This window comes from Nelumbo lutea, chromosome 5 (assembly GCF_056320005.1).
Source record: "Nelumbo lutea isolate HS-2025 chromosome 5, American lotus-T2T, whole genome shotgun sequence".
Taxonomy (NCBI): domain Eukaryota; kingdom Viridiplantae; phylum Streptophyta; class Magnoliopsida; order Proteales; family Nelumbonaceae; genus Nelumbo; species Nelumbo lutea.
Genome location: NC_142688.1, coordinates 10,185,667 through 10,257,755, shown reverse-complemented (window position 1 = coordinate 10,257,755; position 72,089 = coordinate 10,185,667). Strand labels below are relative to the sequence as shown.

At 41.5% G+C, this 72,089-nt stretch overlaps 2 protein-coding genes and 1 long non-coding RNA gene across 3 annotated transcripts in view; 1 reads left to right on the top strand and 2 right to left on the bottom strand.

Annotated features, from left to right (window-relative positions):
* The window catches only part of LOC148850268 (truncated basic helix-loop-helix protein A-like), a 2,134-nt gene extending 2,076 nt beyond the window's left edge, over nt 1-58 (bottom strand). The window contains exon 1 of the mRNA XM_088943095.1: nt 1-58. This exon is cut by the window's left edge and continues 307 nt beyond it. The gene's annotated coding sequence lies outside the window, so the exon portion shown is untranslated.
* Nucleotides 59-20,297: 20,239 nt separating this feature from the next.
* On the bottom strand, nt 20,298-57,128 carry LOC148850267 (protein RER1A-like). The gene is made up of 3 exons (XM_088943469.1): nt 56,537-57,128; nt 20,806-20,986; nt 20,298-20,708 (listed from the first exon to the last, which is right to left on the bottom strand). Exons 1-3 carry the CDS (start codon nt 56,914-56,916, stop codon nt 20,652-20,654), a joined length of 618 nt encoding a protein of 205 aa, XP_088799595.1. The 5' UTR covers nt 56,917-57,128; the 3' UTR covers nt 20,298-20,651.
* Nucleotides 57,129-69,805: 12,677 nt separating this feature from the next.
* LOC148850266 (uncharacterized) lies at nt 69,806-70,788 on the top strand. The gene is made up of 4 exons (XR_016098606.1): nt 69,806-69,924; nt 70,077-70,136; nt 70,224-70,274; nt 70,357-70,788. It is a non-coding gene; the product is annotated as an uncharacterized LOC148850266 (long non-coding RNA).
* Nucleotides 70,789-72,089: the final 1,301 nt, after the last annotated feature.

Below are 72,089 nucleotides of genomic sequence, written 5' to 3'. Positions count from 1 at the left end.
CACGGTCATCTGCTTTCGGAGTGCGTAATGCCCCAAAAAGACAACAAAGTACCAAGTATCAAATTGGGCAACTACTCGTTCGGTTATTTGTTGTATTTGGGCTTCATGCTAAGATACGCAGGGTGTGTGGGGGGTAATCTTAGCCATTCATCTGTTCGATGGAGAATAAGATCACTGTCCAATCTAATCTGAACCTTAGTGGGTACAATCCCATGATTCCCATCTCCAATGGGCGGTTGGACCCACTCTTGACATCCTAACCGACTTAGCATTTCGGTATATATAAATTTTCTTCATTTTATGTATCTAGGAAATGTGAAACTGTTTATGCCTTATATGGTGCTTGCATGGCTTCCCTACGAAGTATAAACAATTTGGACCCTCCAGTTACTGGACCTTATCATGTATGTAGGACTTCATCCTTATTGTCATCATAATTACACCACAATTGGACCTAGATTTTTTTTTTTTTTTTTATTATGTTGGACAGTGACAATCATCTAATTGGATAATCATAATCTACCCCAGTTAATTCCTCTTGACAAACATAAACGCAAATTCCATTTTCGAATAAAAAAAGAAATTAGTAGATTAATCTATGTAAATTAAAGAGTAATTTGGTGGAGGAATTAAAGCTATCATATGGAATTAATTTGTTTTAATTACCATTTGTGAAGTGCAAACAAACAAATCCCACTCTACTTGCATGTTCGAATTAGGTGATTCCATGCTAGTGGATTTTAACTACTCAGGCTGTGTTTGGTTACGTGCAATTTTATTTGCAATTTTGTTTTTTTACTTTATTCTGTTTCATGTCTTCATTTATTTCATTATGGCAATCAAATAAGATTAGCTAAAATTTGAAACAAGAGTAAATCAAAATTTGCACTCAAATCATTTGTATTGTTATAGTTTTGCATCACTGCAAATTTATTTACATTACAACCAAACACAGCCTCATGGGCAAAGATAAATACTAAGGGGTGTTGAGGTTGCCAATGTACAGGGATTTAGGTCCTGTTTGGTTCACAGGAATAAGGGTCTGGAATTGGAATTGGCCATTCTGATTCCAACTCTTTGGTTGAGTGGAGTTGGAATCTCATTCCTATTTCTTAGAAATCTCATTCCAACTGAATCTAATTCTCATTCTAATTCCTATCTGAATCAAACAGACATGGGAATAGATGATTTCAATTCTGATTCTAACGTACCCTTAATTTTTTAAAACAAAAAACAAGAGCCAGAACAGCATAATAATTCCTTGTTTCTCAAAACCAAAATCATAAGCCCCTAATGCACTGTAGCAGAGGGATAATTATGAAATCGACAAAAGTATGAAAGCGGAGAGGCACTGGTACTAGTTGACAATGAGAGCTAGGTGTAGTCGACTCCAGCAAACTTATTCTTTTTTTTTGATAGGAAAAATGAGCTCCAAAACATTTGTGGAAAAAGGTTCATCCGTTCATGGCTTATTTCTTGTTTCTTTTTTTTTTTTCTTTTTTTTTTTTATGGTCAAGAAAAGAAGGGAAAAAAGAATGAAATACCACTAAAGAAATTAAGAGAAAAAAATAAAATAAAAGCGAATGATTCTTGATGGAGTGCGATCCGGCCGGTCTTAGCTGTCTGCGGCCTTGCTTCCGAACGGGGTAGCAGGGAACCTGAAACGGAGGAGATGGGGAAGCTCCGGGGGGAACCCAGTGTAGAGGCTCCGAAGCTCAAGTTAGAATCCTTCAAAAGCAAGGTAATATCAGATAGCGCAAAGTTTTTGCATACCTCTGTTGTCGAGGGGCAGGGGGATCTTATAATCACTTCGTGCACTCGTCCCGGGGCCCTTGTCAGGTCAGGTATGATTACCCTTGTGCTTGTCAATTCGGCCGTCGTCCTTTCTGCTGAGACAGAACCGTCACTGCCTAACCGTCTATCTAACTGAAGATGGCGATGTCAGTGGTGGTGGCAGGTGGCCGTTTAGGGTGCTGCCGCCAAACGTCAGATCCCAAGTCAGTCAGGCGCGGCGCCCTCGGGCACGAACTTCCTTAGTGTCAGGCGTGGTACGACTTGTTTGGTTTTGGTGACAAGTGATGCGAAGTGCTGAGCGAGGCGGTCTTGAGCTCGGAGGTATCTATAGGGCAGGTCAGTTCGGCGAAGTGTATCTCGAGCTGTTACAAGGTGGGTCAGTTCGGCGAAGTGTATCCCGAGCTGTTACAAGGTGGGTCAGTTCGACGAAGTGTATCTCGAGCTGTTACAAGGTGGGCCAGTTCGGCGAAGTGTATCCCGAGCTGTTACAAGGTCAGTTCGGCGAAGTGTATCCCGAGCTGTTACAAGGTCAGTTCGCCGAAGTGTATCCCGAGCTGTTACAAGGGGTGAGTTCGGGCCCCCGGTAGGGAGTTCAGTCCGCTCGTGTCCCTTTGTTCCCGCCTAGGCTTGGCCCCTTTTGCTGAGCTGTTGTTTCTGCCACGTGTCACGTAATAGAGAGGTCGGGCCAAATCTTCCTTCATCAATTGCCCCCCACTCCTTGCGCCGGGGGTCTTGCCATGGTGCGGGGAGTTTCACGAGGTAGCAGTTGGATTTGTCCCGTCCTTCGAACCTTCACTGCGCGAGATGCTTTTGCTAGGGTTCTTTCGGTTTCCGAGAAGGCTGGAAACGTGCTTACTCAAGAACGCTGGTGGTTGTGACAGCGCGTTTTAAATTTCAAACCAATTCGCGCCGCTGGGACGTGACAGCGGGTCATTTCAAAAAGGCGCGCCACTGCTGTACGTGCGCGGGCGACTGTTAGGGAGATGTGTGGCGTGTCAGTTTCGAAAAAGCCGCGTGTCGAAGCGACGTCGGTTTCAAAAAGACGTGCGCTGACGTTTTGCTTTTTTCGGAAAGACGTGCGCCAATCACATCTCGACCTTAAGGGTTGTGCGGTCGGTAAGAACGTGGGCCGTCGGATCGTCTTCGGTCTACACGGTCGATTCTTGGTTACTGTAGCTATAAATAGTGGGGGACCCCGGTTAGTTTGTCACTTCTGCGGTTTGTCTACTGAGTTCGCGTCCAAGTCTTTTCCAGCTCGCGTCAAGGCTGGTTATACAGTCTTCACGGTTCTTTGGCTTGTTCTTCAAACTTTTCGGCGAGTACTTTCATGAATCCATCTGTTTCCCAATGTCTAGCTTTGATAGCTCAGACGATTCTTCGAGTAGGGCCAACGTAGGTTCCACCAACCGAGCCATGTCCCCCGACTGCCTCAGTGATCCTGAGGTGGAGCTTGAGGACTATGAACCAGTAGGCCGAGTCGCTTCAGGCGGTTTGGCGTCTACCTCCCGCCAAGGTCGGATGCTAGACAGGTTTGGTCCTTCGACCATGACGCCTGAAGGGCTTCAATCCATACTTTTGTCTTACAATCTTCCTGGAGGGTACACATATTTTATTCCTTCGGGTAGCTTTCCTTGGGAACACGGTCTTGACGAGATCGTGATTTTTCGAGGGCAGCTCGCTGCGGGGTTGCAACTTCCTTTCCATCCCCTACTCGTCAAAGTCATAAACCATTTCGGTGTCACCATTGGTCAGCTTCATCCGAACTCTATTTGGAACCTGGTGGGGACAGTTTCCCTTTTTTGCGAGCAGAACTTCCCCTTGGACTTAGAGATATTCTCGTCTATCTTGATGCTCAAGAGACAGGCGGGTTCTCTTCCTGGGGGGAGACGGGCGTATTACCTTTCTCCTCTCCAGGGTTTTAAGCTTCTGCACGATCTTCCTAATAAGGTCCCGGCGTGGAAGCGGGACTATTTCGGCGTGCGAAGTGCACAAGGATGGCCCTTTCAGACCGGTTGGGGTGAGGCTGCTCCCGATTTAGGCGTAACTCTCGATAAACAGACGGTGAAGGGCCTCTGGCAATGGGCACGGCAAGGCTTAAAGTGCCACCACTACTTAACGGAGGCCAAGCTTATTGCAGCCGACCTGAGTTCGGGTAGGTTTCTAGCTATGCGGTTCTTGCTTGCTCTGTTCTTTTCATTTTTTTTTCTGATGTCGAACTCGTTTCTACAGGTGTCATGGACACGGAGAGAACTCGTGGGGGGCGTTTGTTTCAAGGTATGAAGAGGAGGAAGCGGGTCACCAAGCGAACTCGTACCGAGCTGCCCCTGGATGAGGAGCCCCAAGTTCCAGACCATGCGTCGGAGGATCTGCCCAGGAAGCCCGAAGTGACTCCACCGGTGCATGAAACTACCAGGGCACCTTACGCTGAGACCACTCATACGGGCGCTCCTGCATACTCAAGTGCTCCTGCTCACTCCGGGTCTGCTCATACGCGGGCTGGGCCCTCTCGGGAGCTCAAGGGGAGTTTAAGAGCGTGTTGACACCGAACTACGCTCTTCAGAAGAGTAGGGACGCTACTTTCCCTGAGGAGGTCACGGCGTGGACCGATCTTCCCTTGAATCAGGTCGCTTGCCGCGCCGTAACACATGCCATGGTGGTAAGTTAGATTCCGTCTTCCTTTTTTATTCTGTTGCTTCTGCTGTCATTTGCTCACTTGTTTCTTTTGGTAGGTGAATTCTTCAATTCATGCCTTGGCGGCCCAAGTGGAGAGGAGCTCGCAACAGGCGTGAGCTGCTGAGGCTGTCGCTCATGCTGCTGAAGAAGCCTTCCTTGCTACAGAGGCAAATACCCGGGCTGCTGAGGCGGGTGCTTATGCAGCTGAAGAGGCTGCTCGCGTCGCGATGGCCAGGCAGGCGAGGTCTCAGCGTGACGCCAAGGCCATGGGGGTAGTTGTCAAGCATATGGTGGACTTGAAGTTGGATTTGCAGCATCAAGTCGAATATCTTCAAGAAGACATTAGGGAGAGAACACAAATTTTTTCCCAAGGCATTGAAGACGCCAAGAAGAAGGCAGTTGAAGACTACATTGCCTCTCCACGTTTTGACGATCTGATGGTGGACTCTTACAGGAGGGGGTTCAAGTTGAGCCGGTGGATGATCTGGAATACGTACCCCGATCTCGATGTAAGTGCCATAACCACTTCGCGTATAACTTAGGAGATGGCCAATACTGCCGATAGCGAGCCGAACTCTAAAGGAGAGGCAGGGCCTTCGGGTGTTTTTGAAGTGCCTTCCGATGGCGAAGAAGTGGCTCCAGGCATGTAAATTTTTTTCTTTTATCAATGTATTGTTTCTTGCAATGGAATGTCTTTTTCCCCTTGCTCATCTTCCCCAAATTGTTTCTTTGTCTGCCACTGTCCGGGTTATTAAATTTCCGCGGTCTTTTATGCCGCGAACTGGTTTTTTGCCCAGCTGATAATATGCTCTTCTTTGTTTGTCTACGCCGAAGTTCCTCTTGGCTTGCCTCGTGGCACCTAGGACCTGATTTTGTCCACTTCGGTTGGTGGTTTATAGGTAGTATCGCCTTAAGTTCACAACGTTCCACGCTCGAGGTACTCGTTTGCCTTCCATGGTTTCGAGTTCGTATGCACCCCCGAGCGCTCTTTTTACTTTATAGGACCCTTCCCAATTAGGTCCAAGCCTGCCCATGTCGGGTTCGGGCACCATAATATTACGAAGCACCAGGTCGCCGACACGGAAGCTTCGTTGCTTTACTCTGCTATTGTAGTAGCGAGCTACCTGCTGCTAGTATGCCGCTGTTCGGATATGCACGAGGTCCCTTACCTCGTCCAGTAGGTCAAGGTTGGTACGTAACTCATCTCCGTTCATCCGATCATCGTATGTTTCTAATCGCAATGTTGGTATTTCGATTTCCGTCGGGATCACTACTTCAGTGCCGTAGGTGAGGTTGAAGGGGGTTTCTCCCGTGGCTGCTTTTTCGGTAGTTCGGTGAGCCCATAAGACACTTGGTAGCTCTTCGGCCCACAATCCCTTAGCTCGATCTAGACGTGCTTTCAGTCCGCGCAAGATGGCTCTGTTCATTACTTCCGTCTGACCATTTGCCTACGGGTGCGCGACTGACGTGAAATTTTGCCGAATCCCCATGTTCTGGCACCATTCTTGGAACTTGATATCCTCGAACTGTTTGCTGTTGTTGGAGATTAGTACCCGAGGTAACCCGAACCGACATACTATGTTCTTCCAAAAGAAGTTCTGTATGTTTCGAGCCATAACAGTTGCCAGAGGTTCGGCTTCTATCCACTTCGTAAAGTAATCTACTGCAACAACTAAGAATTTTCATCCGCCTGTTGCTGGTGGGAATGGCCCTAGGAGGTCGATGCCCCATTGTGCAAAGGGCCACGGGCTGGCGAGGTATTTGAGGTCGGAGGCAGGTTGATGGTGGATATTAGCGTGCTTCTGACACTTGTCGCATTTTCTGACGAGATTGACAGCTTCTGCCTTCATCATTGGCCAATAGTATCCTTGTCGAAGTGCCTTTTGGGTGAGTTCTCTGCCCCCCAAGTGTCTGTCGCACAGGCCTTCATGAGTGTCGCGGAGTACGAACTCGGCTTCGGCAGGTCGCAGGCAACGCAAATAGGGGAGCGTGTACGACCGTCGGTACAACCGTTCGTCTAATATGACGTATTTGGCTGCCTGGCGCTGCACCCTCTTGGCCGCATTGCGTTCTGCAGGGAGGGTTCCGTCTATCAAAAAGCTCGCGAGTGGATCGATCCAGCTCAGCTCTGCCTCCAAGACGGGAGCGACCTCCTCTGTCCCCCCAAGAATACTAGGCCGAGGTAAGTCCTCTGTGTACACAATTCTCATATTGTTGTGACTTGTACTGGCTAACCGGGATAGGGCGTCGGCCTTAGTGTTTTCTGACCTTGGGATTTGCTTGATGATGTGTGACTGGAAGTTGAGCAGGGCTTCTTTTACTTTGGCCAAATATGCGATCATGGAGAGATCGCGTGCTTCGTACTCGCCAGTAACTTGGTTCACCACGAGCTGAGAATCGCTGCAGATGACCAAGTGTTTTGCCTTTGCCTTTCGCGCTAGGTCCAGCCCGGCGATCAATGCTTCATACTCTGCCTCATTGTTGGATGCCGCGAACTCAAAGCGTAGTGCGTATTCTAATTTTGTGCCGCTCAGGCCGCACAAGACTATTCCAACTCCGCTGCCTTGCCGGTTCGAGGAACCATCCACGTGAAGGATCCAGGGCTCCTCATACCAGTTCGCGCTTCGCCTGACCAGGAGAGATGCCACACTGGCTGCTACTTCACGGGGTTCGGACTCTATGGGCTCAGGAGCTCCGGGTTCGCCCGAACTGGGGACCTCCGGCTCGACCTGTGGGGCTTCGTGCCTGAAAGTGCACTCGGCGATAAAATCTACCAAAGCTTGGGCCTTGATAGCGATTATCGGTTTGTACTGGAGGTCGTACTCGCTTAGTTCGATGGCCCATTTCGTCAGTCGACCGGAAACCTCGGGTTTGAGTAAAACTTGTCTAAGAGGTTTGTCAGTCAGGACAATGACGGTGTGAGCCTGGAAGTATGGGCGGAGTTTCCTAGCTGCTATTACTAGGGCGTATGCTAGTTTTTCTATCTCCGGGTACTTTGCCTCTGCTCCCTGCAAAATTTTACTAACATAATAGATGGGTCGCTGGACCCGGTCTGTTTCTTTTATTAGTACCGAACTGACCGCCTCGCCGCTTGCCGAGAGGTACAGTTCTAAGACCTCGCCCACTTCGGGTCGGGCTAAGGTTGGCACACTAGCGAGGTAACCTTTTAGTTCGTCGAACGCGAACTGGCAGTCCTGGGTCCACTCGAACCCTTTGCCTTTGATTGCCTTGAAAAAGGGTAGGCAGCACTCTGCTGATTTGGACAAGAAGCAGCTTAGAGCGGCTATGCGGCCGTTTAGCCTCTGAACCTCTTTTACTTTCCGAGGTGGTCTCATATCTAGAATGGCTTTTATTTTGTTCGGGTTGGCCTCAATACCGCGCCGATTGACAATGTAGCCTAGGAACTTGCCCGAGGTGACGCCGAAGACACATTTGTTGGGGTTCAACTTCATGCTAAACTGACGTAGGATTTGGAAAACAGAATCTAAGTCTTGTATTAATTCTTGTGAAAACTGAGTCTTGACGACCATGTCGTCTACATAGCACTCTATCTTCGTACCAATCAGGGGCCGAAATAGCCTATTTACAAGTCTTTGGAAAGTCGCTCCGACATTTTTTAGACCGAAGGGCATGACTTTGTAGCAATACAGGCCGAACTCGGTTATGAAGCTGGTTTTTTCCTCATCGGATGGGTTCATCCTAACTTGGTTGTAGCCCGAGTAGGCGTCCAGGAAGCTTAGCAACTCGTTTCCCGAGGTCGCGTCCACTGGGCGGTCAATTCTGGGGAGGGGGAAGCAATCTTTCGGGCAAGCTCGGTTCAGGTCGGTATAGTCGACGCACATGTGCCACTTGCCGCTTGCCTTTTTTACCAACACCGGGTTGGCCACCCAGCTCCGGTAATGGACTTCCCTTATGAAGTTTGCTGCGAGGAGTTTCTTGACCTCCTCGTCGACCGCTCTCCAGCGTTCTGGGGCTAAGTTGCGTTTCTTTTGTCTAACAGGTCTGACTACAGGGTCAGTATTAAGTTTGTGAGTTATCAGTCCGGGGCTAATGCCGGGCATGTCGGCCGCGGACCAGGCAAAAATATCTAAATTTTGAAGTAAAAAACTCACCAGTTCGGTTCGTAGGGGATCCTCGATGGAAGCTCCGATGCTTAGTGTGTGAGCTGGGTCCGTAGCCGAAGTCGGGATTGCGACAGTTTCCTCCGTGGACGAAGCTCATTCCTCACCTTGCTTCGCAGGCCGCTCCAGTTCGAGGTCATCGGCCGCCTTGGTTTTTCCCTTCAGGGCGGCAACATAACACTTGCGGGACTCGAGCTGGTCGCCCCGCGCTACCCTTACACCGAAGTCCGTAGGGAACTTCATGACCAAATAGTAGGTGGAGACCGCCGCCCGTAGGATATGCGTGATCGGCCGCCCTATTATGGCATTGTATTGGGAGGGGGTCGCGACTACTAGGAAATCATGGTTGAGTCTGACCGCACAAGGCCATGTGCCGACTTCCACAGGGACAGTTACTTTTCCGAGGGGCCTGACTTCCTCTCTGTTGAAACCCACCAGGGGAGTGTTTGCGGGTTTCAGCTCGCTCCTCTGTAACTGCAACTGGTCAAATGATGATTTGAAGAGGATGTCCACTGAGCTACCCGAATCTACGAGTACGCGCCTGACCTCGAAGTCGATGATCCTTAGTTTAATGACAAGCGCGTCATCATGGGGGTAGTGGACTCCTCGCGCGTCATCCTTCGTGAAGAAGATTGGTTCTTCGGTCTTTGGTCTCTTTGGGGGGTTCCGTTCTTCGAGGGCCGTTTCGCAAACTGAAGTCCGGGCTGCTGCCGAGGTACACCCCGCTACCACCGAACCTCCCACTATTACATGGATGGTTCCCCGAACTGACCTCTCTTCCGGAGGCTGCTTCTGCAACGGTTCGGCTGGTTTGTTGCTAGACTCGGGGGCATCCTTTTCGTGCTCCCCTTGCCGACCTGCCTTATTGTTATTATTGTTGTGCTGTACAAAGTTTCTCAAGTATCCGCGACGGATGAGCCCCTCTATCTCGTCCCAGAGGTTATTACACTGTTCGGTGCTATGACCATGGTCTCTATGGAAACTACAATACAAATTCTTATTTCTCTCGTCCGGATTTCCCTTTAGGCGAGGTGGCCACTTAACGTATGAGGCGTCTTTGATCGTCATTAAGATCTCCGTCCACCTCGTGTTTAACGGCGTGTAGTCCGTCCGAACTGCTAGGGGGGCCCGAAACGACTGGTTCGGCTTCGGCTCCCGGGTCGGGTTTTTTCTATTCACCGGGTTGGAGAGCTCGCCTTCTCTCTTTCTTTTCTCGTTCCCGCCTTCGGTTCGTTGATTGATTTCTTCCTCTGTCCTCATGAACTTATCCGCGAGTTTGAGGAATTCGGCCACGGTTGCGGGCTGGTTGGCCACCGTGTGCCATTTGAATTCTCTGTGCGTCACCCCTCTTTTGGCCGCCGCGAGCTGCACTGCGGGGTCCAACCGCGGTATCTGCAGGCATGCTTCGTTGAATCGCTTGATGTAGCCCCGAATGGATTCTCCTTCTCTTTGGACTACTCCGAAGATGCTTTCCTCTGTTCTGGGGCACCGTTGGCTGGTGACGAAGTGTGCGGTGAAGACCTGCACGAACTGGGCCCAGCACTTTATCGACCCGGGGGCCAGGTTCCTATACCAAGTGCGGGCTACCCCCTGAGGGTGGTGGTAAAGGCCACGCACATGCACGATTCGCTGGCCCTGGCGAGGTGCATTTGGGACTGAAAGGCGTCAACGTGGTCGTTGGGGTTGAAGGACCCATCGTACTTGTCTAGAGGTGGGAGTTTGAAGTCTCTAGGTAAGGGGACCGCCAGGAGTTCCGATGCGAGGGGGGAAGGAACCGAGAGAACCGGGGCAGCCCCTACCTCGTCCGAGCTCGTGTCTTTGCCTCTGGATTCCGACAAGGCACGGGTGGCGGTTCGGCGACTTTGTCGGTGCCTTCGCCGTTGAGCGGGCCTTGTACTGGCGCTGTTGGCCTCCGTGTTACCGAGCTCGATGGGCCCAGAATGCTGGTAGTCCACTGCCAGGGCGCTGAATTGGTTTTCGGTGAGCGGGAGCTCGAGCTTGGAGCGCCGGGGTGCCGACCTCGCGGGTGAGGTTCCCGACCCACCTACGGGTTGCGAGGCGGGGATGACACTTTTCTCTCTTCGGCCTGGGGACAAGGCCTGGCTGTTAGGGTGGTTCTGGGGCCGGGAGGCCTTCGCCTGGTGGGGGCGTCCATCCTGCGGGGAGGCCTTGACCGGCCTCGGAGCGGGGTGGCGAGGTGGAAGTAGTGGTTGGTTCGATGGCAGTTGGGGGAACTGCTGTTGATAGTGATACTGGGAGATGTTGTGCAGCACTTGGTGTTGGTGAAGCTGGTGCTGCTGGAACTGTTGCATTTGGGCTTGCATTGCCCGCATGCACTGCATCAAGTCCTCCAACCGGTTTTGGCTGGCTGCCAGGGGGACGACAGTCGGTTCAGTGAAGGTTGTCTCAATGGGGGGAGGAAAGGGGATGCTTGTGGTAGGAGGGTTTACGGGTGCCACTGCTTGTGGCGTGTTCAAGCTGGGGATCCCATCCACCGAAAGGGGGATGGCGAACTGTCCAACGCAGACCACGGGGACTTGAAGTTGTTCCTCGGTGGCGTTGGTCTCCGTGCCACGTCCGGTGTTGCTGGAGGAGGCCATGAGTGTTGGGTTTTTTTTTTTTGAAGAAGAAGAAAATGGGTTGTCGAAGTTTGGAGGGAGGCTTTTTGAAGCGTTTTCCCACAGACGGTGCCAATTGATGGAGCGCTATCCGGCCGGTCTTAGCTGTCCACGGCCTTGCTTCCGAACGGGGTAGCAGGGAACCTGAAACGGAGGAGATGGGGAAGCTCCGGGGGGAACCCGGTGTAGAGGCTCCGAAGCTCAAGTTAGAATCCTTCAAAAGCAAGTTAATACCAGATAGCGCAAAGTTTTTGCATACCTCCGTTGTCGGGGGGCAAGGGGATCTTATAATCACTTCGTGCACTCGTCCCGGGGCCCTTGTCAGGTCAGGTATGATTACCCTTGTGCTTGTCAATTCGGCCGTCGTCCTTTCTGTTGAGACAGAACTATCACTGCCTAACCGTCTATCTAACTAGAGATGGCGGTGTCAGTGGCGGTGGCAGGTGGCCGTTTAGGGTGCTGCCGCCAAACGTCAGATCCCAAGTCAGTCAGGCGCGGCGCCCTCGGGCACGAACGACTTGCTTGGTTTAGGGTGCTGCTGCCAAACGACTTGTTTGGTTTTGGTGCCAAGTGATGCGAAGTGCTGAGCGAGGCGGTCTTGAGCTCGGAGGTATCTATAGGGCAGGTCAGTTCGGCGAAGTGTATCCCGAGCTGTTACAAGGTGGGTCAGTTCGGCAAAGTGTATCCCGAGCTGTTACAAGGTGGGTCAGTTCGGCGAAGTGTATCCCGAGCTGTTACAAGGTCAGTTCGGCGAAGTGTATCCCGAGCTGTTACAAGGTCAGTTCGCCGAAGTGTATCCCAAGCTGTTACAAGGGGTGAGTTCGGGCCCCGGTAGGGAGTTCAGTCCGCTCGTGTCCCCTTGTTCCCGCCTAGACTTGGCCCCTTTTTCCGAACTGTTGTTTCTGCCACGTGTCACGTAATAGAGAGGTCGGGCCAAATCTTCCTTCATCAATCTGAAATGAGATAGGTAGTAATCCACCAAAACCCTCGGGTCGGAAATCAATTAAAACGAAGATTGAGAGAAATATTGCAGACAGAGAGAGGATGGTGATTAAATGGTGTCGGGTGCTGCCACATGATATTGCACCCTCCTCCCTCGACAGTCAATACCATCAGGTTGGTGCCCTCATCAAATTTGGACCAACCATTTAACATTCAGTGCTCAAGTAGTATTAGGTGCACATCTTTAGTAAATTAGTGGGTCTCAGAATATATATGAAGTCACAACTCAGGCGACACCTGGGATTAATTTAAGATTGATCAGCAAGTCGCACTGTCTCCGGTTGATTGTATCAGAGATTCGCCTGCACCAAATTGCTGGGGGGGGATGTATTACCCCTGTTGCATGTGTAGAGTAGAAGAAGAAGAAGATCATCACCAAGTCGGTGTCTATTCAATTCGTTATTAATTGAGTATTAATAATTGAAAGCTTAGTTGAATTGAGTTGCCTCATGTAATAAGATAACGTTTGATGACAATAGCTTAAGTGACTAAATTGAATGAAATATTAAGATTATTGCCTTTTCTTTCGGTCATAATCAAGGGTACAGTAGTAGTAGTAACTACTAACCCATTCAAGTTCAGCTTTAAGGAGCTAGCACATTATATTGCAGTTGCAGCTAGCCTCCTTGGTCCTTGCCAAAATTTATTCACTATAATAAAAAAATAATTATACATATTATTTAATTCAGTGGCTTCAGCTGTTATCAAAGGCCTGCTGTCTAAGTCGTCAAGTATTTAAGGCCGAGTCTTTATTACCCCCCCAGCACGTACTTTATCTAAAACCCCAAGAACTAATACTGGGACCCATATATATAGCCACGTAAAGTTTTGAAAGCCTTGGCGTTGAACTGTTTATCTGGCTCAGGAAACTTATAAAAAGGGACATCTAACTTTCTATTCTGAAGGTTTTGCTTTAATTTAATACAGATATATCATCAGATGGGATTGCCTAAAAAAGAAAATCAACATCATTAAATTATTAAATTAGGTAGTTGTTATTGTCACGGTTGTGCATTTTGATATTCTGATCAGTGGAAGCCAAGACCTTATTGCTGCCTACTATTGAGATGCCTAGAAACCTTCCAATTAATATTAGTACTAATTAATATATGACATTGTTTGGTTGAGCAGTGTAGGAAATCTGATTTGATTTATATATATACAACCAATTCATGCCCACCGTAGTCGGTGGTCCAATTGGATTCTGGTCTGCCGCAAGCTTCCGAATGGATTAGGGCGTCTAATTCTACTATAGCAGCAGCAGCAGCAGCCAAGTCCAAGTACACATCCACCAGACTTCCGTGTAAAACAAAAACAGTGACTGCTTGTGTACAAGTTCAGCTACAACCGTGCCGAATATTGCATCATCATCATCAGACTATTATTATATATGTGTATTAAGGCTATTAGCATTTGAAGCGAAAAGCGAAAGAACAACAACTGTACAGATTATATAATAGTGGTAGTGGCCCTCAATCTCATGGATAGACACGCCCATCCTGCTGCAGAAAGTATGGGCTTGCTCTGTATGGGTTTGACAAAGGCGAATAGCTCCATTCAATCCATAGACCCATGCAAAATGTACATGAACTGTATATTCTCCACGTGCTCGTCTCAGTTATGCGGCATTGGACGGACAGAGCTGTTGCCCATTCCACCAGTTTCCCTACATCATACTTCCAGCGGGAAAAATGGAAACATTCTGTGCTGCGTACCTCGTCGTCTCACTTTGATTAATTAATAACTATCCACAGACCAATGTGCGCCAATTTGCTGCCTGGGACCGGTCGGCTCAAAATTAATCAGACTAACCTACTTGCGGTAATTAATTAATTACTCACTCATGCACTGTTGTCCTTATCGCAGATGGGAATAGGATCGAAGAAGATGCCCAATATTCTAGCTTCATTCATATTTGATATTTCTATTTTCTAGTGTATCAACTTTATTCATGGATATATGCTGCCAACAAACTTATCTTCACTGTAAACATACAAAGCTGACACGAGTCGATGGAGCTCCCATGTGCAACAGCCCAAGCCAGGTTAATGTCTTGGCTTTGACTAGTATTTGTACCTTCTGTACTTTCGTTATATTAGCGGGTATTTATCTCCTTTTGGGTGAAGGTTGTAGCTTTACCACCACCAGGTAGTCTTAGGCAATGTTTGATGATTAAGCATTTGTTAAAAGAATTATTTGTTTCACAACATAAATATTTTTTAGAATTATTTATTTTAACAATTATTTAAAGTTGTTTGGTAATTCACTTTTCAATTTACTTATTATATTTTTAAGCACTTAGTGGGATAAGAATGTTTGGTAAGTTATTTTTCCTATAAGTGATTTTATTGGCACAAATGACAATTTTAGCCCTCATTTCAGTCATATATATATATACAATTCTTTTCACATGTTATATTATACATTTCAACTGAGAGTCCACGTGGACCCCCACGTGAGCAGCCATATGGATTTAATTAATTAATTAATTAATAATAATAATAATAATAATAATAATAATAATAATAATAATAATAATAATAATAATAATAATGATAATGATGATGATGATGATGATAATGATGATGATGATAATCATAAAAATAATAATTATAATTATTATAATTATAATTAAAAGGAAACAAAGAGCTTTCTCCCTTCCTCTCTCTCTTCTTCTTCACCATCTGTTTATCTCTACAACAGCAATTCTCTTGGGCATCTAGTCGAACAATACATCCTAACAGATTTCTTATGAAGGTTCTTCGGGTTTGTCATTGGAAAAAGCAATCCATTGATACGGATTTTGGTTTGGTTGTGAGTTGTGCAGTAGTGTCGTGTACGATCGCTGCTATATTGATTGGTAGATGAGTGAAGAGTCAACGGAAGTGGAACCGAGTGGTCGATGTATTGAGGGAATTAGAGGAGGGATGCTCGATGTCGATAAGAAAATTGAGGCACGTCGTTAATGCTATGGCTGTTGAGATGCACACTGGGATGGAATTCGAAGGCGGGAGCAAGCTTAAGATGCTCCTTACTTTCGTCAACAATCTTCCCAACAGGTAGTAAAACTTTCTCTACTACTCCCCTATTCGCCGCTGGAAGAATAGATCAGAGGGGGGAGGTTGTCGCCGCTGCAACTCCCCTATTCTCGTAAAGAAGATGATGAATAGGGGTGAAAATCTCCTTTTATCTCGTTAGGGATGAGAGAGGGATGATCAGGATAGTAAGAGAGAATGAGAGAGGAAGAATGAAAGTAAACGTTGTGTTGATGTTGAGGGGAAGAAGATGATGAACAATGCTTTTTGGGCACAGGGGTATTTTAGGCATTATAAAAATTTATCAGGGACTGGTTCATCCTTTTTTTTTAAAAAAAGTACTTCTTCAAGAAGTACTTAAAAAAAAACCAATTTGAAGTCACTTTTTCAAAAACAAAAAATAAATAAATAAGTACTTCTTCCCCACTTTTTTACCAAATACCCATAAGTACTTAAAAATCACTTAATGTGTGGTCCCATGTCTTAAAAGAAGTACTTCTTTTAAGTGTTCTCAAACAAGGGGCTAAGTCTCACGGGCCTAGTCGATTAAGTCCTGTGCGACAATTGATTGGGTCGAATAAACCTATGAAAGCAAGTAACAATACACAAAAAGTAGTAAAGAAAGCATACAAATGGCTTTTTGTATAGTATAAAATGATGGAAAGCAAATACACAATTTAGTGTTAGGGAACTTCGTATTTAACCTCTTCACTCAATTATCTACCTCTTATGATAAAAGGAAATATCAAAATGGTGAAAAATCATACTAAATAATTACAATTACAAGTGTAAATCGGGTCGTACCACTTGCGGCCTGACACAGCCTGGCGCAATGGCACACAGGCCATGCTAGGCCCAATACGATCGTGTGGGGCATACAGGGTTTGGGGTTTTAGGTCCGTGGGCCAGACCGGCACGACACGACCGAGCGGGTCGTGCCACCCACAGCCCAACCCATATATATATATAACGTGGCATAGCCCGTCTCAGGCCATAATCCTCGGTCTGTAGTGCCATATTGGCCCAGCACAGCCCACATTACACCCATGTTGTAGCCTCGCCTATTCCCCATCTCCCAGAGCCCAAATCTTGCCCTTTAAGCCATGTCTATCACACTATTCTGGCAAATGTTTGGATGGTATAAGCAACTAGTTTAGGATATATAATAGGAAAAAAGAATAGGAATAGAAAGAGCAATGCTTTGAACTTGGAAGGTAATCGTATCTCTGCGTGTTGTTCGGAGTAAGGATAACTAGTAGCAAAAAGCAAACCGAAGTGGAGCCTCTTCCAATGTTTGCTATAAAGCAGATGGAGCTCCGTGATAAACATTTGGGTTCTAAACTTTGGTTGGGCAGAAAAAAGAAATGGAAGCACAAGGAGTTCAAGACATACTTTAAGTTGGTAAAAACTGTGTAGGCCTAAGAAAGATGGAGAACTTGGCCTACGGGGACCAGAGATGAATAGAGAAATGTTTCGGAAACAAATTTAAACGTTTCTAACTAAATTGAACTCTCTATGGATGAGATTAATCAGAGCCAAATAACCTAAACAATAGGGTTGTTCACCAAATCGATAAAACCAATCAAACCCACTAATTCGGATCAAGTTGGTCAGCTTTCTAGTAATTTTTATTGGATTCGGTTCAGCAATTTTGCAACCCGACCAAATTGGGTTAGTTGATGCTAAAACTCACCATGAGTTTTCAGCATTCCTCTTAAACTCACCACAAGTTTTCAAAATGTCTAAAACTCACCATATCACTAATTTGACGTTAAAGAGACTAACGGCTGTTAATATATTACCATTTTAACCTTCATAGAAAAATATAAAATATATACCTATATTTTAATATTTAGAATATAAAGTTCAAAAAAAAAATTCAAATATAAAATACATAAAAACACAGAAATTACAAAAATTATAGAAATTGCACACAAAAATAAGAAATTGTTTTCAAATTATAGAAACTATAGAAATTGACAAAAAAATCAAAAAATAAAAATTGTAGAAAAAACCACAAAAAATTATAGAAAAACACAGAAATTGCAAATAAATAACAAAAAATACAGGAAATTTTATAGATGGTAGAAAATAGAAAAATGTAAAAAACGAAAATTATAAAAAAACACTAAAAATGTAAATAAAATAAAAATTGAAAAATGAAAAAAGACCCTTTTCTTCTAACTCGCCATTCAAGGGTGGTTTGGTCATAAAAATTATTATTTATGCTGATGTGGACACCTCTGTTAAGAAACATTAACGGTGCACTAACAGAATGTGAGTTTTGGAAAATAAAAATTTACTGACATGGTGAGTTTTAGACAAATTCCCTTTAAAATATAATTTTTAATACAAAAAAGTGAAAAAATCTCATATTTCCTAGTTTAAAATATTTTATATTGAAATTAAAATTTTTAATTTATTTTAAACCAATTGACCAAACCGAAAACCGATACAACTGAATTTATCTAGTTTTCACTAATGGTCAATCGGTTTCGGGTGACTTGGCCACATGGTGGACCCTCATCCAGACTACCCTAGGAAAGAATTCCTTAGACTCAGTTTGGAAGGAATACAAATGAAAATTTGTAGAGTGCAAAACCTTGTATTTTATATTATTTTGTATGTAGTTTTTTTATAAAAATTGTATACGTAATTATACTATACATATTAATAATGGATTCACCAAATTCCAAGTTCCAAGTTCCAATTTCCAACTGCCTTGCTTTTCTTTGAGATAGCAACTCAATTCAAACTTAATCCCAATCATTTGGAGGACGCTGCAATTGGTTATTACTTATTACATTTGCTTCCGCTCTTTATGAAGGCATAAAATTTTAGACCCAATATTATGGAATTCCCTGAATCTCCTACCCACCATAACTCTGCACACATCTACCCACAACATACTACAGTCATGTATTAGGAACATCTCGCGATGCATGATAATATACAAGTACATGGATTCCAAATGCACATTATCGTGTAGAAGCCCAATAAGTAAATAAAAATGTTCAAAATTTGTGTTTTTGGTTGAAGTAGGGTTAGTTTCAGCAGAAAAGGTGGTCCACTGGTTCTACACATCTTGTTAGTATGTGGAAGCCGCATGGTGAAGAGTGAAGACAAACACCATTCATCTTCACATGCATGTGTGATGTGTGTTTTCTAAATCTCAAGTGGCTTCTTGGTCATTGTTTTGCAGAAGTCGTGTACGCCTCTCCCATTGTTTTCTCTAATTTTGAAAAAAACACCACCACCTTTCAATTTGAGAAGATTCACAGCAAGACAGATATTATAACTCACCATTTTTTTCAACGTTATGCACGAGTTTCTTCTGGCCTTTAATAAGTACATATACGCACGTATTTACAATATAGGTACTTTGTCATTTGAAAATTTGGAGAAATGTTCCATTAAATTTTAGGAACCGTACATATTTTTTGCTAAATTATATATTGCTACCCTGTAGTTTGGAGGTTATGACACCTAACCCCCTGATCTTTGTTTGTTTGTGATAAAGACCTGTCATAAATTTTTAGCACTTTGCCCCTAACATGATTTTGCAAGGTAACTTTACAAACATGTGACCCATGTATATGATCGTACATTTCTAAAACCCTAAACTGATTTTATATCGCTTTTACAGACCATTTTCTACAATAAATTGTTAGATTGTAGAAAATACAAAAAAACAACAAAATGAAAAAAAGAAAAAAATAAAAAATAGCGAAAAAAGAGATTTTGCAGAAATTATAACAAGAAAATTAAAAGAGAAAAATACAAAGGTCAGAAAAAAAAAAAAAACATATAGAACTTTGAATAGGCATTTTCATAATTTTATTCAAGCCAATTAACGAGGTAGGACTGCAATCTGAAAATTCAAGTGGGTCTTTATCAAAAAAAATAAAAATATAAGGGGCTAAGTGTCACTACTCAAAATACAGGTGGCAATCTATAACTTACCTTTTTTTTCATAAGTTAGCCTTCATTTGGATCCGGTGTAAAACGTCATCAGTGTATTTTTACATTGAAAACGTTTTGCACTGAACCACATAATAGGTGATCATTATGTTTAAAAACCGTGATAAAAAAGTGTAAAGTTTTACATCGATAAAATCGATGTAGTAGTTACATCGATTATCGATGCAAAACTTTATGCTTGATGGAGTTTTACATCGATTCCACTTCATCCAAACGCCAACAAATCTAAACCGAAGTAGAATTTCACATCAATTATAATTACACGCTCCTTCCAAATGCCTACAAAACCGGAACTCTTGATTTACATCGCTTCCAAATGCAGGCTTACAAATTAAATCAAATTTGGTCGAACAGAAAAGTTTCAATCTCCCCCCCCCCCCCACCCCCCAAAAAAATAAAAAAATGAAAAAAAAAAAACTCTATGACGCCTACCCGACCGGCTTGTCATGTCAAAGCCCAGTTCCTTCGCGGACCACCTTACTAAGAGGGACCACAACACAAGCGGGGAATATGACCATATTGTTGTAAAGATTGACTTAAAAATAGTAATTAAGAAATTTCCTCAGAAAGATCATTACTTGCTGATTAACAACAAGCTGAAAAAAGAACATAGATCATATCATACCTAATTATGTAAGGCACTAAGGTTGCGTTTGGTTTAGAAAATATGAAACAGAAATTTGCTAGAAAGGTTGTTAAGGAATTTTGTGAAGTTCCTTGCAAACTTTCCTCAACTTTATGTTTCTTACTTTTTTTCAATCAAACCAAACATAACATAAGGTAATGTGGATTGAAAACTACATAGTGGGGACGAAGGAACAACCCCACGCCCAGTAGACAATAAAGATATTTGATACCCTATACCTACAGATTTCAGGGAAAGACCACTGCTCTGAATATTAATTCCTCCTAACAAGTGCAAGAGATGTGTCGCCTTATCTAAGATTCCACAATTGTCCAATTTGTGCAACTCCAGAGAAAAAGGAAAAAGGAAAAAAGAATTGTAAAGAGAGCAAGCGAGAGAGAGAGAGAGAAAGAGAGAGAGAGAGAGAGAGAGAGAGAGAGAGCAAACATTTGAACAAATTTCACGTTTCAAATTTCACTTGGAATTGGACATAATTCCTCGTTGTATATGCTTCCTTGTTCATTGTATAAATTCATTTACTGGCACTGCAGTATGCTGGATGCGACTAGGGGAAAGAACAGCAAAAAGAAAATAATGACAAAAATAAGCAACCTCAGCTCCAATCCAGGTTGCATCTTTCACAATATAATTGAGGAGGTTTGCCATGTGAAAATTCAATAACTTTCTTACCAGATCACCATGAACTTCTGCTCCCATAGGTCCCCCCCTCTGGAATAAGCACATAAATAATATCTAGTGCAGCTGTCCTATATCCACTTAATGATCCAACTCACCTTAAGTTTCAATCTCTAGTAATTTCAGAGTCATCAGTTGAAGCTGCTTTCTTCCCAATGTAGCGCTGAAAAGAGAAACGGCTCGACTCTTAGAGGACAAATAGCAATATTGACCAAGTAAAAGACAATACATCAAATGGAACATTTAAGGGCAGGGCATACCTGCTTGCCTAGGGACAATGGAACATATTTATATTTGATCATGTGTAGTATCTGTCTCTTCATTGTGAGGAAGAACAGCACCAGCCAGTAGAAAAGGAGCACTGGCCAGAAAACGGGCACATCAAATGCACTAAAGAATGTCATCACAAAAGCAATGCAGAAGGCTTTTGTGATAGCATACCTGCCAGGGAGGAAGTCAATCCATCTAATTAATTCCTAGGGTAAATGCACTAGTCCAAAGTGAAATACTTCAGACAACTTGATCAAATAAGAGAGAAATAAATAAGTGAAAACCTGTAGCAATATTATGACAAAAAGTAGCTGATGACAACAAACAAAAATAATGATAAATCCAGTGAAGGCACGGCACAGAGATTAGTCAACAGAATCTGCTGCAGTTGTGTTATTACACCAAAGACACTTTATGCTAGATTGACCCATCATTACAGCATGCTTAAGCTAAACTATCTTGAGGCGGCTTGCTTACGCATTTAAGTGGCTTAGAGTGCCTTGAACTTTGAAAAATACAAGTATAAAAGAAAAAATATTGCCAACACATTATGCATACCATTAGAGTAAACAGGGAAAAAAACTCTTAGAATGAACATTATTACAGCATGCTTAAGCTAAACTATCTTGAGGCTGCTTGCTTACACATTTAAGTGGCTTAGGGTGCCTTGGACTTAGAAAAACACAAGTATAAAAGAAAAATATTGGCCAACAGATCAATCATACCATAACAGTAAACAAAAAAGAAAGAAAAAAAAAAAAAACTCTTAGAACGAACATTTTATATTTATTTATACACAATGGGTTAAAAGATTGCAAGGGACAGACCAAAAAGGATGTTGGTTGAAGTAGTTAGAAATGCGTTAAGGGCCCATAATTTAACAATGGATATAACACTGAACTGAATGGAAAGGTTGAACAGTTTACGCACAACCTGAGAAACAGAATGGAGGGGGAGAGGGGATTCAGAACTGTAGGAAAATGGAGGACTGAGGTGGTGATCGAAGCTAAGACCTTCAAGTTTGAAGAGGAACGGATCAAAGGTAAGGAAGCACTGAAGATTAGAGAGAACAGATGGGCGACAATACTGGTACCAAAGGAGGTCACGGTATGGATGAAAGGCTTTATAGACGGGACTATTAACTCTGGTAAGGTGAATGGCTGGAAGAACTCAATGTCAGTTCCAGGCAAGAAATATGTAATTGAACTGAAAAGAAATTGGAAGGGGTGATTCATCATGGTGGAGGAGTTCTTTGGAAGAGCTGGGAAAGAGCTGGGAAACAATTTCTCTGTGTGCCGGAAGGAAGAATGCAGAAAGGGTGGAGGATTCTTGTGAAGGTGTTGCAGTCCTTCCTTGAAGCAATGGAAAAAAGGAAGATAGAGGGAGTGGAGGTTACTGGTCAAAACTCCAAAGACCAGGGTCGGAAGGATCAGGAGTCAGTTTCGAGTGGAACTACCGGGAGTACAGAAGCTCAAAATACTTCGACCGCTGGTGTGGTGGTGGCTTGTTCTTCTGTGCATCGAAGAATTCTGGTGGGAGCAGGGACGGATGTTTGGAAGAAAAGAATGGTTCTGGTGGGAGCAGGGACGGAAGTGTTGAATGCAGTAGCCGGAGAGATTGGAATTGGAAACGAAGCATTGTTGGTTCCATTTACAGACTCAAAAGCCGTTCTGGATGTTGGCAACCAGGAACTAAGCTTCAAAGCTGTAGAGGTGGACGGAGGACTGATACAGGTCCAGAATTGGAGTCCCATCTGTAATGAAGTTGCAGTACAAGATGGTTGTGTTCGGCTGAAGTTTGTAGGTCTCCCCTTCCACCTTTGGCGCGACTCTGTTCTTTAACATATAATACAGAGTTTAGGAGTCTTGGTGGAAGCTAATAAACGCAGCTTGGTCACCGTCGAGGTAAAGGTGGCTGGGATTAAGCACGAAGATATGCCTAGGTGCTTCGAGATATGCTCGGATGAAGTCTGGTATAAGGTGTGGGTAGCTACAGAAGTGGAACAGGTGTGGTGGGGAAGAGGGCCCAAGGTTGAAGACGATGAGCTGGAAGGGTGGTGGACACGTGGAGGGAAGAGTGGGCGGTCAGAAGGGGGTGCAGGTGGAATTTAAGGAAAGGTTTAATGGGGTGGCTGGGGTAACCCAAACGACAAGTCATCTAATTAAAGGAAATAATTCAAATGTTTTTGAAAGGATTAAAGCTAAGGTGGGGCTCCTTATCTTTCGCTGACGTGGCAAAGAAGTGGAGTGGCCCCGGGTGCAGTTTGGTTCGGTCCGATCCGGTCGAGTTGATGGGAGGGTCGGGCGGCCGAAGGATAAACCGGGGATGATTTTAAGTGACCCACGTGACAACTTAAAGGGTCACGTGGGTCGGGATAAGGGAAGGAGTTTTGGACGGATGGTAGACAGAAACTTGTGTCTATCATCGTCCCAAATAGCGAGGGGCGCTGAGAAAGTCTCGCATCAGCGGAAAGCAACCAAACAAGGGAACCTCCAGTGGGTCCCGCGTCGTAACAGTGAGGAGCTGAGCCCAGGGCGACGCTTCTCAGAGAAGCCAGACCCAAGGTATGCAAGGGAGAGAGCCAAAGAGAAGGATGGGTACTGTGTAGTGTAGATGAAGAAGATTTAGAAGATGGTACAGATGATGGTACCGTATTGGCAACATGAACGATGAAGGCGGCTACGATGCAGGTGACATGGAAGAGTGGAACATTGCAAGGCTGTTTCAGGGGGAATTAGAGAAGAAAGGGAGGCATGAATTAGGCGGCCAGGAAGGTCAGTTAGAAGAAGAAAGAAGCTCGGGATTCCATAAAATAGGTGAGGCTGAAGACAGTGAACAGAATAGAATAACCCATAGAAAGGGCAAATCAGGAAAACCTACAGCTGAGCAGGAACACACCAATCAGGGGTGAACTAGGGGTACAGAGGAACGGTTGCCATGTTAACCAAGGGACAGATGGACTTCCTAACCAACTCAGGGAGACAAATTTTTACCAACCTCCGGAACTAGAAAGGGAGACCGGGACCAATCCTATCCCAACATCTATCTCCAACCCAGGTAACTGAGTGAATTTAGTTTATGCTACTAATGAGTCTTCTGTGTCCTTTGTTCCAGATTTTGTTCCCGTTCCATGTCTTGCAGCCATGTATGTGCAGTCAATCAAGGTGGTGAGACCTCTAAGGCTCTGGGAAGGGAATTGGAAGTTAGTGGAGAGGTGCGGGAAGAAAGGTATAGAAATGAGAAAGTTTGGGAGATTATTGAAAAAATATTTAATGAAGTGGAAGGACATATAAATTGGAGAGAGGGTGGAGAGGAGAAAAGAGGGAAGGGAGGGCTCAGGGGAGGGGAGGGAAGGAAAGGAGGGTAGGGGTGGAAAAGATAATATGGAGTGCACAAAGGAGGTGGGGGGTATTATCACAAGGAGGAAGGATGGAGAGGAGAGAAGAGGGGAGGGACCTAAGGAGAGGAGGGAAGGAGAGGAAGGGAGTGTGTAGGAAGGGTAGGGGGGAGAGAATCTAAGCAAGAGGGATTTGATAGCGGATTTTGTGGGGAAGTTGGGATGCAGATTAGAAGACTTGAATGTGCTAAAAGATGGTCTACAAAAGAGGAAGAGATGCGGAAGGTGACAAGAAGTTCGGGCAAAAGGAGAGAGAAGGAAAGGGGGAAAGTAGTGGTCAAGGGTAGAAGGGGAGTAAGTGAGAATGAAGATACTAAGTTGGAATGTGAGGGGGATAGGAAGTGCAAGGAAAAGAGCAACAATAAAAGAGGTAATGAAGAGGTTCGACCCAGACATTGTTCTATTGCAGGAGTCCAAGAGAATGGAGTTTAATAACAGGTGGGCAAGGAGTGTATGGAAAGCCAGGGCGATTAGTTGGGTGGCTGCTCCCTCTTGGGGTGCTTCAGGGGGGATAGTGACAATGTGGAAGAGGGAAGTGGTTGAAGGCTTGGAGGAACTAATTGGAAGATACACGGTTTCCATGAAGTTCAAACAGGAGGATGGATATGTGTGGGTGCTTACAAATGTCTATATGGACCAAATGACCACAGAGAGAGAAAGGAATTGTGGGAGGAATTGGCTAATGTAAGAGGACTATGGGAGGGGCCTTAGCGTGTGGGTGGAGACTTCAATGTGATTAGATACCCAGAGGAAACTAATAAGACCAATCAGAGGGTGACAACAATCATGAGGAAGTTTAACGGGTTTGTGGATGCCTTTGAGTTTAAGGAGATACCATTGGCCCAGAAGACATTTACTTGGTCAAATCTCCAAGCTAGTCCCATATGCTCTAAGTTGGATAGGTTCCTGTTTTCTGTGGAATGGGAGGAACACTGGGGGAACTTGACATCTAGAGCTCTACCTAGGGTAACCTCGGATCATTGGCCCATAGTGTTATGCAAGGAAGAGAGGAGTGGAGGACCTGCCCCGTTTAGATTTGAAAATATGTAGTTACTCCATCCTGGGTTTACCAATAGAGTAGGGGAGTGGTGGAATGGGAGGAGATGAGATTTCATAAGAAACTACAATTTTTGAAAATAAAGATCAAGGAGTGGAATATCCTGGAGTTTGGGAGGTCGGAAGAAAAAAATAGAGGTTTGATGGACCAACTTGAAAGCCTTGACTCTAAAAGAATGGGAGAATTTGGAGAGGAAGACAATGAACTAAGAAAGGGTTTGAGAAGATAGTTAGAGGATTGCCTACATAAGGAGGAAATAAGTTGGAGGCAAAAATCTAGATGTAAATGGTTGCAAAAGGGAGACAGGAATACCAGGTACTTTCATTCTTTGGCAGATGGAAGAAGGAAAAATTTCATCTCCAAATTGGTTGTGGATGGAACCGAGTTAACTCAACAAGAGGAGATAGTCGGGGCATGTGTAGAACACTTTAAATCTATTCTAAGAAGGCCTGTAAATGGAAGGGTGTGGGTAGAAGGTTTGGATTGGCCAGATGTAGGGAGGATAATAGGAGTTTGGAAAGGAACTTTGACTTGGAAGAGACTAAGGAGGCTGTGTTTTCTATGGACAGAACAAAAGCTCCAGGGGTGAAATCCACTTTTATAGCTTTGATTCCCAAAAAGAAAGAAGTTTCACATCCAAGGGACTTCAGACCAATCAGTCCGGTAAACAGCCTGTACAAGATTATAGCAAAGGTGTTATCTTTGAGGCTGAAGAAGGTATTGCTAGACATAATTGAACACAATCAAGGTGCCTTTGTAAGTGGAAGACAGATTACAGATCAAATCCTCATTGCTAATGAGAGTGGAGAGTTTTAAGAAGGATAAAAGGAAGGGAATGGTTTGTAAGTTGGATATGGAGAAGGCTTATGACATGGTGGATTGGGAATTCTTAAGAAAAGTTATGTCCAAAATGGGGTTCAGGGCTAGATGGTGCAAATGGATCATGGGTTGTGTTCGGAATTGTCATTATTCAATGCTAGTGAATGGGACAGTGGTAGATTTCTTCTCAGCCACTAGGGGTATAAGACAAGGAGACCCCTTATCTCCTTTTTCGTTCTTACTGGTTGCTGATGTTCTAGGGAAATTGATCCACAGAGCAGACTCTAGGAGTCTCATTAGAGGTTGGAGGGTTGGAAGGGAGGACATCCCACTCACTCACTTACAGTTTGCTAATGATGCGATCTTGTTTCGTAGAGGAGGTAACGTGAGCTTCATCAAGAATCTGAAACTTGTGATCCATCTATTTGAGCAAATGTCAAATTTGAAGGCGAACTTTGGGAAGAGTTGTGTAGTGGGTGTGAATCTGGAGGAGAGAGAGATTAGGGAGAATGCAGAAGTACTTGAGTGTGAAGTCTCAGGGTGGCCATTGTTATCTAGGGTTGCCCGTAGGTGATAATCCTAAGAGAGAGAGCTTTTGGAATCCGGTGGTGGAAAGATTTGAAAAAAGACTTGTCTCTTGGAAAAAGAACTACCTCTCTCTGGGTGGTAGGATTACACTGATCAAGGCCACGTTAGCAAACATACCCATTTACTTCCTTTTAGTGTTTAAGATTCCAGGGAAGGTTTGTAGCATGCTGGAGAGGTTAATGAGAGATTTCCTTTGGGAGCCGGGAGAAATGAAGAGGGATAAAAGAGTTAGCTAGAAGGTGGTGACTAGGAGTAAAAATTTTGGGGGTTTGGGGCTTGGGAACATTGGGAAAAGAAATTCGGCCCTTTAGGGAAGTGGTTGTGGAGGTTCCCTTTGGAGCGGGAGAAGCTATGGGCTAGAATAGTGGCAAGTATACATGGGTTGGAGAAAAATGGATGAGATGCTGGAATCAGAGCAAGGACCACAAGCACTTCACCTTGGAAAGATATTCATGATCTGCTTCCAATTTTCTCCCCTCTTGTCAGGTATGATTTGAATTCAGGTAATTCCATAAAATTTTGGGAACAAATTTGGGCAGGGGATGCTCCTCTTAGGGACCAGTTTCCTTCTTTCTACGCTCTTTCTGATCTTAAACATGAGCCAATTTCTTCTTTCATCACCCATTCCTCTTCCAGTTCAGGGTTTGGGTGGAACCTAGGTCTGAGGAGGGCTGTGAGGGATTCAGAACTTGATAGTATTTCAAGCCTCCTTGAACTTCTTGATAATGCATTCTTAGACCCTTCTAAGGTGGACTCTAGAATTTGGACCCCTACCCCCACGGGCTCTTTTTCTTGTGCTTCCTTCTCAAAGTCCTTTGCCAGTCCACCAGTCCTGCAACCTCCCCTTTCCTAGTTAATGAGGTTTGGTGCAGACCAATTCCTCCTAGGGTTGGTGGTTTTTGTTGGGAAGTCTATTTGGAAAGATTCAACATTGGGGATTTGCTCCAAAAGAGAGACCCAATATTTGCTTGTCACCTCACTGGTGTGTTCTTTGCAAAGCGGATGGGGAGACTGGTTTTCACCTACTGGTGTCTTGCCAATTTGCAAAGTCAATTTGGGAGTGGACTTTTTCTCTCTTTGGGTGCAGGTGGAACCCTCCATCAGACTTGTAGAGCCTTTTTTACCCTTCTTTTTTTAGGTGGCACATGAAAAGATGAAGGACTGTGGAGAGGGCTGAGGGCTGCAGTATGCTGGTCATTATGGGAAGAAAGAAATTCTAGGATCTTCTCAGAAAAGGAGAGAGGGGCTGAAGAATTGATGGCCATGATCCATATAAGGGTTGTACAGTGACTGAAATCACTAGAGCTATTTACAGATTACACAGTGCAAGACATGTTGAGAAAGTGGGGTGAGATTGCAAATTGCACACAGATCAAACCAATAATAAGGGTGTCTTGGACTTCCCCACCTGCTGGCTTCTTAAAATTAAATTTTGATGGGAGCTGTAGGGGGAATCCTGGACAATCAGGGATTGGAGGTGTTTTTAGGGATAAGAACGGGATCATCTCTGCCCTGTTCTCAGGCCTAATTGGTGTGGGGGATTCCCTTAGAGCTGATACCTTGGCAGTTATGGAAGGAGTTTAGAAAGCCAAGGAGATGATGTTAGAAGACTCTTAATTGAAGGGGACTCGGAGGTGGTGATAGAGTGGCTGATTAAAGACAACTGCGGCTTATGGAACTACAGAAATGAGAAGAAGAAATTCAGGTGGCTGGTGCAAGGGATGGAAATCAGGATGGGCTGGGTTAAGAGATCAGCTAATTCTTTAGCTGATGGGTTAGCTAAACAAGAGATAGAAAGGGAAGCAATGTTTTGGGCTAAGTTGTAATTTAACTGTTTCTTTTCTCCTTTTCCCTCTTTGGAGGGTTTAAGTTGTATTCGGAAGATAAGAGTGTTTGTCTTCCATGCTGTAATTAGTTTGATGTTTCAATGAATATAATGAATCTGTTATTGATATAAAAAAAAAAAAGGTTGAACAGGACTGATGTAGTTGGGACAAGGCTTACATAATGATGAATGTAATTTTTCAGCATCCATATAATATATGCAGTTAAATGCAACAACAAAGACAATTTAGTGTTGGAAATAGCAAAATGCTATAGATTCATAAATCATAACTTTGTTATAGCTCCACTTGATCCATGATCAACTGGTGGCACAGAAACCCTAGATTCATAGGTAACAATTATGATGTTAAAAACATAAGGTCTCAGCATCATCCTTCAAGCCCATCAAACAAGGAAATCCCATCTAGTTAAATTTGTTCATGTCACATTCAAGATGGGTCAATTCTTTGATTTAGACAAACTTGCCACATGCCACATATATATAATGTATGCTAGCAAATCTATGAATTTTTTGCCTCTATTGTATACTCAAGTAAAAAATGCAGATTTTCAGATTTTGAGACTTGCACTTGGTATCCATGGCTGAGGAGATCCAACAATAGAATGCCCAAATGACAATGCAAAAACACTTGGCCATGTATGTGGCTCCAGTGATAAAATATACTTAAATTTTCAGACCGCATGCTACCTTCTGCTCTCCCACTATCAACAGGCCTACCTTAGACCAAAGGGAAAATTTACATGTTGGACACTATGCATCAAAATCTCTGTTCTTCCCATTAGAATATTCAGCTGCATGATTTCAATCTTTAGTATAAAATTTGAGGACAATCAAGCAGCACTCTGCTGATGGATATAAATTGACAATCTCTCAATTCTTCAACCAGGTTTCCCAAGAATCTCATATACATATAGGATTACAATTCTGCTGCAAGCCTAATTTTCAGAAATGACTTCCTGTCTTAGGTCACTACATTACATAGTATTGATTCATACAGGAATGGCCCTTCGTATGCCTTGATCTTCTTTTGGTGGTAATTCCCACTCCAGTCCATGGAATTGAAGAATCAAAATCAATTTTGATGTCTTGGTTAACAACAATGAAGATGCAGCAGTCTGAGTAGGGGTGCAACTTGGGCAGGCTCAGGTTGGGTTTTTGTCAAAATATGAATGGGCCCAGCCTGAAGCAGTATAAAATGCTAACTCAGACCAACATGAGTTGCAGCCATAAATCTGAGTGACAGCATGAAACTAGGGCTGCAACTTGGGCAGGTTGAGTTAGGGTTGGTGAGCGCCAAGACAGGCCTAACCCTAAGATGCAAACTTAACTCAGACCAACCTGAGCTGCAGCCATAAATCTGAGTGACAGCATAAAACTAGGGCTGCAACTTGGGCAGGTTGAGTTAGGGTTGGTGAGCGCCAAGACAGGCCTAACCCTAAGATGCAAACTTCGGACTCAGGCCTGGCCCAACCCTAGGACAAGCCTAAGTTCACCAATCCAGGCCCAACCCAAGCTTAACCCAACACAATTCGAGCTGGGGCCACTGGGCTTGGGCTCAGGTTGGATTGGACTGAGCCTAAGCAGGTTGGTCAGGTTTGAAAGAATTTATCAATATATTTTTGTAAAGCTTCCCATTATTAGGCTCTAAATCCCAACTTAGAAGTAGATTGGATTAAATATGTACAAATTTCTTTAACTAATGTATATACATATTTTATACATGCATACATGTATATATATGATTTAAAAAAGATAAAAATTATATAGAATGCACGTATGATGTCTTTGTCTGGGTTGGGCTCGTGCTATGTCAGGCCAGGATTGGGCTACCCAAGGCCTTAACTGAAGCCCAACCCGAATTTAGGTCAGGCCCAAAATATCTGGCCATGCCCAGCCTGAAGTCTGAAAATTTAGGCCCAACTAAGGTTCTAAGTGTCAAGACACCCCAATATGCACGTGTATCGGTGGTTTGGACCACAAACTCCCCCTTTTTTTTTCAAATCAATCTTAGGCTTGCCTATACCCTGAAAATAACAAAAAACCAGAACACCTATTATTTAATGTATTGGGGCGGGGCCCATACAATATGATATGCCCCTGATACATGATGGAATTTTGAACCTTGGGCTCAATCCATGTAAAAGCTTGGATTGGACTCAGGTTGGACCCACTCAAGTTGCAGCCCTACCTGAAACTCTAGAAGTTATCTCTGAGGAGATAGATTCTTAGGCCATATGACAGTTGCTGAAGATGCTACATGGGAGGCAATAAACCTAGTAAAGAAGCAAGAATTTCAAGATATTTGGCTTGAAGGCAACTCCCCCTAACAATACACAAAAAGAAGCCATGGTTGAGAATATTACAGTGAAGGACCAGAGGTAGCCCATTAGGTGAAGAGCCTAAATATTTTTCAGCATTTTTTATTAACAATTTCACAAGAGGATGGATTGGGTTGCTTCCTCATCAACAAGAAGGGCATACAACAGGAATAAATTGGAGGCCTCCACAGCCAAATCTAATTTAGCTCAATTTTGACCAATGCAGCTTAGGGAATCTAGGAAGGCCTGGAATTTGCAGATTATGGAGAAGAAAGCTTTAAAGGATGTTGGCGATAGTCTACAGAGATGATGACATACAAGATTTAGATATGAAAGTTGTTCGTTTCTTTGTCAATTAGAAGCATCAACTTTCTAAAGCCACAAGCAATAGAAAGTAATTACATTACTTAGTTACTTTATCATTGCAAGGAAGCAAATTTCAACATAACACTGGTTCAGCAAGAGTTATATTTAAATTAGGGAAGCTGAAAAGAATTTTCATATTGTTGACCATCGTTGTCAAGGCGACGCCTAGGTGATAAGTCGCTAATGGAGGATATCCTAGCATAATTACCAAGACATTTTTTAGATGGGGCTCAGTGATTTAAAAGGCATGCCTAGGCGCACAGGCAAGGCGCATTTTGAGGTATGCGCCTCACCCAGGTCCTAGGCGTGCCCCTTTCAAAAGGTGTGCGCCTGGTGCACCTTGTGACTCAGCCCAGGCATGCGCCTTTTTAAAATTTTGCGCTTTTTGCTTTTTTTTTTAGACTAACAGCTAGGCCGGAGGCTCCGCCCCCACACCCCCGACCACGCCCCTCAAGGGGCGTGATACAAAGGCGACTCATAGAATCTAGAATGTTTTATATCGCATTAACTACTTGAAGCAATGCAATTAAGGAAAAAAGAAATTGTGGGTTTTACATGCTTGAAAATGCTTTATATGTTTTCTTTTATTTTTTAATTTCCATTTGAATACATTGTACATGTTTCTGCTTCCTAACTGAACTATCAGTTAAAAAAGTTGGAAAAATCAAGAAAACAAAGGGATGCAGAGGTAACAAGGGTTGGTCTTCTTTATCAAGGTTATGGTCGCTCTTGCTCTCGCCCTTGTTGGTGGATTGAGCACGTCGATGGGTGAAATAGATGTCCGGTGGCGTCGAATGAAATCCTAGTTTCGGGGTGTTCTCATAGGCTCGGGGTGAAGATGTTTTGAGGTAGATCTCTTCGGAAAGATCAGGGAGGTGGAAGGAGATGGGAAGCTAGGAATTGGTACAGGGGTGTAGAGAAGGGGGCGAGGAGGAGACCGAACTTCTCCTACAGTAAGGCGGTTACGGCTAGAGTTTGGCCGAATTTTGGGCAATCTGAAACCAAGAAGGTGGAGGACAGACAGATGATATTTACAAAGTCCCAAGGCGTAGAGGCCAGAAGGAGATTCCTAAGAGATTGCTTGGTGGAAAGATTTCAGTGGGGGCAGGTTTTCAAGAAGTGGAAAATTGGGTAAGTAGATGTTGGAAGGAGGTGGGAGGAGTGAAAGTAAAGAAATTAGCCGATGACCTCTTCCTGTTCATATTCTCGTTGAGATCAGCGGCGGCTTGGATCCTTAAGCAGGGTCCATGGAAAATGGGGAGAAATCATAGCCGATGACCTCTTCCTGTTCATATTCTCGTTGAGATCAGCGGCGGCTTGGATCCTTAAGCAGGGTCCATGGAAAATGGGGAGAAATCATCTCTTTCTAGACTGGTGGGGGGCAAGCGCTAGCTGCTTCTATCCGGAATCAAGCGAAGATTCAAACCGTTCAAAAACCATCTGGGTGAGGGTGTATGGTCTTCCTCTAGTATTGTGGTGCCCGAGTGTGATCAAGAACATAGGGGATGCTTGCAGTGGTTTCGTGGAACCGATGACTCCCCTGAGCAGCTTTCAACCTGTGAGTGGGTTCGAATGAAGGTGTTAAGGTCCGAGAAGATTCTTGAAAAAGTGGAGGTTGTTGTGGGGGAGTCGGTATTTGAAATCCGCATTTGGCTTGAATCGTTGCCGACGGTCCAAAGTTGAAAGCAGGAGATTCATGAGAATAGTCAGTTCCAATCGCAAGGAAGGAGCTCGAAAATCTCTGACACGGTGGTCTTAGAAGACGAGGGAGAAAGCTCACTGCCACAAGAGTTTCATAAAAGTTCTCTAAGTTTCAAACCGCCACTGAGTAGCTTGTCGGAGGTCGGCGGAGGGGAAGAGGACGGTAGTGGGATCAATCTGATTCGTCCACAAGCAGTTCCTCTGGAAGGCCAGGATCATCCTCAGGTTGAGTGCTTTGAATCTCGCTCGCCAGAGTTAATGAAGGGAAGAAGTGGGGACTTTCCGAGGGTGGAGGATTTAAAAATTCTTATAAAGTAGTGCATTAAAGAACTACACGTGGAGTCAGACGTGGAGGTCTCGAGGTTTAAGGGGAGGGAGGCTCGACAAGGGGCCGGCTTGGATTCCAAGGAAGATGAGGAGACTCAGGCTTGGACTCAAGTTCCGAATCCAGGTCAAGCTCTTAAGTCTTTGCCTACCCGCTCTACTCAAATGGCGAAGAAACTTGAAGGTAAAAACTTTTTTAGTGAGACTCGGTGGCCCACTGGTAGACAAACAGATTACAGTCCGGTTCGGTTGGAACCGACCTGGGTTAGTCTGTCATCCAAACAGCAGCTGAATCCAAGTGTTGCTTCTCCTCCAGTCCACACTCCCAGCCCTAATAATATGGAGATGGGTGGTCAGAGTCAGGCTGCTACTTCATCCCAAAAAGTCTGGTCTTCTTCAAAAAAGTATGTGGGAGATGCACAACAGGCGGCAACAAAGTCAAGAGCTGCCTCTGGTGCTAGCGGAAGAGACAATGGAAGAGACTCCATTGGTGGTGACCCCTATTGCGGTGGTGGGTCAAGTTCATAATGGGAATGTAGGAAATTGTCTTGATCAATCCAAAGAGTTGGGAAATAGTGGTGGAAGCCCTGGGCAAATGAGGAGAAGCAATGGAGAAGTCTTGATAGGAAACAAGGGGAAAGCGAGTTCTTCAGCCGCGGAGGTAGGCAAGGATAGTAAGTCTGAAAATAATCAATCTTATTGGGTGACATCAAAACTTCTGGGGCTGGGGACCTTCCCGGGAATATCAATGGAGGGGATGGAAGCTGATACTATTAAGTTCTTGGAAGGAATTGAACAAAGAGTGCTTATGAAGAGGGGAAATTGGCAGCAAAAAAATGGGGATTAAAAACAAAGAAAAGTAGAGAAATGATGAGATTAACTTGGGGTCTGAATGATAAGGCGGGGAGCAGTGAAGAGGCTGCAAGGGGGTCTAAGAAGATGTTAGGTGGGTCCTCTTCTTTAGTTAATTCTTATGGAAGTGAAAATTCTTTCCTAGAATGTTAGAGGGCTGGGATCGGGAAGGAGGAGGATGATGGTATGTGATTCTTTGAAGCAATCGAAGTCAAAGATTGTCTTGCTCCAAGAAACTAAGCTGGAGTGGGTCGACACTGCTACAATTCGAAGTGTTTGGGGGGAGGGTCAGGTCAGATGGAAGGCCTTGGCTGCCTCGGGGAGTGCTGGTGGAATTGTGAGCCTTTGGGACCCCACTTTCTGTTTTTTGGTTTCTTGCAGAATTGGTAATTTATCAATCACCATGAGGCTGAAACTACAAGATGGAAAACTTATTCAAGTCACAAACGTTAATGGTCCTGTTGATTCTAATTTTCGGGTGGCTTTTTGGGCGGAATTATCATCTTTGAGAGACCCTTAGAACTGTCCTTGGATAATTGGGGGTGATTTTAATGCAACTATTTCGGTGAATGAGATGAACACAAGGGGTAGAAGAACTGGTTCGATGAACATGTTTGCTGACTTCATAAATAGTATGGAATTCATGGACGTCCCAATTCAGGGTAATAGATTCACTTGGACCAATAACCAATCTGTCCCGACCCTGGTTAGGCTGGACAGATTCTTGGTTTCTTCAAACTGGGGACGAATTCTTTCCTGATTTCAGACAGCTTACCCTTCCTAGACCGATGTCTGACCATAGCCCTATTCAGCTTGTTTGTGGTCTCCGTGAGACAGTCAAATCCCCGTTTAAGTTTGAAAATGCTTGATTTGAGGAGGAAAATCTTATCCCCTTAATCAGCTCTGTGTGGAATGAGTTGCAAGTGGAGGGCTCTAGTTATTTCGTTATGGCATCAAAATTAAAGGCTGTCAAGGGTAAACTAAAAATTTGGAGTAAGGAGAAGAATATGAAGTGGGTTACTGATAAGAAGGCTTTGTTGAGCACCACTGTTGAGATTGACAGAGCTGAAGAGACTCCATTGGTGGTGACCCCTATTGCGGTGGTGGGTCAAGTTCATAATGGGAATGTGGGAAATTGTCTTGATCAATCCAAAGAGTTGGGAAATAGTGGTGGAAGCCCTGGGCAAATGAGGAGAAGCAATGGAGAAGTCTTGATAGGAAACAAGGGGAAAGCGAGTTCTTCAGCCGCGGAGGTAGGCAAGGATAGTAAGTCTGAAAATAATCAATCTTATTGGGTGACATCAAAACTTCTGGGGCTGGGGACCTTCCCGGGAATATCAATGGAGGGGATGGAAGCTGATACTATTAAGTTCTTGGAAGGAATTGAACAAAGAGTGCTTATGAAGAGGGGAAATTGGCAGCAAAAAAATGGGGATTAAAAACAAAGAAAAGTAGAGAAATGATGAGATTAACTTGGGGTCTGAATGATAAGGCGGGGAGCAGTGAAGAGGCTGCAAGGGGGTCTAAGAAGATGTTAGGTGGGTCCTCTTCTTTAGTTAATTCTTATGGAAGTGAAAATTCTTTCCTAGAATGTTAGAGGGCTGGGATCGGGAAGGAGGAGGATGATGGTATGTGATTCTTTGAAGCAATCGAAGTCAAAGATTGTCTTGCTCCAAGAAACTAAGCTGGAGTGGGTTGACACTGCTACAATTCGAAGTGTTTGGGGGGAGGGTCAGGTCAGATGGAAGGCCTTGGCTGCCTAGGGGAGTGCTGGTGGAATTGTGAGCCTTTGGGACCCCACTTTCTGTTTTTTGGTTTCTTGCAGAATTGGTAATTTATCAATCACCATGAGGCTGAAACTACAAGATGGAAAACTTATTCAAGTCACAAACGTTAATGGTCCTGTTGATTCTAATTTTCAGGTGGCTTTTTGGGCAGAATTATCATCTTTGAGAGACCCTTAGAACTGTCCTTGGATAATTGGGGGTGATTTTAATGCAACTATTTCGGTGAATGAGATGAACACAAGGGGTAGAAGAACTGGTTCGATGAACATGTTTGCTGACTTCATAAATAGTATGGAATTCATGGACGTCCCAATTCAGGGTAATAGATTCACTTGGACCAATAACCAATCTGTCCCGACCCTGGTTAGGCTGGACAGATTCTTGGTTTCTTCAAACTGGGGACGAATTCTTTCCTGATTTCAGACAGCTTACCCTTCCTAGACCGATGTCTGACCATAGCCCTATTCAGCTTGTTTGTGGTCTCCGTGAGACAGTCAAATCCCCGTTTAAGTTTGAAAATGCTTGGTTTGAGGAGGAAAATCTTATCCCCTTAATCAGCTCTGTGTGGAATGAGTTGCAAGTGGAGGGCTCTAGTTATTTCGTTATGGCATCAAAATTAAAGGATGTCAAGGGTAAACTAAAAATTTGGAGTAAGGAGAAGAATATGAAGTGGGTTACTGATAAGAAGGCTTTGTTGAGCACCACTGTTGAGATTGACAGAGCTGAAGAGGCGGGTCCCTTGTCTGAAGATCTGAGACTTGAGAGATCAATTGCAAAAATCAGGTATGATAAGATGGCAGTTGAGGAAGAGAGAAAGTGGAGACAAAGAGCTAAATCCATTTGGCTTAAAGAGGGGGATAAAAATACAAAGTTCTTTCACAAAATGGCAAATGCTCGTGCTAGGTTCTCTTCAATCAGCAAGCTGGTGTGGGAGGACAGGTGTGGTGAGTCTAGTTCTGAAGTTAAACCTGTAGCTACTTCTTTCTATAAGAACCTTTATAAAGAGAAGTGGGTTCAGAGACCTTTTCCCTCCGAGCTCCAAATTTTTAAATTAAATGAAGAGCAGAAAATCTGGTTAGAGAGACCATTCTCAAAAGAGGAAATTAAGGGTGCAGTAAAGAAGCTAGAAAATGATAAGTCACAGGGTCCTGATGGGTTCTCTAATCTATTCTACTTAAAATGTTGGGATATTGTGAGGAGTGATCTGATGCAGGTGTTCTAGGCATTTCACACTAATGCCTCTTTTCAGAGAAGTCTGAATGCAACTTTCATCACTCTCATTCCAAAAATTGAAGGGGCTGTTAATACAAAGGACTTCAGGCCCATTAGTCTCTTAAACAGTTTCTACAAAATCTTGGCTAAGTTTTGGCTGAAAGAATGAAGTGTGTGTTAGGCAGTGTTATCTCTTGTAACCAAAGTGCTTTTGTCCCAGGTAGACAGATGGTTGACTCTATTCTCATTGCCAATGAGCTGCTGGAGTCCAGAAGAAGAGAGGGGATCCTAGGTGTTCTGTGCAAACTGGATGTTGAAAAAGCTTATGATCATGTTAACTGGCACTGCTTGGATCTGGTTTTGGAGAAAATGAATTTTTGGCAGCTTTGGAGAAACTGAATCAGAGTATGTGTTAAAACTCCTAAGTTCTCCATCTTAGTTAATGGGCAATCAACGAGGTTTTTTGGAAGTTCAAGAGGTTTGAGGCAAGGTGACCCTCTCTCTCCCCTACTCTTCATTTGCGTCATGGAAAATTTCTCTCTTTAGCAAGAAGGCTGCTGAGAATGGGCTTTGGGAGGGCTTTGCAATTGCCCCAGGAAAAGAAAAAGTTAATATTCTTCAAATTGCTGATGACACCTTATCCTTTGTTGATGCTTCTCCAAATCAACTAGAGGTGGTGCTTGGAATTTTGAGTTGGTTTGAGGTGGTGTCTGGCCTCAAGGTTAATTTGAGTAAATCTCAAATTATCCCTATAGGTATTGTTACAAATCTAGAAGTTTGTGCAGAAGTTATGGCTTGTCAGACTGCCCATCTTCCGGTCAAGTACTTGGGGCTCCCTCTTGGAGCTAAATATACTTCCTCTCAGATTTGGAATCCGGTGGTTGAAAGAATGAAGAAGAAATTGGCTTCCTGGAAAGCTAAATACCTTTCTTTCGGGGGGGAGAGAGTGATTTTGATTAAGAATACTCTTTCTAATCCACCTACTTACTTCCTCTCCCTCTTTCCTATTTCTTCCAAAGTGGCTAACAGATTGGAGCATCTACAGAAAAATTTTCTCTGGAGAGGTTGGGAGGAGGAGAAGAAGGTTCATGTTGTAAACTGGGATTGTCTTCCTAAGGAAATTGGAGGGTTGGGAATAAGAAAATTGAAGAAATACAATTCTGCCCTCCTGTGTAAATGGCTTTGGAGATTTGCAAATGAAAGAAATGCTTGGTAGAGAAAGCTGATTGTGGACAAATATGGAATGGATTGGGGTGATTGGAGATCCAATTCTCCTATTTCAAGAGGGATAAGCTCTATTTGGACAGGCATAATGAATAAATCTAATTTATTTGAGGAAGGAATCGGTTACAACTTGGGAAATGGGGAAAGAATTAAATTTTGGAAAGACTCTTGGTGTTCTGAAGTGTGTCTGAAAGATGCCTTTCCTCTTTTGTATCAAATTTCTGCAAATCAGGATTCCTCGGTAGCTAAGAATTTCAATGTGGACGATAACTATTTCAGTTGGAACCTAACTTCTAGGAGGCATCTCTTTGAATGGGAAACCGAGGAGTATGCAAATCTGTTAGGCCTGCTCCATAACCAGAGGATTGACCCAAACATGAATGCTTGGAGATGGAAATGGGAAGCTGATGGCAGGTTTTCTGTAAAGTCTATGTTCAGTAAGTTGATAAGTTCAGGTCAGGGAAACTTTCTAGCTAGGCAGATTTGGAACTCAATCAGTCCTTCTAAAGTGAAGTTTTTGCTCTGGACAATGGTTTTAAATAAATGTATATCCAAAGTTAATCTAGTGAAATGTGGCATACAGATTTCGGACATGTCATGTGGCTTGTGTGGTGGGGCAGTAGAAACTACTGAACACCTGGCCTTACATTGCCCAGTCTCGAAATATATTTGGAGGCATTTTCTTCAAGCTTTGGAAATCAGCTGGGTAATGCCAAATTCTGTTAAGGATCTGCTGTTGTGTTGGCAAATTGAGGGTCTCAGCAAGAAAGGTACCTTAGTTTGGAAGACTATCCCGGCTGCTGTGCTTTGGACTATCTAGATTGAAAGAAATAACAGAATTTTTCAGGGCAAAGCTAAATCTCCAGAGGAAATGGTGCAGAAAGCTGTGAGTAAACTTCTGTCCTGGGTGTCGGCAACGGAGGTGTTTAAAAATCAGAATTTGATTCTGTTGTTTAAATCTCAGAACTGGATGTATCTGTAATTTGTGGTGGCTCTAAGCAGCCTCTAATGGCCTAGGCTCCTTTGTACTGGTTCTTGATTTAATAAAATACCTTACCTTTTCCAAAAAAAAGTTTAGATAATAGGTTTTTTTAAATCATTTATTTTAAATTTTAAGTTTATTTTTTTTTATTAACATTATGTTTAATATTTTTTGAACTTTTTTGCATTTTTTTGAATTTTCTGACTTTTTTATTTTTTAGCTTTTTTTTTGTAATTTTGCACCTTTCTTAAAAGGGCGTGCGCCTCGCCTTGCACCTTGCGCCTCAGGCGCAAATTGGCCCTTGCACTATTAAAACACTGATGGGGCTCTTGGATATTTTTATATTCTTAATTTTTTTTTATCAATTTACATTCTTAACTTTTTTGAGATTAATAATAAAATAGCCATTACTAAACTGAATTATTCAGCTTAAGCTAAAATATTAGTTTCTTTTTATTATTTTTCTCATTTGTTAGGGTTCAATCAACATGTCAACCCTCGAAGACTTCAAAACTTAAAGTGATAAGCATAAAAGAACTCAATTTTATCCAATCAACACATATTGATTATTTTCATCATCATTTTGTAAAATTTCTTTTCTTTCTTCCATTTTTTCATGAATATGTTGACTTTCTATGTTTCAAATGAAGCTAATACATTTTTTGTGAAGATTATAGACAATTAATAGCAAAAGATGGTTGGTGCTTTCTATGGAACCTAAGGAATTACCCTAGGATTCATGGTTTTAGCTTAACATATGGAGAAATGAGTTCCCAAGGTCACAACGCTTTCTTTTAACCCTCCAATTAAACATAACATGCTATCAACCAAATCAGCTAGTGAGCACTTGCCTGGGTGATTTGGTTTCGATGTGTTCACATGGTCACAATATTTTCATGCAGATCTCCACTAAAACGCAAGCATGCTATCAACCAAATAAAAACCAAATCACAGAAGGAGTGCATGCCTAGGTGATTTGGTTTCGATGTGTTCACATGGTCACAATATTTTCATGCAGACCTTCACTAAAACGCAAGCATGCTATCAACCAAATAAAAACCAAATCACAGAATGAGTGCATGCCTAGGTGATTTGGTTTCAATTATTCACATGGTCGAAATACTTTATTGCAACTCTACAATAAAACACAGACATGCTAACAATCAAATGAAAAATCAAATCACCCAATGAGTGCATGCCTTCTTTCTACCCCAAATGATACAAAAATAACCCACTAACATATGAAAAAATAGAAACTACCTCTAATGTTTACTACTTTACTATGACAATCAAGAAATGCCAGGGTAGCCTAATATGTGTTGTGATGTGCTCACATGGTCACAATACTTTCTTGTGACCTTCCAATAAAACACTAACATGCTATCAATCAAAAGAAAAAACAAATCACCTAGTGAGTGCATGAATGGGTGATTTGATTTCAATGAGTTAACATGGTTACAACACTTTCTTGTGACCCTCCAATAAGTCACAAACATGCTAATAATCAAATTTAAAGTGCATGCCTAGGTGGTTTGGTTTCAATTAGTCCACGCCAGTCACAGCACTTTTTTGCGATCCTCCAATAAAACATCTATCAATCAATGAAAAAAACGAAATTACCCAAAATGAGTGCATGCTTGTTGTTGCTACCCCAATTGATACATAAACTACCTGCTATCATATGATAAAATGGAGACTACCTCTAGGATCCACTACCTTATTAGGAACATCATGAAATACAATGGTAGCCTAACATATGAAGCGATGAGTTCACATTATCATATTACTGCCTTATAGTCTCTAAAAAAGCCCAGACATGCTAAGTCAAAGGATAAATTAAACCACCCAATGAGTGCATGCCTGAGTGATTTTGTTTTCATGAGCTCACATAGTCACAACAATTTCTTGTGATTCTTTCACTATGTCTTCTTCACAACTTTGTCCAAAAAGGGGAAAGGCCTTAAAACCATTTGTCGTATGTCAGCAATTCAATTCCAGTGATTCTAGTCCTACCCCCGTCCTACCAGGTATGGGTGTCAATTCTTTTTTAGGTACTGACTTGTCTGCTATGCCTGTAACAGATATTCCAGCTTCCCATCCAAGAGGTTCTGATGCAAGAGAGAGGGTGATAGTGGAAGGAGAAGAGAGGGTGATGGAAGGAAGTAGTAAGGGGGAGGCGGACAGAATTTGGGAGTTGATCTGTACAATGATGGAGGAACTAAAAAAAAAGGAAGGATTCTTAGAGAGATGTTGTAGCCAAAATAAGTGTGAGCAGGGTAAAATTCTTCCTCAGACATTGGCTGGAAAGGATGGAGAAAAGTAAAGGGATGATTGTTGTATTAGGAAGGGGGGGGAGGAACAAAGAAGAAAAAAAGATCTGAAGTGGAAAGGCTAATCTCAGACACTGAGGGGGATTTAGAATTCAGTGGTAGAGGGGATAGGAGAAAGGGCCTAAAATGATGAGATTATGGCCTTTTCATGGGTTTTTTTGCTATTTTGTCTCGATGAAAATTATTAGCTGGAATGTAAGAGGGTTAGGGAGTGCAAGAAAGAGAAGGGTGATCAAAGACCTACTCCGAAGGGAAAAACCCGATATTGTGCTGTTACAAGAATCCAAAATGATGGAATTAGATGGGAGATGGGTGAGGAGTTTTTGGAGGTCTAGAGGTTTAGGTTGGAGCTCGTCTCCTTCTTGGGGAGCCTCGGGGGGGGATCATAACACTGTGGAGGAAGGATGTGGTGGAAGTAGTGGAAGAATTGATAGGCAGATTCTCAGTTTCCATTAAGTGTAAGAATGTAGAGAATGGGTGTGTATGGGTCTTAACCAATGTTTATGACCCTAATTTCTATAGAGAGAGGAATGAGATGTGGGAGGAACTATATGCAATCAAGGGGCTATGGGATGGCCCTTGGTGCTTGGGCGGGGATTTTAATGTCATTAGATTCTCTTATGAAACCAGTAATCCCCAACAGGTAATTACAACAAGCATGAGGAAATTTAATGGTTTTATTGAAGAATGTGAACTAAAGGAAATACCTCTGCTGCAAGCCAGTTACACTTGATCCAACCTTCAGGAAACCCCTTTGTGTTCAAAGTTGGACAAGTTCCTATTTAACCTTGCCTGGGAGAGGAGTTTGGAAAACTTGGTTGCTAGAGCGTTACCTAGGATCACCTCCGATCATTGTCCTATCCAAATAGGTACTGATTTTTTTCCTATAGGACCCAAACCTTTTAGATTCGAAAATATGTGGCTTACCCATCCAGATTTTGTGAAAAAAGTGAAGGAATGGTGGGGTGAGGAGGAGAGGGGGGTTTGGGACTTGGGAGGGTAACTAGAGATAGAAGAGGAGGTGATTACCAACCAGGATGACATAGCCAGAAAATGTGTGGACCACTTCAAATCGATTTATAGAAGACCTTTGAGTAAGAGAACAGTCGTGGAAGGGGTGGAGTGGCCAAGAATTGATGATGAAGTGTGTTGAGTGGGCCGACTTGTGTTTAGTTTATTTTCTTTTAAATTAAGATGTTGTTGGGCCTTGGGCCCATTAGTTTTTAATTTTTAAAGAGTTGTAATTACTTAGTTTGAGTTGCCGCCCTACTAAGGGCCGACTTGTGTTTAGTTTATTTTCTTTTAAATTAAGATGTTGTGGGCCTTGGGCCCATTAGTTTTTATTTTTAAAAGAGTTGTAATTACTTAGTTTGAGTTGCCGCCCTACTAAGGGCATCCTTGTAATATCTCATACTTAAGTTAATTATAAATAGAATGAGGAGCTGGCGGCTAGGGTTATGTTAATCTATCCTACTCGACCTTCTTCTCTTTTCTCCCCTTTCCTCTCTTGCTGAAATCCCCAACTTTCTACTCTTCCTTTCACAAGAAGCTTGGCTGAAATCAGCACATAAGGTTTTTTACTTGGTATCAGAGCAGGTTGAAGGTTCTTGAAGAGATTTATTCCTGCAGCCCTAGATCGGCCGACTGCATAGAGTTTTAAAAGGCTGATCGAAGCTTTTAGGTAAGCCCAGTTTTTGGATTTTCTTGATGGATCTATATGCCCTGTAGCTGGTCTAGGGTTTCTCATCAGAATCAGGAAAAACTGGAGAAAGGGGAAGAGTCCTGATTTTGTTGGAGTCTTCAATTTTGACCTAGGTAGTGGCACCCTATTTTTCTAGGGTTCCTCTGGGTTTTTTGTAAGGGGCAATTCAAGTTCCATGTGGTTTGGAGGCCTCTAGAGAGGGCGGTTGCTTCTTTTCTCTCTTCTCCCCATCCCACCGAAAAGGAATCTTTCGTGGGGAGAAAGTCCAAGACACCAAAAGAGTGTCGTTGGTTCCAAAAGGTATTCTATTTATTCTTGTTGCATTTTTTAGTTGTTTTCTGGACCTCTTTGAGACACATGGAGGGACACAGAGTTGAATATAAGCCCGGGAATGAAATGGGACCAGTGGGAGGAGGTGCTGGAGACCCCTTCGGAGCCGGAACCATTACTACAGTTAGGTTGGATGGTACAAATTACTTAGAATGGTCCCAATCTGCAAAGATGGCCATTGGGGCTCGTGGAAAATTGGGGTGTATTACTGGTGAAGAGGTAAAACCCAAAACTGGCAACTCCCAGTGGGTGCAAGAAAATTATATGGTAATGACATGGTTGTGTAATTCCATGTTGTCACATATAAGTAAAAACTTTTTATGGGCAAACACTGCTAAGGAGATATGGGATGGGGTTGTAGAGACCTATTCACAGAAGGAAAATGTTGCTAGGGCTTATCAACTGAGAAATCAGATTATTGCTACTAGGCAGGGAGATAGATCTGTTGCAGCTTATTTTTCAGTCCTTAAGACCCTGTGGCAGGAGATTGACCATCTAGAGACCTTTGCTTGGGAAACCACCAAGGATGCAGCTACCTATCAAAAACACTTAGAGAAGTATAGGGTGTTCGAATTCCTTGCTGGCCTTAACCCTGAGTATGACATTGCACGACAGCATCTTCTTTCCAGGGACAGTGACACTCTCTCCCAAGCATATGCATTCGTCTCAAGACAGGAGTGCAGGAGGGATGTAATGATGAAGAATCTCATGTCTGATCAATCTGCTATGGTAAGTGTTGTGAAACCTAAACAGAATGGCAATGAGAACAAGAAGGAAGACAAAAGGGACTTAGTCTGTGACTACTGTAAGAAACCAAAGCAGACAAGAGATACTTGCTGGAAGCTTCACCCACATCTTGTGCCAACCAGATTGAGGAATAAGAGAGGAAATGCACGTATGGCAGTTACTGGTGACACTCCGGCCCCCCCCTACTACAGCTGCCTTGGAGTCTGTTGTAGCTGCTGCAGTAAGGGCCGAACTTGAGAGGTTTGGGTTACTTCTGAATCAGAAGGATACAGCTAGTTCCAATTCAGCCGCAACCGGACAACAAGGTACAGGTAGCACAGGTGGAACTCACTCTACCAAGTAGAAAACCTTATGTGCTGATTTCAGCCAAGCTTCTTGTGAAAGGAAGAGTAGAAAGTTGGGGATTTCAGCAACAGAGGAAAGGAGAGAAAAGAGAAGAAGGACGACTAGGATAGATTAACATAACCCTAGCCGCCAACCCCTCATTCTATTTATAATTAACTTAAGTATGAGATATTACAAGGATGCCCTTAGTAGGGCGGCAACTCAAACTAATTAATTACAGCTCTTTAAAAAATAAAAACTAATGGGCCCAAGGCCCAACAACATCTTAATTTAAAAGAAAATAAACTGAACACAAGTCGGCCCACTCAACACTCCCCCTCAAGTTGGGAGTAGATGTCATACATCCCCAACTTGCGTAGATCATGCTCCAGCTTATTCTTTGCAACGCCTTTTGTGAGGACATCAGCAAGCTGCAGATCAGAAGAAATGTATGGAAGACAAACTTCTCCAGAAGTTACCCTTTCTTTGATAAAATGTCTATCTACTTCAATGTGTTTAGTTTGGTCATGCTGGACTGGATTATGAGCAATATTAATTGCTGCCTGGTTATCGCAGTATAGCATCATAGGCTTTTCTGCCTGAACACCGATATCTTCCAACAGAGAATGGATCCAGAGAAGTTCTGAAACTCCATGTGCCATGGCTCTATATTCGGCTTCTGCACTTGATCTTGCCACAACTGTTTGTTTTTTACTCTTCCATGAGACTAGGTTACCCCCAACTAGGGTGCACACTCCTGAAGTTGATCTTCTGTCATCGAGGCATACTGCCCAGTCCGCATCTGTATAGGTCTCTAGCTTGAGTTGTCCATGATCAGTAAACAATATGCCTATGCCTGGATGTCCCTTCAGATAAGCAAGGATCCTGTCAACTGCCTTCCAGTGCTGGTCTCGTGGAGCATGCATGTATTGGCTCACTACACTTACTGCATAGGAGATGTCCGGTCTTGTCATGCACAAGTATAGTAGCCGACCCACAAGTCTTTGGTACCTCCCAAGGTCCTTTACTGGTTCACCTTCTGATGCACTGATTCTATGGTTCTGATCAATGGGGGTGCTAGCTGCCTTTGTTCCAAGTTTCCCTGTTTCTTGGAGAAGGTCCAAGACATACTTCATTTGAGAGATAAAAATTCCATGTTTCGATCTTGCAACTTCAATGCCTAAGAAGTATCTCAGTTCTCTAAGGTCCTTAATCTCAAATTCCTTACGCAGGTTCCTCTTCAAACTATCAATCTCACTCAGATCATTCCTAGTGATAACAATATCATCCACATAAACAATTAGGATTGACACCAAGGATCCCCTGCGCTTCACAAACAAGGTGTGATCAGACTGAGTTTGAGTGTAGCCAAAAACAATCAGGGCCTTTCTGAATCTGTCGAACCATGCTCTGGGGGATTGTTTCAAGCCATATAGTGACTTCTTTAGCTTGCATACCTTTCCCTCTTTAGCATTATCATAAAAACCAGCTGGAAGATCCATATACACCTCTTCTTGTAGATCCCCATTTAGGAAAGCATTCTTCACATCCAATTGAAACAAGGGCCAAGAGTATGAGGCAGCAAGAGAAAGGAGTATCCGAACAGAGGTCATCTTTGCGACTGGTGCAAAGGTCTCTAGATAATCAATGCCATAGGTCTGTGTGTATCCTTTTGCAACAAGTCTTGCCTTGTACCTCTCTATGCTTCCATCTGCCTTATACTTTACTATGTAAACCCATTTGCATCCAACTGCCTCATTGCCTTCTGGTAGGTCCACAATCTCCCATGTTTGATTCTTAATCAAAGCTTCCATTTCTTCTTGCATAGCTGCCTTCCACTCAGGTTTGGAGAGAGCCTCACTAACACCCTTGGGTATAGACACGGAATCAAGAGAAGAGAGAAAAGCACAATAGGAAGGAGAAAGTCCACTGTAGGATAAATATTGTGATATGCAATGAACAGTGCACTTCCTCTTCCCTTTTCTAAGAGCAATAGGGAGATCAAGGTTATCCGTAACAGTGTTAGTGGGACCAATGGGAACTGAAATAGTAGAGGGATCAAGGGGAATACCTGGATCTGTATCAACCGAATCTGGAGTCTCCAAGGGATCGACAGGAAGTGGTGTGAGTTTTGCCGTAGTGGAATCAACCTCCTTATGAAGTCTCTGCTGTGAGTAATACTGTGAGACGGAACGCAAAGGGGGTGGCAAGGTAGGTGACATCGGATGGTTGTCAAGCACAGTAGTAGACACACCCAAACACCCTTAGGGGAATATGAAACATCTCCCCTCTGATTAACAGGATGCCTTCTCGTATACTTGGATTCAGCACTCCATTCAGCCTTCTTTTTGCTGAATCCAAGTATACGAGAAGGCATCCTATTAATCAGATATACTGTCGTGAGAACAGCATCACCCCCATTCAGCCTTCTTTTTCCTCAGGGGGAGATGTTTCATATTCCCCTAAGGGTGTTTGGGTGTGTCTACTACTGTGCTTGACAACCATCTGATGTCACCTACCTTGCCACCCCCTTTGCGTTCCGTCTCACAGTATTACTCACAGCAGAGACTTCATAAGGAGGTTGATTCCACTACGGAAGAACTCACACCACTTCCTGTCGATCCCTTGGAGACTCCAGATTCGGCTGATACAGATCCAGGTATTCCCCTTGATCCCTCTACTATTTCAATTCCCATTGGTCCCACTAACACTGTTACAGATAACCTTGATTTCCCTATTGCTCTTAGAAAAGGGAAGAGGAAGTGCACTGCTCATTGCATATCACAATACTTATCCTACAGTGGACTTTCTCCTTCCTACCGTGCTTTTCTCTCTTCTCTTGATTCCGTGTCTACACCCAAGGGTGTTAGTGAGGCTCTCTCCAAACCTGAGTGGAAGGCAGCTATGCAAGAAGAAATGGAAGCTTTGATTAAGAATCAGACATGGGAGATTGTGGACCTACCAGAAGGCAATGAGGCAATTGGATGCAGATGGATTTACACAGTAAAGTATAAGGCAGATGGAAGCATAGAGAGGTACAAGGCAAGACTTGTTGCAAAAGGATACACACAGACCTATGGCATTGATTATCTAGAGACCTTTGCACCAGTCGCAAAGATGACCTCTGTTCGGATACTCCTTTCTCTTGCTGCCTCATACTCTTGGCCCTTGTTTCAATTGGATGTGAAGAATGCTTTCCTAAATGAGGATCTACAAGAAGAGGTGTATATGGATCTTCCAGCTGGTTTTTATGATAATGCTAAAGAGGGAAAGGTATGCAAGCTAAAGAAGTCACTATATGGATTGAAACAATCCCCCAAAGCATGGTTCGACAGATTCAGAAAGGCCCTGATTGTTTTTGGCTACACTCAAACTCAATCTGATCACACCTTGTTTGTGAAGCGCAGGGGATCCTTGGTGTCAATCCTAATTGTTTATGTGGATGATATTGTTGTCACTATGAATGATCTGAGTGAGATTGATAGTTTGAAGAGAAACCTACATAAGAAATTTGAGATTAAGGACCTTAGAGAACTGAGATACTTCTTAGGCATTGAAGTTGCAAGATCGAAACATGGAATTTTTATCTCTCAAATGAAGTATGTCTTGGACCTTCTCCAAGAAACAGGGAAACTTGGAACAAAGGCAGCTAGCACCCCCATTGATCAGAACCATAGAATCAGTGCATCAGAAGGTGAACCAGTAAAGGACCTTGGGAGGTACCAAAGACTTGTGGGTCGGCTACTATACTTGTGCATGACAAGACCGGACATCTCCTATGCAGTAAGTGTAGTGAGCCAATACATGCATGCTCCACGAGACCAGCACTGGAAGGCAGTTGACAGGATCCTTGCTTATCTGAAGGGACATCCAGGCAGAGGCATATTGTTTACTGATCATAGACAGCTCAAGCTAGAGACCTATACAGATGCGGACTGGGCAGGATGCCTCGATGACAGAAGATCAACTTCAGGAGTGTACACCCTAGTTGGGGGTAACCTAGTCTCATGGAAGAGTAAAAAACAAACAGTTGTGGCAAGATCAAGTGCAGAAGCCGAATATAGAGCCATGGCACATGGAGTTTCAGAACTTCTCTGGACCCATTCCCTGTTGGAAGATATCGGTGTTCAGGCAGAAAAACCTATGATGCTATACTGCGATAACCAGGCAGCAATTAATATTGCTCATAATCCAGTCCAGCATGATCGAACTAAACACATTGAAGTAGATAGACATTTTATCAGAGAAAGGGTAACTTCTGGAGAAGTTTGTCTTCCATACATTTCTTCTGATCTGCAGCTTGCTGATGTCCTCACAAAAGGCGTTGCAAAGAATAAGCTGGAGCATGATCTACGCAAGTTGGGGATGTATGACATCTACTCCCAACTTGAGGGGGAGTGTTGAGTGGGTCGACTTGTGTTTAGTTTATTTTCTTTTAAATTAAGATGCTGTTGGGCCTTGGGCCCATTAGTTTTTATTTTTTAAAGAGCTGTAATTACTTAGTTTGAGTTGCCGCCCTACTAAGGGCATCCTTGTAATATTTCATACTTAAGTTAATTATAAATAGAATGAGGGGTTGGCGGCTAGGGTTATGTTAATCTATCCTAGTCGACCTTCTTCTCTTTTCTCCCCTTTCCTCTCTTGCTGAAATCCCCAACTTTCTACTCTTCCTTTCACAAGAAGCTTGGCTGAAATCAGCACATAAGTTTTCTACTAAGTGGCAAGGTGGCTGGAAAGGGATTTCGAGGAAGAAGAGATTAAGAAAGTTGTCTTTCTAATAGATAGATCCAAGGCTCCAGGTTCAGATGGCTTTACAATGGGCTTTTATTAAGACTGTTGGGAGGTGTTGAAAGAGGATTTAGTTGAAGTTTTTAAGGAATTTGCAGACAATCACATTATAAGCCCTGGAATTAATGCCACCTTTTTGGCCTTGATACCTAAGAAGAATGATGCCAACCACCCAAAAGATTATAGGCCTATTAGTCTGGTGAAAAGCATCTATAAAATTCTGGCTAAAGTGCTCTCGTTGAGGATTAAAACAGTCCTCCCTTCTATCATTAGTCAAACCCAGGGGGCCTTCATTCAAGGGCGACAAATAACAAATCAGATCTTAATTGCGAATGAGTGTTGGAGGAAATGAAAAGGTCTAGTAAGAGAGGTTTCATTTGTAAATTGGATCTTGAAAAGGCCTATGATTTGGTGGACTGGAAGTTTCTATTAGAGGTTATGCAAAACTGTGGATTTGGGGACAAGTGGTGTAGTTGGATTTTTTTGGTGTATCAGTACTTGTCACTACTCTATTCTGGTAAATGGTATGGTGATGGACTTTTTTCCAGCTTGCAGGGATGTCAGGCAAGGGGATTCACTCTCACCCTTCCTTTTTACCTTAGTAGCTGATGTGATGAGTAGGATCATTACTAAGGCTGACGGTGAAGATGCCATTAGGGGTTGGAGAATAGGGAGACACCAAGTCTCCGTCACCCACCTTCAGTTTGCAGATGACCTAATGATCTTCTGTGAATGAGGTTTTAGCAAAAAGGTAGCAAACCTAAAGGAGCTAATCAAAGGATTTGAAAGTATTTCTAATTTGATAATAAATTTGGAAAAGAGCTGCATAGCGGGTATAAATTTGGAGGTAGGGGAGGTCGAGGCTATTGCGGAGTGTCTTGAGTGTTCCACCTCTGCTTGGCCTATGTCTTATTTAAGGCTTCCTTTAGGGGCAAATCCTAGGGAGAGTAGATTTTGGACCCCAGTGATAGAAAAGTTTGAGAAGAGATTAGCCTCATGGAAGAGGAATTATATCTCTTTAGGAGGGAGAATTATCCTAATAAGAGCTACCTTGGCTAACTTAACTACCTATTTTTTGTCTGTTTTTAGGATACTAGTTAGGGAAGCTAGGAAACTGGAGAAGTTGATGAGAGATTTCTTATGGGAGCCGGGACAAGAAAAAAAGGATCACTTGGTTAATTGGGAAATTGTGTGTAGAAGTAAAGAAGATGGGGGTTTAGGACTTGGGAGGGTAACTAGAAAAAATCAAGCTCTGTTAGGGAAATGGTTGTGGCGATGGCCATTGGAAAGAGAGAGATTGTGGCATGAGGTGGTGGGAAGCATTCATGGGAGGTCAGAGAATGGATGGGATGTTGGTGTATCAAGGCAAGCTAACCTAGCAGCACCTTGGAAGGCCATTCACAACACCCTTCCTCAATTCCTCAATCTTATCAAGTATGAAGTTTGTTCTGGCAACTCTGTCCATTTTTGGGAGGATATTTGGGTAGGAGACACACCTTTAAAGGATCTGTTGCCTTCGCTATTTTCTGTTTCTTTGTACAAAAAAGATGTGGTCTCAAAATTTGTGGTGTATCAAGGCAAGCTAACCTAGCAGTACCTTGGAAGGCCATTCACAACACCCTTCCTCAATTCCTCAATTTTATCAGGTATGAAGTTTGTTCTGGCAACTCTGTCCATCTTTGGGAGGATATTTGGGTAGGAGACACACCTTTAAAGGATTTGTTCCCTTCGCTATTTTCTGTTTCTTTGTACAAAAAAGAGGTGGTCTCAAAATTTGTCTCACCTTTGGGAACACCCTTAGATCCTACTTGGGATTTTGGGTTTCGTAGAGGACTTAGGGCTGATGAAATTGAATCTCTTTCTGTTTTGCTTGGTTGTCTTAATCAGGTTTGTTTGGATCCCTCCAAGCCAAATAAGAGGGTATGAACTCCTAGACCCAATGGAACCTTCACTTGTGCTTCTTTCTTCAAGTCCATCTCTCAACTTTCTACTCACCAACCCTTTCCATCAAAAGAAATTTGGTGCAGGCCAGTTCCCCAAAAAATTATGGTGTTTTGTTGGGAAGTATTCCATGGGAAAGTAAACACTCTAGATAACCTACAAAAGAGAAGACATTTCCTCTGTATTTCTCCTAATTGTGTATCCTCTGTAGAACTCACGGTGAGGATTGTTACCACCTAAGATACGTTGGGTTAAAAGATCGGCTAATTCCCTAGCTGACGGTTTAGCTAAACAAGGGGCAAAAAGGGATTCACTTTTTTGGGCCAAGTTGTAACTTTAGTGTGTTTTCTTTCTTTTCTCTTTCTTTTTTCCTTTTCTTGAGATTCTTTGTTGCTCTTGGAAGATAAGCGTGATCTTCTATTGATGAATTAATGAAAGTGTTATTGATCAAAAAAAAAAAAAAAAGGATTGTTACCACCTATTAATATCTTGTCCCTTTTCTGCAGACCTTTGGGCTTGGCTACTTTCGTTGTTTGGGAGTAGTTGGAGTTTACCAGCAAAAGTTCACATGCTCTTCAACCATTCTACCTTTTATTGGCCTACAACAATAGGGAGAATTATATGGAGATGTGCTCGTGTTGCCTTGACTTGGACTCTTTGGGAAGAAAGGAATATTAGAATTTTTCAAGAAAAGGAAATGAGCAGTTAGGAATTGAAAGACTGTGTGTTAAATAGGGCAATACCTTAGCTGAGGACCTGGGAAATCTTTCATCAATTCTCCTTTAATGACCTTTGGAGAAATTGGTTAGCAATAGCGAGGTGTTCATCTCAAGGACAAATCAATTACAAGTTGGTCTTCTCCATCCAAAGGCTCACTAAAGTTGAACTTTGATGGAAATAGCATGGGTAATCCAGGATTATCCGGATTGGAGGGTGCTTTGAGAAATGAGAAGGGAGAGATCTTGTTGCTCTACTCAGGTCCCTTGGGAATTGGGGACTCCATCAGGGCAGAACTTTTAGCTGTTGTACAAGGGGTGCAATTTGCAAACCAGCTGGGGGTGCAACACCTAACAATCGAGGGAGATTCCAAAGTGGTGGTGGGTTGGTTGAAAAATCCTGAAGAGGCTATGTGGCGTTACAAGAATGAAATGAAGAAATTTAGTTGGTTGACAAGGAATATGTTGGTCACTGTACAGTGGGTGGGGAGATCAGCAAATTCTTTGTCAGATGTGTTAGCTAAGCAAGGGGTAAATAGGGAAGAATTGTTTTGGGCTCAGTTGTGATTCTTGCTTTTCTTTCCTACTTTACTTGTAAGATTCAAGGAGGGGCTGCAGCTTGCACCTCTCCCTGGGATGTTGTATGAACTCACTCTAAATCTGCTTCTGAATTAATAAATTTATTATCATCCATCAAAAAACCTTACAGGTTTTTTTCTTTTTCTTCTTTAGTCAACCAAAATTGCATCAAGTAGAAAAATACAAAGATAAAACATAGACAAGATGATCATCTCCTTAGAAAATGCAAGCACTACCTACAAAAGCAAATAGGCAAGAGTTTAAAAGTAACATCAAGCAAACAAGCCATGAGCAACACTCATGACCAAAGGGGCAATCACTTAAGAGCTAGAGACTCTTTCAATGATAGGATCAAGAAGATTTAACCTGTCACCATTAATGATTAATCTCAAGAGGAACATGGACCTACTTACAGAATTTCAAGCAGAGCCTCAAAGATGTTAGAATGCATTGGATAAGACTTCTTAAAGAACTACTTGCAAAAAAAAGGATTGACTATCACATAAAGAGACTTATCTCCCAAATGTGAAAATGGAATCGCCTTATTCAATTCTATAATTGATAACCAATAGAGAACCCCATCCAGTTTCAATTAAAAAGAAAGGGGAGATCAAAGTGGATGTTTACCGCTTCATGACACTAAACAGAACAGAATGGACAACCCCATAATGCTAACTGAAACAGGATTCAGCAGTTATCAAACAGACCCTAATATTGAACAGGGCTGCACAAATTACATATGAAGCATCAATAATCAAGAAGTATATTGCATGAAGCATCATCATCATCTAGCCAACCGCCAGGCGCCAACCCCTAATATTGAACGGAATATGGTCATCCAAGTATATTGCATGAAGCATATTAAGCATTATATCCCATCTAGAGGAAATTTTTCCTTCAAAGGAAAAGAGCCACTTTTGGGAGAAAGGATTTAAAAAGTCATTTCAAATTCACAATTTCAAAATACCTCTCTACTCAAAAGTTGCATTTCATTGCTTCTTTACATGATAGTTTTAACTCCTATGTTAACTCCTATGAAAAATTAAAACTAAAGCAATTAATTTTAGGTAATCAAATAAAAATCTAGCTTAAGTCTCTAAACTTCAATAAAAAACTAATAAATATCATGCAGATATTATTTATGGACCATAAGGATTAAGGGAGCTGGGGAAATCTACTAAAGATTATCTCATCTTCTATAACCAAGAACTAGCATCAGATGAGTACTTGATAGTGTAGACACGCTTTACAATTAGAATATGGAGAAATGGAACTTAGAAAGATATTGAAAAATCAGTTTCAGCATGGACCTCCCACAAGGGCCAACAGGCACCTATTCCAGAAATACTAATCCTAATTCATTTTGTCCATTTGCCATAATTCTCATTTAAAACCTAGTTTTCCACACTATGAGGCTTTTCTTCATAGTTCATAGAATACTCTCACTGGTTATGTCACATAACAACCTAACAAAAGACCATAGAAATATAATTTCCCAAGCCAAAATGTTGTCCCAAATTCAAGTACCAAACATCCCAATTCAGCTTCCCCCTTCATCCTTAGCTCCAGGGTGTTCATTATACGGTCCAGACCGCCAAACTAAACCAAACCAAACTGAAATTGGCGGTTTGGCATGGTCTGAACTTAGAAAGCCTGATTCAGTTTGGGATAATTCCAAATTTCAATTTACAGTTTCAGTTTGGTTTTCTGAATTTTATAAACCAAATGAAACTGTAAACCGAAATATACATTAATATATATACAATCTAATAACTTTCTATGCTATCTTATATAATACAATATATTTATATAACTTATCAATATATATACATATATGGTTGACATTGTGAATGTAATTTATATGACAGTAATAGGTGGCACTTGTTAACATTTCAATCTGATGACTGATATGTGAATTATATTTGTTACTTACGCACATATGTATGTTATTTGGGCTTTCTAATTGGGTTAAGCCCAATATAATGGCCCAAATCATATTAGAAACCAGACCAAACCAAAATAAAACAGTTTGGTTTCTGTAATGAAACAAATCAGTTTGGTCTGACTGTCTGAGAATTTCTCAAACCATAATTTACTGATTTGGTCTGAGATCTTCTCCAAACCGAACCAAACCAGACCGTGAACTCCCCTACTTAGCTCTAATAGATTCAATTTTCCCTATTTTATCTAACTGTTCAAGCAAAACTCTTGCTGGTTACTTGTTATAACATGAAGAAAGGCCATTAAACCCTATTTCATCACTGCCAACACCCAACAGCAGCATTATCTGTGCTAAAAAACCATTAACCCATGTATGTCAAATCTATTTGTTCTAAATTCCTAGGTTTCGGCCACCCAACATCAATCAATTGGGTTCCCTGGAAAAAATCAACCCACTAGTGAATGAAATATCCAAATCCAGGTGATAGTCTGCAGGGCATACACAATAAGACAACTTACAATCTGTCCATGGGGTCCTCCAAAAAGTGGAAGAGTAAAATTGAATTTTCATACTCTTTTAGCGATCCTGGGCAATGAGGAATTGGGGGAAGGGTGATAAGATATGAAAATGGAATCCTACCAATTAGATATTCAGACTGATCTTTTTGAGAAAGGGTAACATAAATTCAATACGCAAAAAGGGGTAAGCATACTCAGATCTATCTGGATTCAGTAATTCTTTGAGGGCTGAGAGATGCTTTCCCTCCTTCAAGGACTTAGGTTGGCCCGTTCTTTCGGTTATTCAAATGTGATTGTGGAAGGGGACCATCAGGTTGTATCATCTTGGTTCCCTTATTTAGCTGATGGATCTTGGACTTTAAGACACTTGATCAGGCGGACTCTATCGTGACCAGCAAGAACTGCTATTTCAAGTGGATGCCCAGATCTGCAAATAGCTTAGCTGATTCCTTGGCAATAGATAGGATAACAACATTGGAGCTTGTTCGGAGGTCCCTGGCCCAGGTTCTAATATGTAATCTTTGAAATAAAATTTAGAAGGGTAAGGGATTCAACAACATGGATCATGTTTTTCCAGTCTGCTCTACCCATGGCCTTATTTTTAGTTAAATTAGCTGTGAATTATTTTTGTTAGTACTCAGTACTCGCTACCTAAAATGGAATACTTTCTAGCCTATCCCTTGTCCATTTTGAGCTTTTAACTTGCACCGAGTCACTCATTCTCCCAAGTACCATTGTTGATTGTCTTTTCACATGGCCAACATTTTAATCAACTTGTTTGTATATTTGGCTATTTTCCTTGGTTCGCAACCCCCCCCCCCTCAACCTCCTTTTCTTTGTTTGAATTTATGCCAGTATTGGTTTCATGGATTCTTGCCTTCAATTTTAGATATATATTCATCCTTTTCAAGACATGTTATTCTAATAATCAAATACATGCATGTTGGCATTATTGTTCTATGGATAAAATAAAATTTGCCCCGGCAAGACCTTGCCTTCAGCCCCTCAAGAGGAAGAATAACCAAATTAAAAAGGCCACAATAATGCAAAAATAAGGAAAGCATAAAACTACAATCCTTGCAGCATGTGTCAAACTAAGATCCATAAGCATCTAAATTCAAACATCCCTTCAACAAAGAGAACAAGCTTAACACGACAAAAAAAATGCACGTTTATCACAATAACCATCATATTCAAGTGATCAGTTTTGCTGAAAACTGGACAATTATTAGAGAGATTCAGGGCTTAGTTTAGCAGGTCAAACTAGCAAATTCGCAGAAGGGCAGATAATTCCTACGAAACAAAAGCGAGAAGGCAAGAACGCAACCAACCAGAACTTGAATTCGGGGAGCCGGCGAACGAAAGGACGGAACTCATCGGAACCCCTAGTGGGAAGGGTGGGCCCATCGACAAGCTCTTGAATCTCAGGGTCAACCTGCGGGGAGAGGAAAGCGATGAAGAGGTTGAGGATGTAGATACCGAGTCCATACGACACGATGTAGAAACCTTGGATGAGATAGACCCGGATGATGTAGATGGCGGCGACAACAGAGAACCCGATCCATCGCCTGAGAACGTGCGGCGTCGACTTGTCGAGAAAATATTGATACCGCCGAGAAATGGCGTTGCTCCACTTTGTCAAAACCGAAGATGGAAAGCTCTTCGATGAAAGATCGTCTCCACCGGGACCACCACCGGCTCCGGAATCCATGTTTTCTTAGTCTTCTGCCCGTCTCCCTCGCGTTTCTTCTATAGTTTTTTTTTTTTTTTTTATATATATATTTGTGTGGAAACGAAAGAGGCGCAGTGCAGATGATTTACCCGCGAACACACCTCCGTTTCCGCTTTACATGTCTGAAGCTAGAGGGGTAAATCGGGCCGGGCCCCGCGGCACGGCTTGCCAGGCCCGTTCGCGGGCCCAACGGCTAGTTTCAGCTTTGGGGGTTTATAAAAATACTCCCAACAGTTATAAACAGCTATATTATGAGGGTATTTCTGTATTTTGCTTATGGGATTGAAAAAATGACATAAATACCCCCAACAGTTATATAACAACTAGTTTAGGGGGCATTTTAGATAAAGTTATAAGTAACTTTACAATAATCAAAATACCCCTCCAACAATTAAATAACAAATAGTTTTTTTGGGTGTTTTGGGCAATTGAATTATGTTCAATTCTAATAAATAGCCTTATCCTCCACCGTTCTCATCACATCAATTCAATTCAACAATTCTCTTAATTCTCTCTCTCTCATACTCATGCATTCTAAATTATCTGCAATCTGAGAAATTCTAATTAGTTGATTGTCTAATTTTGTATTCTCCAATTCTCAAGTCTCAACTTTATCAAAGTTTCAACTTTCAACAAGAAAAATGCTTGCTCAACCAACTCAAGTATCTCAATTTAGGAGGCTTGGACATTGAACGGCTTCAACCGTTGAAATCAAGTTGGGATTTTGAACTACTAATCAGAGTAAGTCAAATTATATTAATTTTTATCTTTTTAGAATTAGAAAAAATGGTTGGCCCTTCCCAAAACCGATTCCCCAGCATTTCACCATGGATGGCATTCAATCGCATCACAATAGTATTAGTGTTAGCATTGATGCGTTTGATGTCGATGGAAGTGGAACTCTCACCCCCAGTAGTAGTAGTAGTAGTATGGAAAAAATGAAAGCTTTTAAGTTGAGTAGCCCAATTTGGAAAAATTTCAAAGTAGAGGATATTGAGGGGAAGGGGAAAAGGGTCGTTTGCCAAAAATGTAGGAAAGACTTTAGTTATTATAGCAAGGGTGGTACGGGTCATTTGAGCAGACATCTGCTCACACATGAGCGAGAGGAAGATGAAGCGAGAGAAACAACCCAAACACAGATTGGGAGGGGGACTAGTTTTGGTACTTTTAGATATTCACAAGAAAAAATGAGACGAGAACTTGCTAAGTATATTGTACATGCAAAACAACCATTTATGTTAGCTAAAGATCCAAAGCTATAAAAATGACTGCCTAGTTCTATAAACCCATAAAATAAAAAAGTTTATAGGAATATTATAAGAACTGATGCTTTAAAATTTTTTATTAATATAAACAAAATTTAATTTCTTTGTTAGAAAATCTTAATTCTAAAGTTGCAATTACTTCGGATGTTTGGACATCCAAATTTAATTTAATTATATTTGTGTTACCGGCCATTTCATTGATGAAATATGGCTTTTGAATAAAAGAATTTTAAGTTTTACTAGGCTCGAATGGCCACATAGTGGCCTAGCTATTGCTGCAAGTATTTTAAATACTTTGCATTATTAGTTTTGATAATGCTAGAAAAATGATTATGCAATAAATATTTTAAAATCTCAATTAAAACTATGCTTAAATGGTAAATTATTTCATATTAGATATGCATGTCACATCTTAAATTTATGTATTCAATATGCCTTGAATATTATTTCAAAAATTAGAAATTGTATTATATATATAAAAAGTTCAGGGGCAAAAAAACAAGAATTTAAATATTTATGCCAAAATTATGGTTTAAAATATAAATGTTTTATATTAGATGTAAAGCATATGTGGAATTCTACCTATGCTATGTTAGAAAGTTGTATATCTCATAAACAAATTCTTTCTGATTTTTATAATTTAAAAATTCCTAATGATATGATATTTGAGGAAGATTGGGAAATAGCATTCTATATAAGAGATTTTTTAAAACATTTTTATGATGCAACAAATGAATTATCTGAAATTTATTATCCAACTAGTTGTAATTTACCTTATCAATTAATGGTAATTAGTGAATGTTTTTCCAAATATAGAAATAATCCACAATTTCAATGTATTGTTGAAATTATGGAAAATAAATTTAAAAAATATTGGGAGAACATTTCTCCCATTTATTGTTTAGCTATAATATTAGACCCTACGATTAGGAAAAATGGTTTAGATATTTTATTTGAAACATATTATGAAAATATGAATATTGATATGGGAAATAAAAAAGAAGAAATTAATAATTTATTATTTGAATTGTACAGTTTGTATGAATCTGAAGTTGTAGGAAATATTTTTAGAACTTGTTCATCTTCATCTTCTTCTCCTTCTGACTTTGAGCCCAGTAGTAAAAGAGAAAAAATTTTTTATTTAATAAGTAGAAAGCAATTTTTTCTAATTTAGGTGAAGTATCAAATAATTTTTATATTTTAGCCTAGTGGAGTAAACACTCGAAAAGAAGTTGGATAATAGAAGTTGCATGAACGATGACAAAAGAAATTCGAAAAGAAGCCTCCGGTGTCTACAGTTCCATCGGAGTCTTGTTTTAGTGCAGGTACAAGGGTGCTGGATGACAAAAGAAGTTGCATGAACAATGAGAGCATATAGATGTGCATCTTCTTTAAGGATTGGCTAGATGCAGAAGATATATTACAATACAAGCGAGGGCATGATACAACACCGGACATTTCACCCGAAGTAGATGATGAAAGTCATGAATGATGATTCATGAATTTGACTACTTGTAGAAATTTTAAAATTTTCAAATTATTGTAAAATTTTTAATTTTTATTTAATTTCTTTGATATATTTTTTTTAAATTTTTAACAATGTAATTTTGTATTTTCAATTTGTAACCATATTGTACTTTTTATATTTTATTAATTTATTCCATTTTTATATTTCATTCATCCATGTATGCAATGATCCAATCATTGTATTTGTAATTCACTAATTTGTACCATTCAAATTTAAATGAAATAAAATTCTTATTTTTCTTCCAATTTGTTATTCCATCATTCTTATTTCAATTTGCTTAAGTATTTTTTTCATTTATGTATTAAATAACTTAGATTTCTCATTTCTTAATTTTTTAAATAGTTCATAATTCCCAAAGTTCATAGGAAAATTAAATATTTTAGTTTTACAATTTTACTTAGAAAAGAAATCAATATTTTCAAAAATAAAAAATAAAAAATAGAAAAAAATAGTGCAGCCCGATTCGTCCTAGGCCCAAGGCCCGCTCTATGGCCCAGCCTAGCACAATCCAAGCCCACAAAACACCTGCAGCCCAGCCTGGCCCAGGCCTGCATGCTGGCACGGCATGGCATGGGCCCGCTTGGGCTTGGGCTGTACCGGGCCAACCCCCAAAATTTCCACAAGAGAGGACGGCATGGCCCGTGGCGGCCCACGGGGCCGGCACAATATGGCCCACTTTACACCTCTATCTGAAGCAGAAGTATATTCCATATCCGTTTTGAGATTTCTATAATCAACGGAAATGGATGCCACATTCAACATTCTTCCATTGTTTTTATTTTATATATTTTTTAAATTGTATATTAATACTTTATATTTTGGGCCTAAATCTCACTTTGATCTCCAATTCTAAACTTTAAAATATGTTAATTTAGTACAAAACCATTAAACATGGTTAAGTAATATGTGAAAGAACACCTTAGGAATGTCATTAATTTTCTTTGTTAACCATCCAAATGTTTAAATCTCTAGAGATAACTAGTTTGTCAAAAACCTATGTATAAATAATTTTTTTATCAACCTCCAACTTCTCCCTTTTCTTGGTGCATAAACAACGTCATGGATACCTTTGAGCCAGAATTCTTTCTACAGAAGCACAAGCAGTAGAATCCTTGGTTGACACTAAGTCAAATTTCATGTCGAGTTTGCATCCTGTGAAGCATAAACCCGCCAATAAAAATGGAACATGTCGGCGTTTTGAATATCTGATAAAGTTAACCAGTGTTCAGCTGTTAGCTGAAGAAACCCGTTGAAACACCCACAAAAGGACAAAAAAATCTGAAAAGGATGCCACCGGCCACTCACCACACACCAGTGTCCATAAACGTGGAATCCACCGGCGGTAAGTATAGAAAAGTTTTCTCTAGTCTTCTCAACGACTCTTCTTCTTCTTCTTTTTCTTCCCATCTTCTTCTTCCTCTTCATTGACATTAAGTATTTATTAATCAAATAAGCAACAAAAACCTGATATTTGGTCTGTGTTGTGGGTTGCTTGCCACCTAATTCAGCCCCTATAATGGTTGTCATACACAACACACAATATGTAACAACGACCACACTGGTCTTCTAAAACTGGTAAACAAGTCAAATACTGGTAGATGGGATATTCATATCCTTATATCATGATGGAGATCATTAGAAATGTTATAAAATGAATTGAAAAATGGAGTTCCAAGAAGTCTGAAAGTGTTTTTTCAGGACTTACGTAACTAGTTTTTTTGCGGGAAAGGCCAAAGATAGGGATAGTAGATATGGAGTAGCTTCTATGGTAGAAAGCAGAAATGGGAGATCATAGGATCGGGCAAAAAGCAAATAAACATTTTTGTTTGTCTTTGTAGGTTGTAGGTGGTATGAGCACCCTTTGTTGAGGTACAGCATTATATTATTTTGGTAGGAGGTAGCAGGGATAGGAAATGATCACGAATAGATTTTTGGGTTTATAGAATAGGGTAAAATTCAAAAAATACATATCAAGAAATGGCACTTCTCGTCTTCCTTCTCTCACTCTGTATTTGTGACAGGTTAAGGTCGCCGGCGACAACCATGTTCGTGAACGAAACAATGGAAAACGAAAAACTAGAAGCAAAGCTCTATGGCCATGGCGGACGAGAAAATGGAAACCCGAAACAACACCAAATTGGTTATACCGGAGTTCGCCAACATCATCAGCATCCCGATGTCCCTCAATGTCATCGTCCGCCACAAGGTCACCGATGCCATCCGGCAAGGTAGTTCCAACGTCCCTCTCTCCACCTCCGAGATCTTAGCATGTGTCCTCCCAATCCAACCGGTGATCCCAAAAACCTCCAGCGCATCTTTCGAATGCTCACCAGCTACGACGTCTTCTCGGAGCACATCACCGACGGCTCCTCGGGACTAATGCAAAAGGCCATGTTGGGGGTATCCGTGCCATTCGTGCCGTTCATGAAGGCAATATTAGAGGGCTACGATAGATTCAAAGGGGTAGAGCGTCGGATTATTAGAAACTTTCGCATGAATAGAGAGCAGAGGAAGAAGACCAACAATAGTGCTCTTTTTTATATTATTTCAAAAAATTTATACTATTTTAGTTATTATATAAAATTATTAAAGGCAAAGAGTTGCCTTTATCTCCAAGAAACCCTAGATTTTTTCAACTATGGTACTTGAATTCTGAATTTCCTTATTTTATGTAATGCTAGCTAGTTCCACTTGGAAGCTGAAATATACTAGAGTACTGTAGTTTTCATCAGTCGCTGGGATCTGTCCAAATTGGCAGTTTGTCTGAATTGCAACTAAAGATAAATCTGTCATCAAAATAAAATGCTACGGCAAGCAACCAAGAAAGAAGAAGAAGAAGAGGAATCGTTTGGGGAGACTGGATAAAACTTTTCTATGAATTCTTACCCCGCCGGTGGAATCGGTGGATTTCATGTTCATGGACGCTGGTGTGTGGTGGGTGACCGGTGGGATGTTTTTAGGAGAAAACGGGAAGAAGTTCGAATGGAATCCCTTAAAAGAAATCCTTTTAAGTTTAGTTTAGTTTTTTTTTTTTGTCTTTTTGTGAGTGGTTCAACTGGATTTCTTCAGCTAACGGCTGAATAACTGTTAAGTTATCAGTGATTCGAAATGCCGTCGTGTTCCATTTTTATTGATGGGCTCACGGGATCTAACTCTGCAACAACCTTGCTAGTCCAAGCAAAACGTCGTATTGTATTCTTCAAACCCCTCAGAATCCCTATAGTATCCAGTTTATAAAAGAGATTGCCCCGAATTCTCTTGCCCTCAATCTCATCAAAGTCAGCCTCATGGCCCTCATCTCTCAACTACATGGGAGACATGCAGCAGTCCATCTAAATTTTCCGTTGAGCACGATTGTGTTTCTGTTGTTTCATACGTTCCTCTCCATGCATGCTTGAGCTAATCCAGAAGAATCCTGCCAAGTTTCAATGTCTACAGGGTCGATTTTAACATCCTCTAGTTGAACTCTATCAGAAGAAAGAATAGAAGAGAGATACTGAACCTGGCTCAAATAATTTGGAGAACCAACGGCGAGACCAATTCCACTGTTGTCATTTGACATTGATTGCTTATCACTCTTATCAACAAGAACCTTGGGCGTCCACGAACAGAACGTAAAGAGCAGTAAAAACCCCTGATAATGGAAAGCTTCTTCTAGAGAACATTACCGCCATTCAACTGTAAGTTCTACGTTGTTGGATTGAATCACAATTCTAGCTGCTAAACTTGGAAAACCAATGAACGCTGCATCAGATATTGAACAATTTGATATACCCAGCTGGTTCTCAAATGTAAGGCTAAGAGATGAATCATTGAACAATTGGTGGTCAAAAGTTCCTGGCTCTAATGATCTCTTTCCTACTACATCCACTTGACCCGTTTAAATTGGAAAGCGAATGAGTAACTTTTTATCTTCCCAAGGCTAGAATCCTTGAACACAAACAAAGACGAAGCTATTGATCAAACCACCATTTAAAGGCACTAACTAAATTCTCAGTTTCTCACAGTAGTTAGGTCTTTTAAAGAAGACCATGTTACCATCTAAACAGCTCTCATAATGCACTAATTTCTCACGGTTGCTTTGAATTCAAATTTCAAAAATCTGTTAGCCAGACAACCATTGACAATTAACACAAACCACTAGGCGCTAATCAGCTTGGTTCACAGAACCCGAAGCTATCTGTTAGACAAAGCGAAGATATAGTTCATTGGAGCACGAACAACACAGATTTTCACACAATAAAAGTATCGCGAAAGTGCTTTTGGAACTAAAATTGGTGATGGATGTGTGGTTGTTAATTATTGCTTTGGTTCAATATTGACTCCTATGAGAGAAGAAGATGAACAGTATCTAATGATAATTTTGACATTTTCAAAAGTTTTTAAGTCACACGTGTCATCATGTGATAGAGATAGCTGAGAAACTGCTAATGACAGGGATTAAATTAACACATTTTGGAAGTTTTGATACTGAATTGGCCCGTATTGAAGTTGGGGGACCAAAGTGAGAATAGACCCAAAGTACAAGATACTCACCTACAATTTTTCCTTTTTTCTGTAACTTTGTTTTTGTTGTAGATATATATATGCCTGTATTGAAGTTCGGGGACCAAAGTGAGAGTAGACCCAAAGTACAAGATACTCACCTACAATTTTCCCATTTTTCTGTAACTTTGTTTTTGTTATATATATATATATATCCCTTACTTGTGTATCTTTAACTTTCAAAAATAACTCACACATGCTTTGATGATCAGCCCCACATGACATAAACAGGGCCATTAATACCTTGCTCCAAATACTTTTATAATAGCAATATTGCTCTTGATTCTATGACAATAAACCAAAACCTAGAACTTAGAAACATTTAATCTAAATCTAGATATAGTTGTTTCGCCAATTTTTATATTCTTTGTCGATCAATCATATTCAATCTATGGGTTTCTAATCAGAATTGTTTAATCTTAAATCGAGATAGTCATCTCATCTATTTTTATTGAAAACACTTCATCTTCTTCTTCAAAACGAAGCCCTAGAGCTCGTTTCAAAGTTCAAACATCGTTCAAGTACAACATCGACCAACCAAATTGTCATCTACATATATGCTTTGATACTCGAAGGCTTAGGTTTTGATAGGAGGTGCGTTGCTGCTCTACAACCAAATAATGTTATCACTATCAATCTTAGTTAAGAAAATAGAGAGAGACTAGAATTGAATGAGAATGGTTCAATGGAGAACCAGTCGAACCTTATATATTTATAGATACAGAGTTAGAGTTTATGTACAATACTCAATTAGAAGATCAGATTACACTAAGCTCTATCAAATAGAGTTTATCCAGGATGAACTCTATCTGATAGAGTTTATCAAGTTAGTTGAGTTCTATCACAATCCGGATAGAGATATGTGATGAACTTATCACAAGTTCGTCGCATATATGTTTGTACATAAACTTTTGATGACGTGGCAACATCTAATGATGTAGCAATGTTATTATCCTCAATACACCCCCACTCAAGTGAATGGGCATTAGAAGCACATGTAGATTGTGAACTATGGTTGTGAAGCGAGGGGAAGATAATGGTTTGGTGCTTATGAAACTAGAGGGATTTATTGAGAAGATCCCATAAGAAGTGGAAATCGACTTCTATATGGTGAGTCTTTGCATGAAAGATCGGATGAGCAGCAAGATAACATGCTCCCACATTATCACAGTAAAGTGATGGAGCTGATGGGAGTCGGATTCCGACATCCATTAAGAGGGACTGCAACCAAATTAATTTAATAGTAGTATTTGCAAGAGACCTGAATTCATCTTTTGTACTTGATCTGGCAACTGTCTGCTACTTCTTGGCACTCCATCTCACTAGATGAGAGCCAAGATAAACACAATAGCCACCAGTAGACCGGCGGTCATCAGGGCATCCGGTCTAGTCAGCATCAGAGAAGGCAATGAGACGAGTGGAGGATTGAGAGGAGAAGAATAAAGCATGATCTAGGGTATGTTTAAGATACCGAAGGATACACTTGACTACTATCCAATGTTCGTCTGTATGATTATGTAAAAATTGGCAAGCCTTGTTAACTGCAAAACTGATGTCAGGACGAGTGGGAGTGAGATACTACAGTCCTCCAACAACACTCTTGTACTGAGATGGGTCAAAGAAAAGTGATCCATGAAGCTTGGAGAGTTTAGTAGTTGCCACCATGGGAGTGGAGAGAGGCTTCGCGCCATCAAGGCCAATACGATAAAGGAGATTGATCTTCAATACCCAAGAAATAATGTAGGTCACCAAGATCCTTAAACTGAAGCATTCGGCTTAGTTTGGTTATCACAAATTTAATAAGAGTTGGTGAAGTCCCAGTAAGTATAACGACATCCACATATAATAGAAAATATATATGATGAGCACCATGAGAGTAAATAAATAGAGAGGGATCACAACGAGAGGCACATAACCCCAGTTCAACAAGCTTAGAGCTAAGGTGTGAGAACCAAGCCCGATGAGCCTGTAAAAGGCTATAAAGTGCCTTGGACAGTTTGCACACATGAGTAGGGTGATCAACATCCTCAAAACCCTTAAGTTGCCGCATATAGATATTCTTAGTGACAAGCCCATTTAGATAAGCGTTATCAAATTCTAGTTGCCGAATGACCCACTGATGGGAGACCGCAATAAAGAGAATAGTACGAATGATAGTGGGTTTAACGACTGGACTAAAGGTGTAAAAAAAATCAACACCTAACATCTAAGTGAAATCCTGAGCAACAAGTCGGGCTTTATAGCGATCGATAGATCCACCAGGTTTTCTTTTGATCTTAAACACCCACTTAGAACCGACCACATTCATTGAAGAATGATATGGTATGAGATCCCAAGTCTTATTTTGAACAAGAGCCTGAAATTCTTTGGACATCGCATCACACCAATGATGATGTTTAGAGGCTTGGTAGTAAGTAGTGGGTTCAGATTCAATACCGAGTGGCCAGAGAGGCCTTAGAGTGCATGGACCGGGTAACCATAAAGTGAGTAAGCTGAACAGGAGCAAGGACCAGTTTTGTGGAGCCCAAGAGATCTTGAACCAGTCGAGTCTGGGGTCGAGTGCATGGTAGTTCATCTAAAGTAGAAACAAGTCCAACACTCTCAATATCAGTGTTGCAACTGCCCGATCTGGGTGCATTAGTCCCAGGAGATGTCTGAGAAGAAGATGGAGAGGTAGGAGCAGATCCCCTTTACTAATTTATACAGACGGGAAGGAGGGTGACACCATCAATACTAGAACCCGGAGATGGTGTCGATTGTGGCAAACCAGGAAAAAACTCTTCATCAAAGATAACATGGCAGCAAATGTAGAGGCGACCTGTCTTGACATCATAGTAGCGATAACCCTTGTGAGAGGAACTATACCCCAAAAAATGCAAAGAGAAGACCTGTAATCCAAATTATGTTGATTGTATGGTCGCAGAAATGGGCAACATGCACAACCAAAAGTACGAAGCATAGTATAATCTGGCGTGTGCTGAAGTAAAATTTCATATAGTGACTTGCCTTTGAGAGTCGGAGAAGGGATGCAGTTAATCAAGGAAACCGCAGTTTCAACTGCATTAGACCAAAAATTCTGGGAAAGAAAGGCGGATGCCAATAAGGTGAGGGTGAGGGCAGGCGAGTCGGTGTCTGATGCCTTATGAATCAAGATATTGTGAGAGCCGCTGGTATTCCCCTCCCCAATTAGATTGAACAAATTTAATTTTTACATCAAATAAATTTTTAGTCTGTCAAAATCAGGTTGATTAGCAATAGCAGTAACAATGGACTCATATTCAGATCCGAGTCCACTCAAAATACACATAACAAGATCTTGTCAGGAGACGGGTTCAGAAACAGTAGAAAGATTGTCAGCAATACCTTTGGCTTTCTTTATATATTTGGAAATGGAAATGGTACCTTTCTTGAGACCTTGGAGTTGTCTCTTCAACTACAAAATTTTGGATCGGGAGTGTGAAGCAAACGACTCTTCCAAAGCACTCCAAACTTCAGCTGATGAAGACATACCCATGACTTGAGCGAGTTCAGTGAGGGATGAAACGAACCATCTAAGTACCAACTGGATCAATGATCAAATACTAGATTGATAATCTTCTTTGACGGATCCTTTGGATCATCAATTTCTTCAGGAGGTGCAGGGGGTTTTCCTTCCACTATTCCCATAAGTTTGTGAGTACGAAGAATGGGAAGAAGTTGCGCACACCATAGTAGATAGTTGTCATTGTTCAACTTGATGGGTAGATAATGAGTGATGTTGGGGATCGATCCTTGCATACCTGGAGTAGCTACTGGAGTCAATGACCCTAGGTTGTTGATCTGTCCTGTCGAATTGTTGAATGAAGCCATGATAATGTGGCTCTGATACCAAGTTAAGAAAATAAAGAGAGACTAGAATTAAATGAGAATGATTCAATGGAGAACCAATCGAACCTTGTGTATTTATAGATACAAAGTTAGAGTTTATGTACAATACTCAATTAGAAGATCAGATTACATTGTGCTCTATCGGATAGAGTTTATCCAGGCTGAACTCTATCTGATAAAGTTTATCAAGTTAATTGAGTTCTATCACAATCCAAATAGAGACATGGTGCATATCTATTTGTACATCAACTTCTAATGACATGGCAACATCTGATGATGTGGCAATGTTATTATCCTCAATAATCTTTTGGAGGTAACCTTTTCATTGTTAGGTACACCAAAATAGTATCATCAATGGACTTGATGGGAGCAAATTTGGAAGGCAATGACTCAAAACATTAACCTTGGAAAAGCTTGAGGCTTTATGTTGTCATCTAGTTTTTCTCTAAAGTGACAATATAATAGTTTGAAGCTCACTAATGGCAACAGAGTTTTACTTATGTTGTTGTTCAATTCAATGGGAAAGGAAAGAATGTCATGTTTTGAAAATTTAATCAACAATTAAGGATAATTCAGTTCTTTAAGTTTTATAAGTTGGAGTTAATATTTGAAAGGTCAATAAGGTATGCATAAATTGTTTTTGAAAGTTTAGGGTATATATAAATAGTTTCTCAAATGTACCACGTATATATAAGTGACTATTGACTAACCCTTTTCATTAATAAGAGGTAGACATTGCATGTTCATGGGCTGGGCTTTGGGCCTAAATTTACACTTTATTGGGCTCGGACTTCAGACCAGGCCCATTCAAATTTTAGCAAAACCGAGTCCGATCTCAGCCCATGAACATGTCTATTAAGAGTAAAACGTAAATAAAAAAACAACCAAGTATGGATATCAAATTGATTTCACTAGAAAATAGTTAATATTATTTCAAATGGGGCCTATGTGGGCTTGAGTGAGTGGGTAGTAGGGTAGGTTTGGAGTTTGGCCTTTGTAATCCAATTCAGAAATCAATCATCAATCTATCTCTATAATATAAGGAGGAATGTGTAGAGGGCCAAGGCCTCTCACCACAGCTCTCACACGTAGGCGTCTCCATTCTTAGCATCTGCATGTGTGCAGTTCCAAATTCTACATTGTTTTAATTGGTAAATCTCGCCATTCATTGCATCTCCTTTTACCCCTCTTTTCCCATTTGGTACACTCTATTTAGACTCTGCTTAGTATTAGTAATGGTTGCATGATAGGTTTTGGAAATCTCTTAATAGGTCGGCTTTTCAATTTTAGTTAGTCTCTCCTTCTTGTTAGTAATGGTAGCTTTGCTTATAACGGTTGCATGGTAGCTTTTAAAAATCCCTAAGAGGTTGGTTTACCGATTTTAGTTTGCTCAACTCAAGTGTATTCATTCAAAATACGACATTTCCTTTCCTAATCCACCTCTCTCTTCTCATTGTTTTTAGTTTTTTTATTTGTATTTATTGTTTTTAGTTCAAAAATATTGTCTTGTGGAAGAAACATTTCATTTCTCTATATCTTTGGCTTTGCAGGTTTGGATTAAACCCAATTATTTGGTTTTCATTCTTTGCGTTCTCTCTCCATGTTTGGATTAAACCCCATTGTTTGATTTTCTTTTTTTTTTTTTTTTTGTCCATTCTCTCTCTCTCTCTCTCTCTCTCTCTCTCTCTCTCTCTTCATTAGTCCGCATCTCCTCTTTCTAAACCCTCTTGCTAGCTAGCTTCGTTAGAGCATGCTGCCGCACTTGCTTCCTTTCAATTTCAGGTATTCCTGCTTTCGCTTTTGGTTGTTTTTTCTAGTTCAGTTGGTTGAAGGTTGTTTTTGGTTTTCCTAAATTCTACACTTTTGTGATTTTTTATTTTTTTTCTTTCTTTGTAAGGATTTATTGGTTTCTCTATGTTGTTGGAGTTTTGCAGGTGTTATGGCTAACTTTTGGAGTTCGCTAATTGTAGGAGAAGGGTGTTTCTTCGGTCCAGGTTTAACAATTATTTTGTTTCTTTAATTTATATTTTGTGATTCAGGTCTAACATTATTATTTCTCTACTTTTGTATATGCTCTACAGTTGAAGGTTTTCCTTGGTTCTCTCTCTCTAGATCTCCTTTCTTCAGTCCAGGTTTAACAAATTTTTTGCTTTTTTTTTTTTAATTTATATTTCGTGATTCAGGTCTAACAGTTTTATTTCTCTAATTTTGTAGATGCTCCACAGTTCAAGCCAATGGAAAGTCGATTCACTGCACTTGAGTGTTGGAGCAGAACTATGCACGCTAAAATTGGGAAATTGGGTTTCACTGGAGGTGCATCATTGCAAACCTCTCATATTAAATTTTAAATGGACGCACCTAAGGTTGTTAAGGCCTTCCTTGAAAGATGGTAATTTCAGAGAATTTTCGGCAACGGCTAACCTCATTAAAGATCTGGATCATCTATCTCAAAGAAAGCTTTGTGTCCTTGTCAATCTGGCATTTTCGAAGAACTCAAAATCAGGTAGCCTACTCTTTAGCTCAACATGCTTTAACATCGATCATATTTGTATCACAAGGGAATCTCATTCCAAGTTGGCTAATCGAAATTCTAAGAAATGATGTATCCTCCTTAATTATCAATAAATTTCTTTTCTACCAAAAAAACTCTCTGCACCAATTGAAATTTCTATATGCCTATTTTTGGACCTTCCTTTAATTTTATGTGTTGTATTTAATTAAAAGGTATAATTTTGTTCTTTTTTATTTGTTGTTGATAATTCTGAAAATTTTATCCATTCCTTTAAATTCTTCAACTAACTCCCTTCATCAGCCCGACAGCCCACCTTCAAAGCAGTCCTCACTACTTATTAAATAATAACTAAAAATAAGAATACTATTCACATAATATAATAAAAATACAAATTCCTGTGCATTGCACACTAAATCAATTTAATTAACTTATAATTATAATGCCCTTATTAAGGCTTTAATTGAACTAAGAATGGCTCTACCCTATCTAATAAGTCCTTTTGCCTCAAGTTTGCTATATAAATCCGCACGGGTTCCGCTAGTGATTATATAAAGCAGATACCCCACTTATTCAGCGGAGAGTGCCCGGAATATATCTCCCTTGTGAAAATTATTAATGGGTAAGTATCTTGTGGGGAATCATGTGGATGGCAAAGGCTAGATTTCATAACACGGGTTAAAATTAAGGCAAAAGAACCGTTTGGTTTAAAGGGTCTAATTGGATGGTCTGAACTATTTTAGCCAGATAAGAAAATGTGGTGTATATGTGTCTCAGCAATAGTAGATTCTTTTATGCATGACACATAGACATTCCAACATCTCCTCAGTCATCATCATATATGCCTTGTCCCAATTATACAAGGTTGATCACAAAAAAAATTAGAACCCTATTCAGCCAATTATATGGGGTTAATATCACATCCATCGATCATGGGCCTCTAAACCATTTCTCAGGTTGGTTCTTGAACCACCAAACTGACCCAAATCCAACCCATTCTAGAATTTCTCCACCCTAACCCCACGTTATATGAAGGTGAAATGGAGTCAATGTTGCGTTGCCCCAGTCTTTTCACTTTTTTTTTTGCTTCTTCCCAATTAAATGTTCTCATTTCTTAGAGTGAGGGTAGTCCATCAACATTAATGTTTATGTTACACCAAGAACAACATATCCCTTTGAACTTAAATCATTGGTGTATGTGGCTTTGGATTGAGTTGGATCGGGTTGCCCACGACCTCAAATCCTAACACAACCCGAATTAAATTCAGATTCATATTTTTCAATCCCAATTCTAAACCAGTATTAAACCCGATCCATTGGATTCAGGTTAACCCAACCCAAATTGCACGTCTACCTGTCTCACACCAATTTTCACGTTGATGGTGTATTCGACACGAAGTCACACACTTGACTTTACCAGCAGAGTTTGTTGGCATTT

Coding starts and splice junctions, on each gene's coding strand:
- LOC148850267 (XM_088943469.1), bottom strand. CDS start 56,916: ATGGATTCCGGAGCCGGTGGTGGTCCCGGTGGAGACGATCTTTCATCG. Junction 20,987..56,536: donor CTCCCCGAATTCAAGTTCTG/GTTGGTTGCGTT, acceptor CCTCCCTGGCAG/GTATGCTATCACAAAAGCCT. Junction 20,709..20,805: donor CATTGTCCCTAGGCAAGCAG/GTATGCCCTGCC, acceptor TTCTCTTTTCAG/CGCTACATTGGGAAGAAAGC.